Source organism: Phoca vitulina, unplaced genomic scaffold, assembly GCF_004348235.1.
Source record: "Phoca vitulina isolate PV1807 unplaced genomic scaffold, GSC_HSeal_1.0 scaffold3, whole genome shotgun sequence".
Lineage (NCBI taxonomy): Eukaryota > Metazoa > Chordata > Mammalia > Carnivora > Phocidae > Phoca > Phoca vitulina.
In genome coordinates this window covers 79,844,807-79,916,895 of record NW_022589706.1, presented here as the reverse complement: position 1 = coordinate 79,916,895, position 72,089 = coordinate 79,844,807, and the positions used below count along the sequence as shown (strand labels likewise).

Here is a 72,089-nt window from a genome sequence, read left to right as displayed (position 1 = left end):
TGGTTCCTTTTGTGCCTCTATGAAATGACTACCTAGTTCGAGGGGTCTTATATTTAGATTATTGTCTTGAAGGATAAGAGTTTTGACCCTATTATTAGGTGTGGCTTATCCTATTTTCCTTCTCCAACTGACTGTTCAATGTCATTTCTTTTTCTTAAATATCTTAGAAAGGTGTTTCCATTTCTGTTCGCAGAATTTCCTCCCAGTTTTGTCCTATCACCTAGAGAACTTCAGATGACTAGACAACTTCTTGGCTTCTCCTCCAAAGTGCACTTTTCTATCTTGAGTCTTTCTAGTTCCTAATTACTTGTTTTTGGAATGTGGGTGACTATGGATACAACAGCTCTTGGTTCAAATACAGGTTATAAAAGTTTAACATGGCCAAGAAGATAGCCTACATCCCTGCCATATTCTTTTCCTCCTTACATGGAGGGTCCTTTTTGTTTTTCTGAGCTCTATACACTGGAGAAGAGTATTTTGGGGAGGACATCATGTTTTTGCCAGCTTTTCCCTCTTATAAGGAGGAGGAGAAATGATGTTAATTAAACATATTCTCCTCCATAGGTTCAGTATGGCTGACTTTTTTGACTTTACCCCAGTTGACCCAGCCTCTACACAACTAGAGTCAGATTCCCAACATGGTATTGGTTAAAAAATATACCCATGATAATAATAGAACAATAGATATTTCTGTTTTACCAGAGTCTGCACTTCTGTCTTTTAAAGAGTTCCATTTAGTGCAGAGCATCACCTCGTCCATTACCAGGAGCACTCTTAGCTATCTCTCCTATGCTCGTAGTCCCTGCATCCCTGGAGACATGAGTCTCTGTGGCACTATAGTTCAATTGGGAGATTGGTCATATCTATATGGCAATAGCATTTGATTTGTACAAGGAGCAACCTAATTGCTTAGCTAGGCTCTAGGGAGACCTCCTTACCCCGATTTCCTGGAATCTGAGTTGTGAAGAGCTTTAGCTTATGTACTTGAATTATAACTACCTCCATGCCCACTTATCAAATTTCACCTGAAGTTCCCAATTCCAACCCTGCTCTATCTTGCTGTCTGTCTTGGTTCCTAAAAACAAATAATGTTAGCTCACCCTCTTACTTTCAAAAGTTTATATACTAACAGGAAGAATTTGGTAAGATATTCAATTTCTGTCAGTGGGTTGAGTTTCTTCAGCTGACTTTCAATGCTAAGATCCAAGTAATCATTCAATCCAGTATAATTTCGTTAATAATATATTTCCATATTCTTCTTTGCAAAAAACATCAAAAGCCTTGAGTTCTTTTCTATCCTCTCATGTGTCAAAATTTTTACATGCTTCTCACCTTATCTTCACACTATAAAATATCCTTTCAAAAACTCGCAAACCCATAGACACTGAAGCATTTGTGGCTTTTGAAAATATGTATAACTCCTTTTACTCATATAATTTCTAAACCCCTCACTTGTTTTTCTTTCTTGGAGTCTTATTCCTATAAAACTTCATGGACATATTCCCGCTGTAATTCATAAATTCCCCCTCCTGTCTAAGGCACTGCACATTCTGAGTATATTCAGAAAGTATTTAAATAAAGTAGAATATATTCCACTTTACTTAGAGGCCCTAGTCCTATCTCTAGCAGTGTTTGTCACAGATGAAATAAGGCAGGACCTATGGACTATTCTAAACATGGACCATTCACTGCCATTTCTCTCCCATGAAATATTCCAACTCTTATCTACCCACAGTTTCCAGGGTTGCCCCTTATCTAGTACTTCAATAGGGAACTGAAGTAAATTTACAATATTACACACAGCTAAATTACCAGCTGTAACATCCAATCTCAAATGCTGAGGTTTTCAAAGATCATAGAGCCAGCTTAAAACTTCTTTCTCAATCTAAGGAGGGCCATTATAGACAGACCCTATGTCAATTGACACTGTCAATTTTCCTGCTGTATGAGTCAACTCTTAAGCAGTCAGGCTGGGAAGGGTTCCTGGCTAATGTGTAGCACCTTGATTTAAACCAAGCTTCAGCTGGATATTGCCACAGAATTCAGATGATCCTGGACAACACTTGAAAATAAAAATCCAAAATTAACAAAGTCTCTCCATTCCTGGAAATCTAAATCCTCAAATTTCCACTAATTATGCCTGAATTCAAGCTTCTTCTAAGTTCTTCTGGATTCCATTGAGTTACTTCATTTGGCATATATAATATCACTGACCCATAAATGTTGGCACTGATTAAACTCTACTCATCCACATGGTTCTCAGCAAATTTCCTTGATTCTATAAAACTCAAATAAATACCTTTAAGCAATAGGTTCACTAAAATTTTGAGTAAATGAGTCTTTCTGCAGGATAATATATAAATCAATTAAAATCCAAGACAGTTTTAATGTAAAAAAAAAAAAAAAGAAGAAAGAAAGAAAGAAAAAAGAAAAAGAGAAGGGCAAAAAAGCCCTAGGCTTTCTCCATGATTTGGATGTTAGTCTTCTACTAAGTACACTCTTCCCATTTCATTGATTCACACGGAATATTTCAGTTTTGTCTACTCCCTTTCACATAGTCTTTTGTAGGTCTTGTCTTTACATAGATATTTAAATAGTTTGCTCCACTAATCTATGGGCCACCTATTCCAATTTCTAGAAGTCCCACCCACAACTGTTGCTCAGATGATTGCAGAGGGAAGAACCAGGCATTTTATGGACATAAAGTGCTTAGGTTTGTAGGCAGTTTTGATCTTAAAAGATAGTTGCTTTCATTTTGCCTCCTGATAATTTCCAACAATATAACATTATATTTATATGTTGGACTGGGAATTACTTTGTCTGCTTGTCTTTCACCTTGGTTGGCTCATTTCTTCTTTCTTTTTCATTTGGCTTCTGTCTTCTTTTCTTCTTTCTCCCATTCCTTTCTCTCCTCCGTGTTTACTCTCTCTGACTTTATCACTTTCTTCTCTCTTTTCCTCTTCCTTTTTCTTTTTGCCTTCTTTCCTACCTCTTTCTGCCCTTCATTAAGTTTACAAAAAAAGAGAAAATATTATTTACTTCTGGCAGGTTAATTACCGATACCTTTCTGAAGAGAAAATATTCATCACCCAAATTCCTAAGTTGACATTTTGGTTAGTAGTCATACAAATTTATACTATTATCTTCATGTTTCTCACAGATTATAAATTAGATTGGTTCTTTCCTTGGATGTGATTTGACTGTAAAACTTCATACATTCCAGCAAGGGTTGGAGATGAGGGTGGGAATAGCTTTTTGCCAAAGTGTCATCCCCTTGTGAATTCCAGGATAAAGCTGCCGCATGAAGACTCTTCCATTCCTTGAGTGATCTGCTAGGTCAGATTCCCTCATCAAATTTGTCAGTGTGAGTAGGTCTTTACTACTGTTATCAACTTAAATTCCAGCTCTCTCATCACCATTTAACATTTCTCTGGCATGATTTAAATGAATTTTGACGGTATTCCAATATCAGAGAGCATATTCTGCCAGTATAAAACATGTTCAGTAGCTACAATCACAAAACATCTAAATTTATCCAATTTCATTTCTTGGAAGCTTTTTTCCCCTCACCCCACCTGCCAAACTAAGTCATTTTTCCTGCCTAGTGGTACAAACAGGCCCCAAAGTATCCAATCTGAAAAAGGTTGAGATTGATTTAATGCTTTCAACTTATTTTTCATTATCCTTGTAATTCTGCATCCTCAAATATTCAAGGTAATATTTCACTAGAATTTGTGTGTTGGTTATACTATAAAAGATTTTTAAAATATTAGAGATCATGTATCTAACCGTTTGCCAGTCATCCAATCTCAACAGATGAAGAAATGTGATGTAAAGAAAATAAGAAATTTCCTCCAAATCATACTTCTTGAGAGTGGTCACACTGGTTATAGTCATAGGTTTCAGGCTCCATTTGTCAACATTAGTATACATTTTGGGGATGTTCAGATGTTGTTCTAAGTATTTTGGAGTAAGGATATTGACTATGTATTAGACAATATTCATGTTTGTTGATTACTTACCAGCTCAAAAAAGAATCTCTTTTATAAATACATATTCTTGATATTCTTTGACTGCTACTAACTATAGAAAATTCTTGTACGTATTGCAGTCAGTTATTAGATACCCACCATTTCTTGGAATATTCTAATATTAAGTTGAACCTTATGAAATCAGTGAATGATTTTCTTACCTAAAAATTATAAGTTAATATTGTTTAATACTTTGATGACATAGTAAACAGCCTTTGGAACAAAACAAAACAAAACAAAAAAGTCAAAATCTGTGTCTTTTTATTTCCTAACTGTTAAAGTGGAGATGGCTGGGAGTGGGTAGAGGAAAACATGAATTTTGATCAACTGGAAAGGGAAAAATAACCCAAAGGAAAATATTTCCTTTGTAAATCTTTCAAAAGGGCATTGCAACCAATGCAGAATAGACAAGAATTAAAAGCTAAATGTGGTAAATACCTGACAATGTCTCTTTAACAACTTCAGATCGATTTATTTTAGCCTGGGTATCCTGGTGTGTTCTCTCCTCCATCATGTATCTGTAGCTTGACTGACTCCCAATTCTTGATGTAGCGTGTGAGAACTGGCTCCATTACCTTTAGTTTCCAGGACTATAAAATATCTAATAAACTTAGCAACCAGCATGCCAAGTAAATGCAATGTAGCCAGCTGGTGAAGTTTTCTTGCTATTAAAGTGAAACTTTGCTTTCATTTTGAAAGGAGGCTTTGGAAACCTTTCTTTCATATGTAATGTCTCAGTGTTTTGGAACCATTCATGTAAAACTCCTTATCTTAACCATGGCTTTTCTGTCTGCTGCCAGAAAGAGGGAACGTAAGTCAATATAAAGACAACTCTTACATTACTAACTACAAAAAAGCATGAAATTTATCATGAGATATGACCATTTCAAGTTCGTAAATACTGAAGAATTAACTACACATTTAGGACACAAGTATCAGAGGATGTGAAGGGTCCTTGAGATGCAGAACCAAAGGGAGACTTACGTTCTCAGATCCATCCCAGTACCTCCAGTGCTCCATTGTTGGTAGGGGTGCATAAACGTTCAAAGTCATCATTTGTGAATGTGTAGTTTACATCACTGATGGTTAACACATTGTTTCCTTTATTTACCAATTGGTGTCCTGATCAATTTCAAAAATGTTTTGAGAGGACTCTAATTAACTTGGTGCTTGGGTAGGGGACTAAAATAGGAATAAAACTATTTAACAGGGCTCTGACAATCCGAATTCGTAAGTTTGAGACGCATGAGGAGATATTTAAAATCTGTGACCATATGAATTAAATATAGAATATTCAGAATCATATCTTTGTGAGAAAGAAAATGAGGAATAGATTCACAGGCAAGAAAGGTGCATTGTCTGACTTCTCCCTCCAATTTTTGGAAATAATAATGAGTAAGGGACTTTTAAAAAGTCTTAAAGTTAGTTTGTGACTGTCAAGGTTGGAATGTATGTTCCCTGATTTCCAGTCCAGTATTCTTCTGCAATAGGGATGTAAAATGATCAAGGTAAAATTCCTTCTGAATCACTGAAAGCACAGGAGGAACAAGTGCTGTTCTTCATAGAAAAAGATTAAGCCTTCAGGAAAGAGTTTTTTTTTCATTTTAAGGTTATATATAAATCAATGGAAATAGGTAGGAAAGACGTACTATTTAGAGATTCCAAGAAGGGACCTACTTTCCAATCCCTTTTTTTTTTTTAATGTTATGTTAATCACCATACATTACATCATTAGTTTTTGATGTAGTGTTCCATGATTCATTGTTTGCGTAAACACCCAGTGCTCCATTCAGTACGTGCCCTCTTTAATACGCATCATCGGGCTAACCCATCCCCCCCACCCCCCTCTCCTCTAGAACCCTCAGTTTGTTTCTCAGAGTCCATAGTCTCTCATGGTTCCAATCCTTTTTTATATCTTGATTTTACATCTTTAAACAGACCTCACAGGCCCTAAAGAAACACTAGGCACACACTAGTCCTGCAGTCAATGATCTCTGGATGAAGTACTCCATCCAAGAAAGACAATTATTTCCTCACAAGAAATTAGAAACTGTAATTTGTATGTTTCACACAGATATCTGTGCACCAGTGAATCTTCACATCTCCAGCCCTATCCTCAACCATGGCATGTTGTGATTTGCACCTTTTCCTACCAGCGTTTCTCAAGTAACGGATTAAGCAGTCCTCTAGTCTCTCTAGCTCTGAAATCGCATGGTTCTGAGATTAACTTCACATTTCCCCTGACTGTGTAACAATTTTACAATATGGCCAGAATGCTTGCTGAAATTCTTACTGTCACATATGAGGTATAGGGAAAGCACAAAGATTTTGACCATTAAGGAGAGAATGAAGCAGGTGATATTTATAGCAAGACAGGGAGGTACCTGTAACAAAAACAGAATAAGTTATGGAATCTATTTAGTTGGATATGGTTCTTCCAATTTCTGCCCTTGTGTAATTTTTTTTCTTGTTTTGTGAGGATTATTCTAGATTTTTAGGTGTTATGACTTAGAGCCCTTTCCAAGAGAACCCTTATAATCATGAGCTAGATGTCTTTTTGCAATTATCTTAGATGATTTTTTTCCATGCCCTTACTGTTGTTATGCACCACAATTGTTGGTTTGCTTTTTCCCATTTTTTTTGGTCAGTACGGTGACAGAATTGCTGTGCAATTTTACAGAGCTTTATGATTCTAGCCACATGTTTTGGAAAAGAAAGCTCTTCACTATGGGTGGTAGCATTTCTCGCAATTTTATTTTTGTTTATCTTTCATTTTAATGATGTTTTGGCCATTCTTGAGAGAAAAGCATCCTTTTAAACATGTATTTCATTGACAGACATTATAGGAGTATTTTCAGGGGTTTTAGGATGAATATGTTCAGAGTAATTTTCACCTAGTAGCATTTGGATAATTTTTACATCCAACGCAGCTTATCAATTCCAAATTAATTTATTAATACTGGCCATATTGTGTTCGAGAGCAAAGTTCAGTCTTGCTACCTAAATATTAATATCTAGAGTTTATCCCTAAATAATTAAACTGCAAGGCTTGCATTGTTAGATTTTTTTAGTATATAGAAAGTAAATTATAGAAGAGCTCAGATAATCATGCTCATAGTCTGACTAGCATTACCCAAAGTGTGCTCCTTATTCTGGATAAGTTACTTGAAGGGAAGAAAACCTGGAAGTGGCAGCAGAACAGACCTTCAGTGGATCAAGAAGGCTGAGCAACACAATGCAAAGAGTCTTGAAAATATTAAAATTCATCTGATAATCTCAAAGAGTTTATGATATGACATGTGTTCCCAAATAAAAATACAGTCTCGTCCCCTTTAACAGAAAATGTCATTATATTCATACTCATTGGAATATATTTTGAAAAACACAGTTCTGGGCAATTTCCTTCAGTTCGGATAGAAATCCACTCTTGGGGCACCTGGATGGTGCAGTCCGTTAAGCATCCAAATCTTGGTTGCAGCTCAGGGTCTTGAGTTCGGGCCCCTGTCAGGCTCCCTGCTCAGTGAGGAGTCTGCTTAAGACTCTTTCTCCCGCTCCCTCAACCCACCCCCTAATCACTGCCCAATGCACATACTCTCTCTCTTTCTCTCTCTCTCTCTCTCATAGATAAATAATAAATAAATAAATGAATGAATAAATAAATAAATAAATAATAAATAAATAAAATCCACTCTTGACCAGAGGGTTTGCTCATAGTGTTTTTTGATAAGGGGTACTTCTACATCTACAGCTAGATATAAGCAAAACTGTGAATATACCAGTTCCTTCCTTAGATTGCCTTTTAATTTCTGCCCATTTTGTACTTGCCACTCCAGGCATCTTCACAAGGAGGCTAAGCCTATAACATCACCTTATACTCTGGGCTGATTCTTGCCACTGTTCCTTGCCTCTGTCTAAATCTGCTGAACTGTATCAGTGTTCTTTGCTTCAGAGCATAACTCCATGCTAAAGACTCTCATAGATTCTGAAGAAGCTTGTGGAGACTTACAGAGCTCTTTCTCTTCTATATCACTGATGGCCATCAGAAGACAAGGGATTTCAGGGTTGTGGGACTGAGCCCCGTGGGGATCCACACTTAGCACAGAGTCTGCTTGAGATTCTTTCTCCCACCTCTCCCTCCCCTTCTACTTCTTCCCCACATCTTGCACTCATTCTCGCAAATAAATAAATAAATAAATTAATTAATTAATTAAAATCTTAAAAAAAAGAAATGATTTTTGGGGGGAAGAAGTTAAGCTAAATTTTCTTGGGAATTGCTTACCATATAGGATTATAGTTTACCTAATAGACTACACAAAAACTAAGCAAAATTAGTAAAGAAGTGACACTGAAAAAAGTATTTGGAAGGTATGTGAAGCCTCTAAAGAAGTATTATAATATTCCTGATGAGAAAAATCAAAATTTCATTGAATTTTCACTACTTATTTTATTGTTCACTATTTTTTCATTTAAAATTACGTTAAGTGTATTTGCTTTATGGTACAGCTATAACAAAATATCACAAACTGGCTCACTTAAAACTACAGAAATTTATTCTCTCACAGTTCTGGGGACTAGAAATCTGAGATCACAGTCTTGGCAGGACCGTACCACCTCTGAGTTTATAGGGAAGAATCTGTTCCACGCCTCTCTCTCCTCTCCTAGCTTCTGGTGACTTCTGACAACATTTAGTGTCCCTTGGCTTTAGCTTCATCACCCCAATTTCTGCCTTCATCTTTATATGGCCTCCTGTTTCTGCACTATTCAACCTACTTAAGTGTGGCATGTTTTAATTAAAGGCAAAAAAAAAAAAGTGCAGTGAAATAGAGTTAGTAGAAAGTTGGTAGGAATATTTGGGGTCAATATAATGATGCTTCTTATAATCATTTCATCTATCCATAATTTTGCTTCTGATCCCAATATGAGAATATTATTTTTAAATAAAATTATACATATAACATTTATATTTAACCTTCCACTCTTTCTCTAGAATTAAAACTCCAAGACAGTAAAGATTTTTTTTTCTTTTTCAAAACCAAAAAACCCAGAAAGTATTTACTCATTATGATGGAATAAACATTAATTAAATTAATTACCAAAAATAACAAATGATGTTATATTACTTCTATTCTTATTTTATTCTTTTTACTCTCATGTTTCCTTAATGTGACCTTTGTTTTATATTCCGTCACATGAGATATCCTTTATTTGCTTTATCTTCTGTTGCAGTTTGGAAAGTAACTTTAAGCCTTCCTTTAAAAATAATCTTTTTTTCCAAATAATTTTTCCAAATAATCAAAGTCCAGAATTAAATAATAAAATTTTACTTTTCACTATGGAAGTGGAAGAATTAATGTTCCTATTCTCCTCAAATTCTCAGGCTTTCTTAATTTACTCTAGGAAAATAATTTAAATTGTTGTTATAATTAATTAGTAAAATTATATTTAAATAATTACTATAGTCTTCTGCATTTAATTTTATAGCTGGAGTTGCAGCAATTATTTGGATTTACATCTGAATAGTTAACTAGTATTAGCACTCACCAACATTTCCTATTCTACAGAATTCTTGCTCTCTTAAGTCCTTAATTTTTATTGATCACTTGATAGGTTAGAGTGTATTCTCTAACAATTAACTCAGAAAAAGTAACATAGGAATTTACCATATTTGTAAACAACTTTCTGTAAATTTTACATGACTATGCATGACAACTTGGCTGGGTATAGAATTTTATGTTCAAAGTCTGTCCTTGAGCCTTGTCAACTGATTTTATATGAAATTCACTCTTATATGTGAAGTCTAATAGAAGCCGTTTTTTTTAAGTAGCTCTTTTTCTGCTTTGGATACTTGGGCGCTTTATGTCTTTATTTATCAAATTGAAAAGTTATGGCTAGCATACGTGTAATTTTATGTCTTTTAATAGTTTTTTTTTCGCTTTTTCAGGAATGTAATAGGATTTTCATAAAATCCTTATTCAGGAAATATTTCAGTCTGATTTTTAAATTATCTTTTTAATATAATAATTCTTATATAATTTCTGATCAGATATAATGTAATTTTTTATTATCAATATTTATATCTATGGCATCCTTTTAATATGCGTGGCTTTGATTTTTTTTTTTTTTACATTCTAAAATAACTTCTCTCTTTATTTAAAACTCAGTTTTCACTTCTAAAAATATCCTTCCCTGATTGCCCTTGGCAACAGTAATAAAATAATATCACCACCATAATGACAAAGCAATATTGTTTTGTTTTTTTATCTCACTATTAAATTTATATGGAGAGAACCAAGTCTTTTAATCACTGTATCCCATGGTTCTCTATTCACATTGGTAGACATCTCTGCCTAGGAACATCTCATCTCATTCCCTCTCCTTTTGTTGTACAGATTATATTTGTTAAGGTCAATTTTTATCCTACCATGTTAAGCTCCTAAAGCAGATGTTGTTGTGTTTTTTATCTTTTCACTAAAGTCAGTTTTTAAAATACACATTTCTTGTGTATCATCTTAGTAAAAGTAATTCTTTTGAATTGTATTTGGTTTTTACATATTACCTGTGTGTGTGTGCGTGTGTGTGTGTGTATGTGTTTATTTCTGAGAATTAATACTAGAATGAGATGAGACTGGTCTAGATCCCAACTGATAGAGTGTTGGAAATACCATTAGTAAACAGAAAGAAAGAAATGTCCTTTCAACCAAGAAGGAAGAGAGGAAAGAAAGGAAGGAAGAGGAGAGAGAGGGAGGGAAGGAAGAAGGAAAGGTTGAATATTGAATTCATTATACTGATTTCTATGGCCATGTCATTCTCAGTATATCATGCAGTTTGAAAACTAAAACTATTTTTCTTTTGCACTGGAAGAAATTCCAGATGGCAGTAGACTCAGTATGAATATTTTCACAATATAGATTCTTGCACCTTTCCTTATCATTAGCTTCATCTAAATTAGAATCAGAGAAAACTAAACTTGTGAGGAAGTAGTCTTATCTTGCTCCTCATCTTGTTACCTATAACCCTGAAAATCAGTATTTAGAGAAACTGTATAAGCTGCCTTTTGCTCTCTCTACTGTTTGCAGCTTGAAATTTCCAAAGTGATGACTTTTCCCAGGGTACAGGACTTGCCCTTTGTCTGCCTTTCTTAGGTTGAGTGATTGTATTAGATCAGCAGCAAAGAAATACATGGTCAACCTACTACTCTCTAGACAGCATTATCCAGACCAAGCAACCCCACCTTTCTGTGCAGATGGGAACACAATTTATGAAAAAAAAAATCTTCAAATGGAGGATGGACTCATAGATAAAGCATCTCACTATGTATTAAGCTTCAAGTAACTAGGAAGTTCAGCTTTTAGAGAATCTGACATCAGTGTATTCTCCATATATTTTTAGCTACTGGAGGAAAAAAGTAACAGGGAATCTATGTTAAAAAAATAATGAATAAGGACATTTCTTTCAGTTCAATAAATATTAAAGTCTAAAATAACAGTTATTTTTAAGGTATCCGAACTCTTTCATAATAACGCTCTAAAAAGATAGGTTTGTATGAAAAATTGCTATGTTTTTGGGAAAATTGCACAAATAATCTAAATTTAGATATTCAAAACAAAAATTCCTGAAGAATACAGGATTGATTAGAAAAGTACTTTTGTTTAACTGCATGCTTCTTTTTTTCTTTCTGTCTCTAGGAGGGTTTTCTTTAACATTGGAGGAAATATAGTCTGATTTAAAAATACTGAATTAAGGGGCTCCTGGGTGGCTCAGTCATTAAGCGTCTGCCTTCGGCTCAGGTCATGATCCTAGGGTCCTGGGATGGAGCCCCGCATCAAGCTCCCTGCTCAGCTGGAAGCCTGCTTCTCCCTCTCCCACTCCCCCTGCTGTGCTCCCTCTCTTGCTTTGTCTCTCTGTCAAATAAATAAAGTCTTTAAAAAAATGAAAATTAAAATTAAAAGAATAAAAATACTGAATTAAGAATATAAACTCAAAACATATTGCATATATTTATTCACATACTTTCCAGAGCTGGAAACCATTGAGCAATAAGAGAAAAGCTAAATATTTCTCTCTTTCCCTCAGTGCTAGAACTCTACTTCATTGGCAATCAATCACCTTCAAAGGAAGAAAAAGAAGGGGATTAATAACTTCAATAACTTTGTTGCAGTAAAGCTCCATTTCCTCCTTTGCACCATGACAATCACACATTGGGTCTATATATTTGATAACACAACATAGTGTTATTATAATTACTTATACAATCTGATGTCTTTTTAAAACACTCTAAGAAGAGATGATAAAATATCATTTTAAAAATCTTTTATGTTAGCCCATAGTTACATTTTATGATATTCTTCATTTTTTTCAAAGGATCCTAGTGATCCTCAGGTGTCACTTCCTTTCTGCCTGGAGGACTTTCTCCAGGATTTACTGGGGGCAAGCCTACTTAACAACAAATATCCCCAGTCTTTGCTTTCTTGGAATGCCTTTCTTTTGCCTTATATTGAAAGAATAGATTTGCTGGATATAGGATCCTTGGTTAACAGTTTTTTATTTTGTATTTTGTATTTTCTTTTTGTACTTTTACTCTGTCATTCCACTGCCTTCTAGACTCCATTGAATTCTGATGATAAATCAGCTATTTCATTGATTTCATTGATGCTCTCCTGTATAAAATGAGTTGCCTTGCTGCTTTCAAGATTTTCTTGTTGTATTTGGATTTTAAAAAATAAATGGTAGTGTACCTTGGTATGACTCTTTTTGTATTTGTCCTATTGATATCTGTTGATTAATATTTTTCATCAAATTTGGGATGCCTTTGTCCATTATTTTTTCACTGATTTTTTCTTCTGCCATATAGAACATGCTGTTGAACCTCTTTTCATCTATGTTTTTAAGTTCAGTTTTTGAACTCTTTAACTCCAGAATCACTATTTGGTTATTTTTTCCTAACTTGTATATACTTGTTGAAGTTTTTATTTGTTGATTTATTGTTGTCATATTTTCTCTTTAACTTTTAACATGGTTTCCTTTATTTCCTTGAATAGATTTAAATTAGCACATTTGAAGTCTTGATTCATGGATACTCAAGGACAGTTTCTATCAAATGTTTTTTTAATTCCTTGTCAATGTGTCACAGTTTCCTGTTTCTTTGCATCTCTCATCATAAAATTAGTAATATCATTTTTTTACAAATTATATCTATATAAAATAATAATATTTATAACTACCTAATTGTCGATTTATTCACCTATCTATCTATCATCTATGTATTAGATTGTATATTGTAGCACTCCAGATTTTTATATTTATATATACCCAAGTGGTAGTGGTTAGTTTTTTACTGTGCATTTCTTTATTCTTGTTTTTGGAACTTGCCTGGACACAATCTCTGGCATCTGTCTCCATTGTAGTGTGTGGCTACTCATCTCTCTTCAAATTTATTTATTTTTTGTTTGTTTGTTGTTTGTTTGTTTTAACATGGTTTCATAGAAGATGCTCCTATGTCTATGTAACTTAGTGGTTATCCAATGATTGTGTAGAAGTTGGAAGTAAGGTTTCTGTCCTCTGAAGATAAATCTGTGTGTAGATAAGAGAACACACTCAATGGTCAGGCCATTTTCAAGTTGCTTAAATTTTACTTTTCCCTATGATCACATTTTTTTTTTTTTTTTTAAGATTTTATTTGCTTATTTGACAGAGAGACAGAGAGCACAAGCAGGGGAAGCTGCAGGCAGAGGGAGAGGGAGAAGTAGGCTCCCTGGCAGAGCAGGGAGCCTGATGCGGGGCTCGATCCCAGGACCCTGGGATCATGACCTGAGGTGAAGGCAGACGCTTAACCGACTGAGCCTCCCAAGTGCTCCCCCACCGCACCATGATTACTTTCAAGTCTCCTATATACATGCAAGCGGTCACATGGTTAACCAAGAGTGTTTGAATAACTTGGGCCTACATGCTCAGCTTCAGCCAGAAACATGCTTGACTCAATCTTATCCACGGTCTAAGGCTGGTAGAGCCAAGCAATTGGCTCTCACCTGTTTGCCTGCCTTCAACAAGCCACTTCTACTAATAATGCTGATGGAAATGGATGTCACCCGACATTCCAAATAGAAAAATTGTCAATCCTCACAGCTTTGCAGTCCGGATACAAACACCACACTGAGCTTGGGGAATAGCACAGACTGCCTCTTCTCTTTTCCAAAGTTCAGCAGTTTTCCAAGCATAAATGTTTCTCCATTTCTATGCCTTTGGCTAATTTCCAGATCAATGAAATAAAAGCTTTTGTCAATTTTGTGACAATATACAGTTGCTCTTTGGAGAGAGGACTTGCTGATGTCCTTGGTCATAGCAAGTAGACTTGACTTTTAAGTTTGTCTATATTTTGCAGCAAAATGAACAAAAACAAAAAGTAATCCAAATATCTCTTTATGGATGAAAGTGAGTAGTTGTAAAGAGTTAGAATTATTTTTATAACATAGTGCCTTTTTGTTGTTGTCCCAACCTGTCAACCATGGAAATAAATTTTAAATTCTAGATGCCCACCTTATAAAAATAGTGTGTATATAAACTTTGTTGAAAATTCATGACAAAATGGAAAAGGAAAAATTGGTATACGTAAGGAATACTGTAAAAAAATATGGAGAAGTTGAGGTTCAAAGTTACATTAAAATATTGAATCTGGGTAACTTAGGTGCAAGAAAACGTTGAAGATTGTCTATACTCATAAAAATAGAAATTTATGCATTGGAACACAAGGGTATTATAAAGATCACTGAGAGAAGACAGGAAATGGGAGTTAAAGGGCAAAGAAAGATGGAATGTGGAAATTATGTTCAATAAGCCACTAGTAATAGTGAGTGTACACGTTTTGAAAAGCAATGACGGCATCTTTCCCAGAAAAAATATTGTTAAAAGTATATGGCCGTATTTGATTCTGATTGTGCCATGGTGAATGACTTCTAAAGAGAGTTGGCAATGACTGGAAAAAGATATAAAAAAAAAAGGATTTAGGAATCAATGTTAAATCTAATGCTATCTAAGAAGAATAAATAGCATTTCTGCCAAGGACTAAGATAGCAGTGATGTTGAAACAAATCAACATATAAAGTGTTCAGAAGAGGAATGGAATTAATGAAAGAAAGGAGAAACTGGCTGAGATAGACTCAATGCATGCCTTTTTTTGTTTAGTTTCTCAATGAGAATAAATGTAAATATGCATAAAAATTAAGGAAATGTTACAACAAAATATTTGAAATCTTACCTAGGGGTCTTAGAAATGACACATACTAAAGTGAGGAGAAAATTCATGCTTAGTTATACACAAATATGCATGCAGGGAAATAAAACAATATGGTTTTGGGGGGTTTCTTCCATGATTATGGTTCTATAATATACATGCTGATGACTAGGAAACTGAAGTGTTGTATTACCAGTTGAATCAGCATAACAAATATGTGTAGAGGATACTTGTATTCTTTGAAACATGCTAATTATTCACTGAAGAAAGTGGATGGGAGGGATTGGGAACCTTACAAAGGATTATTGAGAAATCTGAAGACAAAACCAGAAATGGTTAGGCCTATAATTACATTAAGATCGATGTGTAGGTAATTTCAACTGAAGAATAATTTTCTAATGTAGCATGGGGAGGACATAAATATCTTTGAAATTCTTATATTAGCCAAACAAATAGCAAAGATGGAAAGTGGGCTTACTAAACTCTGCATATAGTCGTTAGTATTCTTATTACCTCTTGAAAATGGCCATGGGCCATTATGAAATTCTCTCTCTCCAGTCCAGACTAAAACACTATTCACTGGATATGGAATTCCAGAAGAGCTGCTAAGTGATAATGGAGCCCAATTTATGTCACTGAAGCTCCAAATCTTTCTTAGCTCAAATGGAGTGAAATACATTCATTTCGCACTGTACAAGCTATGCACTAATGGCCTCATCCAGCACTTTGGACAGTTGTTCTGGAAGCACTTTGTGCTGGAAAGTGAGGAGGCTGAACAGGGCGACAGCAGCTGAGTTGTCCTTCTGCTGTGTGGCGGGCGTTCACTTATCATTAGGTGAACTTCCCACCCTGTTACTTCTGGTCAAAGACAAGCACTGCCTTTTTTGATCTCAGAGAACCAGAAAGACCAACAAGATCTTTCAGAGCAAGGTGATTTGGAGGAAAAAGCATTAGGAAATGGGCCATGAGAACACGTTTTCAAGCTGCTCCTTTAGTGTTTGTTGTTCTTTCTGCCTCAGGAAAAATACGACTGTTTCATGATGATAAAAAAGTGAAGGGATAAATGAAGAGATGCAAAAGAGAAGCAAACAAAGGGGAGAACATATTTTCATAATAATGGATACCCATTTTTCTTATCTGCTACTTGCAGATATCAGTAAACTGTATGAGTAGTTTAGACTTGAAATGCCTTAACTCAGCATGAGATGGTGGATAGGACTCCAAATGAGGTTAATAGAATTTACCTAGAGGGAGTAGTTTATGATCCATTAGGATATGTAAAAAATCTTGAAAGTTTTATTTTCTTCCATTTTCATCCCCTCTTTTGCATTTCTTTTGTTTTTAAATAAAATGTATAAACTGAATTAATGTAATAGCACTTGCATATATCTTGTAATAAATAAATATGCATATATTAGGGGTAAACACAGAATTAGATTTTTACTTATAAAAACATGGGGAAAAAAGGAGATTATCAATCTAGTGGAATGATCTACAAGGTCATAATCAGAAGACCTAAGTCCTAATACAAGCACTGCCTTGATTCATTCAGTAATCTTAATCTTATTATTAAATTTGTTGTACCTCAAATGCTTTATCTCCAAAGCAAGGAAAATAAATATCTTCTTACAGTTTCCTATGTTGCTATTGTTGTTGCAAAAGAATAATGATAAAAGTCACAAAGAGTGCTTTAAAAAGTTATAAGAAATATAAAACACATATACATTAATTTTGAACGGATCTTCTACTTATAAAATATAAGTTGGTTTGTATGTGAATTAATTATTTATCCATTTTATTTATTTAAAAGAGATTATGTCTTCCAATCAACTATAAAAGATATAACACTAGCTGAGGTACACTGACACACTATCCAGATATAACAGGACCTCAAAAAGTCAAAGTAAGGCAAATGGGGGACTTGTTCTAACTTACAAGGGAAGATTAGTTACTTAAGGTTACGGGACAGAAGACTCTGGTTCCAAAATGAAGTTTACAGTAGATAAGGACAATAATCTTTTAAAGGATTTATTTCAGAAGAACAGCCTATCCAGATGGTTTTTGGTAAAGTGGATAAAATGTTCTGGTAATCAGAATAAGATAAACCAGGCTCTCAGGACCTCATGGCTCTTAGGAGAGTAGTGAGTAGTAATAAGGTTTGAATATGGATGTCTCAGCAGGACTTTGAATGTGTAAGAAAATAAACAGTACAAATCTAACAAAAAGGGACAGTCTACTTCTCCTTTATGTTTTAATTTATGCTTTGGTTTAATATAAGTTAATCAATCGTAAGTTTATGACCAATAAAATGATAAACACCTTTATCCTTTTAAAAATAGTACTGTGATTATATAACATTTGGATGGTAATTTTTGAACTTTAATAGTAGTCCAGTTCTCAGTCACTAAGTTGGGGTAGTTTTTCAGTGAACAGGAGAAAGTCATAACCTAAAAAGAACAACTAACAAGCTCTACTAGAACTTGCGTACCCATTCAGCAAAACTGAAAAATTCACTGCTATCGTAATTCTTAATAAACAGAAGCTATCACTCTTTTGATTTTGTTTTATTTATTTATTTTTTAAGATTTTATTTATTTATTTGACAGATAGAGAGCACAAGCAGGGGGAGCAGGAGAGGGTTCTTAGAAGCAGGAAGGAGGGAGCCCAATGTGGGGCTGGATCCCAGGACTCTGGGATCATGACCTGAGCTGAAGGCAGACGTTCAACCGACTGAGCCACCCAGGCGCCCCACCCTTTGGATTTTGAAAATAATTTTAAAACAATAAATAAATTATTCACATGATCAGTGACTTTCAGGGTCTTATTGAGTATCCAGCAGGTTTAAGGCAATGTCTTAGGATAAGAGTGTACAAAAAGTGACAGGACATGTGTGGGGAACTTCTGTTCTAAAATGAACCTGGCATTTGAGTTGTCCTTTTTCTATGCCTTGTAATAGTTTACATAGCACTAGCATTGTTTGTTCCTCAAAAATTTCAAATAACTCACTTAAAAAACTGGCCTTGAAATATTTTTCATGATGTGTATCTATTTCTGTATTGTTATCTTTGGTCATATAGTTAGTTATAATTAACTCTCCAATATTTGGTAATTAAGGTGATTTCACATTCTCAGTATTATAACAAGAATGGAGTTGCTATAACTGATTGAAAACAAATTAGAAATGAAAAATCATGAATCTGCAAAATGAAATTAGAAATATTGAAAGACATGATAAGAAATCCTTACAGATGCATGAAGGGTAGCGGTAAACTCTCCAACGAACATGTTCGATTTAGGTTTAAAATCCAGAAAATTTTGTAGTCATTTATTTAGCAAAAGCAGCTGTTATTTATGTAAAGCTTGAGGTTACATAAAATCTTACAAGGAATCTTGAATTGCTAAAATAAAGGCTCCCATGTCTACCTGATTATTATTTCTCTACATTCAGTCTATGAATGCTTGTGGCAGAAATTGCCAATTGCCTTGGCCAAAATTCATTTTCCTTCCTATCTATAAAAATAGGTATTGTGCTGGAGTACATGGCTCTCCAGCTAACCATAACATTTGCAATCTCCATTCCTGCCAGGTAGGGTCATGTGTCCAATTCTGGCCAATGGTATATGAGCAGGATTGAAGTGTGCAAACTCTGAATCATACCTTTAAAGTAAAGGAGCATACAAATTATTTCTTTCTTCTTTCATCCTTCCTGTAGGCTGTAAGGTGGACATTGTGACCAATTTCAACCAAACTGATGACATTATAGCCGAGGACTGTCATCCCCAAAGAAACGGAAGGGTTTTACATCTCTGACTCCTCTGGGTCCTTTGCCAACCCTCAATCACCTGCCTGGAGAGTTTCGTCATAGAGAAATTAATTCATGTTTATCTTGTTTAAGCACTCTACTTCAGAACACCTTGTCACCATGGCCTACTTTGTATCCTAAAATAACTTCTGATGCAGGTAGTCTGGGAGACATATAAGAACTCCTTAGTTCTAATAACCTGAAGAATGGGATTTGCTACAGAGTTGTTATAGGACATTGGAGCCTGGTTATTTGCCTGTTTTTCACAGTAGCCAACTAAGGGTCAACAATATTTCAGAATGAGGAATACCAACAGTTTGTTCCAGGATATATTTCTATTAACTTAGATACATGCTAACTAGAATTATTATTTAGTAAAATAGAATAGAAAATACATGCTGATAATAATGGTTTTTAGGTTCGTCCAGAAATGTTTGCCATCCATTAACTGCATTAGACAGTGTTGTTTAAAATTGTGTTAATTTGAAGAGACTCTCAGTCATTTCTCCACCCCATCCCCTTCTAGGTCCTCTCAACACCTTGCTGGGAGTTTTTGCCACGTTTGTGTACGTTTTAAAAATAAGAACTTTTGACAGCACAGGTATTGTAGACTTGACTAATAGTGTATTGTCAGGGTCTTCTAAAGATACACAATCGTATGCAAAAGCAAGTTTTATTCAATGCCATTCTGCATCAGATGTGGCAATATCGTTAGGACGGAACATTGTAAAATGGTTTATTATCATAAAGTAAATAAGCCATAGTGTAAGTATGGGAGGTATTGTTAATGCATTTGATATAGAACAATTTGTTTTGCTTCTGCTTTGACCTTCTGATTTCCTATGATGTTCTGGTGTGCAAACCTTCTCACTATCCCTTCACTTTTAGTGTATGATCCCAGTAAATTCTGTTAAATATTAGCCACGGTTGAATGTGATTTAGTGACATTGAAAGATCCACTGCTCTCTTTATGATAATTGTTATTTAAAAAGTGTCCTTTTTCAGGTTTTCTTTATTTGGATTGTAACGTGTTCTTTTTTTTTTTTTTTCCTTTGAAGCTCTTCATTTGCAGGATAATGTCAGTTCCTTCCAGGAAATAATAATAATAATAAAAACATTATCCAGCGAAAGAGGTTCTATGCTTTTATTTAATAGCTTCGCATTTGTGTGGCTTTTAAGAAGAGTCTTTCAGCTTCTTGATACTAAAATTCCTCTAATAGCCACGTTTACTTTCCTGAAAGAACCTTCACTAGTATGTGTGATGCTACATAAAACAAGAATGCGGGGCAGGATTTCTGATGGATAGATGGACATGTGACAAGGACGGGTTAGTCATAGTCTGTGGAAATACTTCTGGCAGGCTGCAGGCTCCGAGGCAAATGCTGTGAGCCTACCACCAGGGAGCTGCCCCCTGGTGGATTCCATCAGAGAATTCTGATTTTATCTATGATTTCAAGAATAGATTTCCTCCACTCCCTTCCAGTCAGTCAAATTTGAATTCTTGTGTGTCCTGGAGCTGATAATATTAATTGTAGTCTACAGCATCGAGTCTGGTCCAGACAACTAGGAATTAAATCAGGGGTCGCTGCCCAAAAGGAGAAAGGATTTGGCCAGAAAAAATTTTCCTTCAGTCAGGCAGAAAAAAAATACAGGGAAAACTAACATAATGTAGCCAAAGCTACCCCTGCCTAGACATAGGTGTGTCTCAGACAAGCGCGCATGTGGACTCATAAAAGGTTTCCTGGTTTCCGAATGGAAGTGCCGTGAATCGCCTCATACATAAGCGAGCCAGCTAATTCCCCATGGCTCAAGACATCCTCTCATTGATTTATGATGATTCTGCAGCAGAGCCCACTAAATTGCCGAGGATGTGCAGTGAACTCTGAGAGCTTAAAGAAACCTGCCTCGTGGACAAACCATATTTTTTTAATAAAAATATTTTTCACGCTCAAGATTCTACCTTTTTCTTCCTACCTCATATTGAAATATGTGCCTGAGAGTTTCAGGTGTTCTTTGAATCATTTGTTATGCACTTTGATTTCCAAGAGCATTAGTATTTAGAGAAATTATTAATCTCGAGGATGATTTCTTTGGAAAGAGTTATTTTCCCCTTAATTCTTGACTTTTTCTCTTCAACCCGTTCCCAACATTATTTTTTTTTTCCCGCTTCAATTTTTTTTCTCTTTAGAGAGAGCCCTCTAATTTTATGCTAAAGCCCCTTGCGTTTGGCCTGGCTGGGTTTTCTGCACGCCCATGAAAATGAACAGACCTGCTGTACCAAGGCTGTGAGTGAATGTAATCCTAATACCCCATACCTGATCCTCAAATCCATAGCACATATGTTGTTTAGAACAAACCTCCCAAATTAGTCTTGCCATTGTAATGTTTTTATTCATTTAGGTCCTAGGAAACCTTGCATTTAACTTGAAGAAATAGTACGAACCACCAAAGCCATGCCAAAATTTGATAAGGGCATTTCAAGAATCTGGTTAAATGAAATGAAAGCATGAACTGAAGAAGAGAATTTGATGATTAAAAAATGGTTTTTATTCACTAAATTGTTATGAATTCATAATATTGTAACTTTATAAAAATCTTAACATGTTAGCAGTTTTCTTCTATCTCAGCTATTATTTAGTAAGTATAAAAATCATATCTATCTTTTTTATTCTTCTATGTGGTCTATTTTATTAGTTTGGATAACTATTAAGTAGGTAATGAAAATGCAAATTTCAGCTTATATAGCATCTTTCAGCCTAAAATCTAAAAGTTGTGGGCTGCTTAATTTTTTTTTTTCCACTTAGCTTTGCGCTTTGAATGACATCAGTGTGGATTTGAAAGCATTATTTTTGCCTTTACAAAACCCTGGAATCCTCCCTTGCAATCACAGGGTGGATGCACTCTCTAAATAATTCCCTGTTTTCTAAAGGAGATATTGCTTCAGGCTGTAGGATCTTCACATTGAACAAGGCACAAAGAGAAATGGACTCTACGTGTAGGTCATTCTATTCAATCATTCATTTTCAAGAAGGACAGGGAAGACAGGCAGGCGGGAGTAAAAACATAAGCAAGTAGAGTACGTTTGCTTTATTTTCTGTTTAGTGGCATCCATACAAGATTACTTTCTTCACACACACCTTTGTCTGTGGTGTAACATTTAAAAACCATGACAATAAAAGAATGAGACAAATTGTGCAGCTTTTAAATTTTGTCAATATATAACAATTAACCTAGGCTCCAAAAATAACAGGCAAAAAAATCATTTCTTCACTTTCAGTATCATGTGTGTGAATAAGATTTGTGTTGGGCAATTTCAAGTATTGTTTATACACTAAAATAAGACATAAAAATGTTTCCTACTTAAAAGGCATACATTAAATAAAACAGTACCTCAAAGGCTTCCAAAATATACTCTTCATTGAGTAGAACACACTAAAATCAATGGCGGAAGGAAATTGAAGCATTATTGCAAAGTTGTGTAAAGTTAAAGAATTTTCATTTTAATCATTCAAACATTGATATATGTCAGATCTATCCCATCTATTAATATAATCACCATCAAATATAGGAAGCAAATATCTAATATGTTATTTCTATCAATATCTATCAATTATATATTATTAACTATATACATTAGAATTCAATTAATCTTGCCTTTAGTGTATTATGAGTAGGGAAATAAAAATCCCCACAAAATGAAATAAAATGTGTTCCCCAGATTTCAGATATTTAAGCTATCAACTTGACACTTTTCTGTGTTTACATGATTCATATGTGAAGTGTTATCAGAAATTATAATTATGTGATTGAGCAAGATGTAGTTCTCGTTCAATTTAACTTCATTCAAGTGAAAAATAAAATAAGGTTCAGTCTTCAATGTTAATTATAATTCAAATAATCCCTCCCATTAGAGGATTTCTAAATTATAACAAATAGTGAGGTAGGTATGTAGTTTATCTATCTGTGTCTAATCTTTATCATGAAAATTACTAATAAGAATTATAGTAGACATACTGATCTGAGGGCAAGGTTATATGGAGACCAGAAATACTACATTAAAAAAATGCTATATTTCCTCAGCGTAAACTCAGGTGTAACCATTATGTACAAACATTAAAATTATATTTTAAAAACCAAGATCCACTAATATATTTAAAATATAATTCAATTTTTAAAACACGATTTACACATCATTATTCTGGACTGTGTCCATGAAGTCCACTCTTCTAGGATATTGAAGAAATGCCCACCAAGTTTCTATGGTGTCTTTCTTAATGAGGATCATATTCACAAGTGGGCTTCTAGTAGATACTGAAGGGATATTGAAATTGATTTTAGCACATTAGCAACAGGAAGGTGAGGATATGAAAATGTCATTAAATAGCAACTAAAATAATATCAGATGTCCTGTCCACTTAGAGTGGTGTTTTCACTACAAGGAAGAGGGAGAAGGTAAGGACAGCATGGCTGTCAGACCAACCTGGGCTCAGATAGGGAAAGAAAGGAAGGAAAAGGAAAGGAAAGAAGGATTCCTCTTTGGAAGACTAGTGCTAGAGCAGAGTGGGATTCCCAGTATCCTAGAAGTCTTGCTGTTCAGCAGCAATAGTAATGAGGCATTATGTTATTCACCTCCTGCTCCTGGGAGCAAAGACCATGTAAGTCTGTCTTCCTTACTTGCTCCACTCTTAGTCACACTAATATGGTTAATACCATATTTAGCTTGGTGATTTGTCTTTATGTTTTAATTTTAGGACTCTTCTGCCCATCTTACTCTTCTACCCTCCATCCTAAAATTTATGTGGAAAAATAAGTTTTAAAATATAAAACTCCTGGGTTGGAGTTTGCTTCAGACCAAGATTAAGTGAAAGGGATCCAATCTATCTTTCCATCTGAAACGGAAAATCCACATAAAACAAACACACAATACTTGGCAAACACTAGACATTTGAAAATGAGGGACGGTGATACCTGGGAAATGAGAAGCAAATGAGGTGAGACCTACAAGTGTCCCAGCTTAACGCCTTGGAGAGTTTCCAGGCTATGGCATGAGGAGGAGGGGCTGAGGTGAGCCCAGAGCATACCTGAGTTGAGACGGACCTGAGAGTCTAATGCAGGACAGAGTACTAGAGCAGAGAGATCTGTACAGAGACGGGAATCCAGAGATCTGCAGAGGGGCCCCTTGAGTAGTCAGTATGTACATCTGAGGAAACTACCTGAAGCCTGGGAAAGAACCACTAGAAAGGACTAGAGGTAATAGTAGCCAGCTTATACCCATGGAGAATAGTGTCTGTCTCCATCAGCCAGATTGGAAAATCTCTAGGTATATGGGGTAGAGTATAGAGAAGATCTTGCCTCAGAAATGGGGAGCATTAGGCCTGGCCTGAGCCTGGCTCCACTCTCATCTAATAGATCTTAAAAACAAGACCCCAAAAGGATCAAACCATTTCTAAGTAATTTATAATCCCAGAACAAATATCAAGAGTATTTATAACAATATATCCAGAACCCTACAAGGTAAAAGCTGCAATGCTTGGTATCCCATCAAAGATTAGCAGGCATTCAAAGAAACAGCAAAATAGGAGCCAGGATAAGGAGAAAAATCAATCGCTTAAAACTGACCCAGAACTGACACAGACATGAGAATTATCAGACAAGAACATAAAAAAGTGATTATAACTATATCCCATATGTTCAAAATTGAAGCAGAACCATTGATGATACATAAAGAAAGTTAAATTGAAATTTTAGAGATGAAAACTACAGTGTCTGAAATTAAGATACACTGGATGTGATGCCAGATTATGAAGACTTAAATTAGATCCTCTGCTCTAATATTCATAAACTCTAATAACATTTTTTTAAGCTTAGTTTACTACTCTGTAAAACAGGACTAATAAAACCTGGTTAAAGGTATTATTGCAAAGATTAAAATGAGATGATGATAAAATGAGATCAGTAGGTAAAACACTTAGCATGGTGTCTGGCACACTGTAAGCAGGCAATAATTTTGTATTTATTATGCTACTCCCCTGCTCAAATTCATTTCTGGTTCCCTACTGCTGGAGGAACAAAGTCCAAACTCTCTAGCTTGAAATTCAAGCTCTATGCCATCTGGTTTCAGTCTTTTGTCCAGCTCGATTTCTATGTTAGTTTATGTAACAGTATTTTAGTCAAACTAAAATTCACCATTCTCTTTATATATGCCACAATTCTTTGCCTTGGTCCTTGTTATAGGCTGAATTATGTCTCCCCAGAATTTCATATGTTGAAATCCTAACCTCATTACCTCAAAATGTGATAGCATTTAGATAGGGTCTTTACAGAGACAATTAAGATGAGGTCATTAAGGTGGGCCCTAACCCCATATAACTGGTGATCTTTTAAGTAGAGGAAATTTGAACATAGACATGTAGAAAGGGAAGACAATGTGAAAACGCAGGAAGACAACCATCCACACACCAAGAAGAGAGCCCTGGAACAGATCCGTCCCTCCCTGATCTCGGAGAGAACCAACCCTGCCAACACGGTGATCTCAGAATTCTGGCCTCCAGAACCGTGGGAAGGTCAATGTCTGTGGTTTCACCCTTCTCCCCCACAACGGTCTGCATGGAACTTTGTTATAGGAGCCCTAGCAAACTGATACACTGCCTTCTTCACTCTTCCCCCTGTATCGGAATGCCCTTGTGCACACATCCCAACCATGAACTTTTATTCAAGATTTAGAGACTTGGCCAATTTCCCCATCAGAATGTCCTTATTTTTCTTACTAATATGAAATCTCTCTTTCCTCAGGAATCCTATAGTATAATCTATATTCTTATGGCACTGACCCTTTCTACAGTTTGAATTATCATTCGTTTTATGTCCTATTCCTCCAACTTAGATTGACATTTCCTGAAGAGTTGAATCTCTTGAGATTCATTCTTCTTCTTTTTTTTTTTTTTTTTTTTATTTTTTTGAGAGAGAGAGAATGAGAAACAGAGAGCAAGAGAGGGAAGAGGGTCAGAGGGAGAAGCAGACCCCCCGCTGAGCAGGAAGCCCGACGTGGGACTCGATCCCGGGACTCCAGGATCATGACCTGAGCTGAAGGCAGTCGCTTAACCAACTGAGCCACCCAGGAGCCCCGAGATTCATTCTTCTATTCCCCACAGAATCTAGCAGTTCCAGCATGTGGTAGACTCTATTAAGATGATCTTGATGAGTTAAAGCATAAGTCATATGTCAAAAGACAACTCATTTAAGTATATATCTGTGCGAATGTGTGTTTGTATAACTTTTAATTGTGTCTCCCTTACTAGATAGTAAACTCCATGAACACGGGGGACTTTATCTGTCTAATGAAAGTGCTAATTCAGCTTTCAAAAAAGCCCATACTATTCTCAAGCAGTAATGTGTTGGTTTCCAATATGCATTATGCCTAATAATACATTTTTTAACAACTTCAAAAGGTAAAATACTTAGCAATATTGTGATTCTTTTCTGTGTCCTAATTGTACTTGTGTTGTCAGGAATAATAACTTCCATCATATTTGCTTTCAGGCGGTAATCCTGCCACTTCAGGGAAGGGGAGCATTCCAATGCCTTCTCTGACATAGGATCTCTTTTCTCAAAGCCTCTGTGTTGTGGTTCATCACCTCAAACATCACCACCCCTCCATATTTACCCAGTGTCCTACATTACCTTTTTCTTTACCTCTAGAGCTAGGTAACTTATTTTACATTTCTGCTTCTACAAATCAACAGAGAAAGGTAATAGTAACAATCCTTCATTGCTTTACAAAATCAAAAGCTGGGAGGACAGCGAGAAAGAGGTTTTTCAAGATACACCTCAAATTGCCTCCTCCATGAAAACTTTCTTCACTTTGACACACACAGAATTCTTGTCTTCATTCTTCTTCTCCCTCTGGGGGGGGGGCGCAATATAACAAATGTAACATTTTATAATGGCTAATTTTTCACATGTTTCACTTCCCTTTCCTAAACTCTAAGTCCAATAATTATAAGAAAAATGTCTCATGAATTTTTTGCATGTGTGTCCTCATGCCTGACACAGGATAGGCTCTCCCCGTGTAGAAGTGCACTAGCAACTCCTAGCCTCCCAGAGCCCAACAGAGAAGTCAAGGCTGGGAGATTTATGGTTTATTATTAATATTATTATTATTATATTATTATTATAAATATATTATTAATATTATTATTATTATTTTCTTCTTCCTCTTCTATCAATATTATTACTACTACTCCTATTCATTGTTGTTGTTGCCCGGTTTTTTGTTTTATATTTTTTGGAAAATTATTCCAAGACAAGATTCACATCTGGTAGCAGTGGCTGTTTCTATTATTATTATTATTATTATTATCATCAATTATTTTTTGTTGCTGTTGTTATTGTTACTATTCTTTATTAGGAAATCCAAATGCAGGTTTACATATGTGAACCATTAAACAACTATTTTTAAATGTAAGTAACACCAATGTCCTCAGTGTAAGATGTTCGAAAATAAAAGATTCATTTTTATGAAATCTATGGTCCCCTAGCTCTGAATGATTTAGAATAGTGCTCACCAGAATTCCTTGCCCTTTTACCATGATTATTTGGCTTCCAGGTAAAGGAATTTCCCTGTGGTTTACCCAAACCTCAGCTGTCTCGAGAAATGGTTTCTCACTTTCTAATTTGCAGATTGTGGTCTTATTGACATTTATGGGGGTTGCAATGGGCAAATAAAGAGTCCTCAAGGGGTTTAAAATTCTAGCATTAACCTTATCTGTATAATTAAATGCTCTGCAGTTCAAAATATTTTATAGATATTTGCAATTATAAATTAGTGCCCTCTCCACAAGGAGGCCACTGTGATTGGGCTTCTGGGGAAAAAAAAAAGATGATGTCATCCCTGGAGGTCACTGGCTACAGGATGTGGGGAGCTTGGCTTAGAGTCAGGCAGAGCCAAAGGATGGAATAATGCCTCAAAGACTAAACATGTTACGTAATTGTGCACAGGGAAAGAGGAATTCCTAACAGAGGAAACAATCCAAAGAAGATGTAAGTATAAGTAGGTAAGTTCTAGGCAGAATCCCAAAAGGCAGGGTAAGCATTCATTAAATACACAATGGCAGCCCCAGGTGTACTTCCATAGAGCAAAACATAGATTGGATGCAAAACCAGTATAGAACATGGTATAATTCTGCTGTCAGTTATCTGACCAATAATAGTGGAAAGACATAAGCCCGGTGATTGGTGACTGTGGCATCCAGGTCAAGTAGGACCAACCATAAAATATTCCTGTTGATGAAAAAGTGGCTACTGGTACAATGCTTCCTTAATTTCCCCCTTGTTTCCTTTATTAAATTCACTATTGCTCGAAATGAAAAGCAGATACATAGGCTGATACAGGCTCAGGAAATGTGGACGTAAGCTGCTGGAGTGAAATGAACACATGGGAGACAGCAGAACAATTAAGATTTCTCCTTGAGAGAGGCTGCTGGTGCTTTGCCCAGATTCCCCTTACACGACCGATGCATTTATCACCTATTGCTGTTAATGCCGACTACAATTAGGTACAATTGCACCTTGCTCCAGAGAATTGTCCTTCACTGGCAGAAATTGTCTCACTAGAAGATTCCTGAGAACTTCAGCACCCTCTAAAGAGGAGGACAAAAATCAGCCACTGACTAGCTGATATGGGGATGCAAAATTGCAGCCCCAACCCACTTAACTTCAAGGCATGACAACTCTGTGGTGCCTTTTATACTCCAGAGCTCCCCATGAGGTCAGGCTCAGTCCTGACTATAGTAAAAAACATTTTTGCTTAGCTTTTTGCCCTCCCTTATCCTGCTTCTGTTTATTTCCTTACAGGTATCTCCTGAGGGCACTCCAGGAATGCTAGCACCAAAACACTTGTCCCAGGCTCTGTCTCTCAGGAAGCTGATCCAAGAATCCCTTTACTGATGGTTCTTACAAAATTAAAAACCTTTGAGGGACACCTGGGTGTCTCAGTTGTTAAGCGTCTGCCTTTGGTTCAAGTCATGATCCCAGGGTCTTGGGATCGAGCCCCACATCGGGCTCCCTGCTCCGCAGGAAGCCTGCTTCTCTCTCTCCCACTAGCCCTGCTTGTGTTCCCTCTCTAGCTGTCTCTCTCTCTCTGTCAAATAAATAAATAAAATCTTAAAAAAAAAGAAAAACCTTTGATATGGGGTGGGTTCTGAACCTTAGAGGGGGTGGAATGAGCCCTTATCCCACCAGTTTATGCTGTGTGAGCTCTCTGAGCCTCAGTTTCCTATGACTAACAGGGGAATGATAACATTACCTCCTTACAAGATTCTGGAAGGATTGTTAGTAATCTTTGTGTTAATTATAATAGTCTGCATTCATGTATTAAAAATCACATTAATCATATTTCATTTTTCATTCATTCATAACCCTTTTATTAAGTTCCTTCTACATACTAGGCACAGTACTAGACTCCATACTACAGTGATAAACTGACAAAAATAACTATGCTTACAAAATATTAAATGAGGACAGTAAATACTCAAAATAAGAATATACAATGATTTGGGGGTGCCTGGGTGGCTTAGTCAGTTAAGTGTCTGCCTTCGGCTCAGGTCACGATCTCATAGTCCTAGGAGTGAGCCCCATCGGGCTCCGCGCTCAGAGGGCAATCCGTTTCTCTCTCGGCCTCTCCCTCTGTGATTTCTCTCGCTCTCTCTCAAATAAAGAAAATCTTAAAAATATATATATACAGTGATTTAGACAAATACTATGGAAAAATAATGCAAGAAATGGGTGTAGTAAATTAGTTTTAACCCTCACAACAATTCTATATGCTTTATGGATGAGAAAGCTGACATTTAGAAAGTTAACTAAGTTACTCAGTATCACACAATCCGGACTCAAGGAGAATGCAAATCCAGACCATCTGTCTTAATGGCAAGGCTATAACACCTCAAACATATTATAAGTACCATCTATAGTAATAACAATATTGAATAACTGAACAACCAACCACCCCACCCACTGAGTCCACCTGCCATCTAATATTTAAAAAAAAAAGTGCAGGTTATCCTTAGAATTTCTCATTCAGGACTGCATGAAAGATCCAGCTATTGTGTGAACCTGCCAGCTTCCAAAAGAGGAAATCAAAGAGACATTAAGATCTGAGAATTAGTGAACATACCTTCAGCCCTGGATTAAAAGGATAAAAAGGAGGGTTTCAGAAGAAGGTAGAAATGAAGGAAAGAAGAAAATATGAGCAACATCCATAGGAGGAAATGGCAATATTGACAACTCAGGTTACCTAAGCAATCATCCCAGTTGTGTTTCATTAAGAAAATGGTAAAATAATAATAATAATAATAATAATAAGGAAGTGAACCTGACTATGCATGAATGATGACAGTCTGGGTGGGACACCTGCCTGAACCACAGGGGGTGGAATTGGAGGAAGGGAGGCACAATTATATCAACAGGCTGTTCATCTATTTCTAAATCTTGAGCTCAGCTAATCCAAATGGAGCATATACTCCACGGTAGGTGAACTGGGTTATATAAGACCAATTATAAAATAATAAATTTAGAGAATTCTGGATTTTCTTCTGAAAGGTTAGAAAATTTCAGTACATTTTAGTCATACTGATAATTAAGTTTTGACATGGATGGAAACCTGGGATTCCACTACTTGCCAGCCCCAACCAGGTTTTTTGTTTGTTTGTTTGTTTGTTCATTTTGGTATTCTCCCAAAAGATTTAAGACAGAAATTATTTACCCTGGTTTGCAGATAGACAAACTAAATCTCAAAAAGATTAAATGTCTTGGTCATGTCTTATTTTAGCTGGTAGAATCAGTGCTTGAAGTCTGTTTTTTTTTTTTTAATGCTTTGTTATTAATTTGTATCACTTGCTTCTTGTTAAGAAAATTTAATTTTTAAAGAGATTATATGCATACAAGCACATAGCAAAATATCTGGCATATTTTGTATGCATGCAATGTGTTTTTATCTTTCACTTAAAAAACTGTTTTATTGTGGTATGAACACTTTACATGAGATCTACCCTCTTAAATTTTAAGTGTATAATACATTGTCATTAACTATAGGTTCAGTGTTACATAATATGTCTCAGGGGCTTAACGTACATCCAATTATATTTTAAATATTATCTTATTATATACATAACATATATTTAATATACATAAACTTATTATGTAGCTAATCTTCTTTATCTTGCTTAACTGAAACTTCATGCCCATTGATTAATAACTACACATTTCTCCCTCCCCTAACCACTAACAACCACCATTATATTCTAATTCCATGAATTAGACTATAGTAGTTATCTTATGTAAGTGAAATCATATCATGTGGTATTTATATTTCTGTGACTGACTTACTTCACTTTACATAATGTCTCCAAGATTCTTCCATGTTGTCACATATTACAGAATTTAACTCTTAAGTCCAAATTGTATTCCATTATATGTGTATAACATTTCTTTCTCTATTCATCTATTGATGGATATTTAGGTTGTTTTCACATTTTCACTAGTATGCGTAGTGCTATTATGAACATGGAATTGCTCACATCTCCAAGAGATCCTGACTTCAATTCTTTAGGATAACCCAGAAATGGGATTGTTGGATCATATGGTAGTTTTTAAAAATTTTTCAGAAAACTTCATACTGTTTTCCATAGTAGCTGCACATTTGGCATTCCCACCAACAATGTATAAGAGATCTAATTACTAGGGGCACATGGGTCCCTCAGTCATGTAAGCATCAGACTCTTGATTTTGGTTCAGGTCACAATCCCAGGGTTGTAAGATGGAACCCTGCTTTGGGTTGCCATGGGCATGGAGCCTGCTTAAGATTCTCTCTTTCCCTCTGCCCCTCTCCCTTCTGCTCATGCATGCACGTGCACATGCTCTCTCCCTCTCTCTCAAAAATAAAAAAATAACAAATAACAAACAAAAATATTTTTTAAAAATGCTCAGTCAGTTAAGCGTCCCACTCATGATATTGGCTCAGATCATGACTCTGGGGTGGTGAGATGGAGCCCCGGGTCCGGCTCCCTGCTCAGTGCGGAGTCTGCTTGACAATCTCTATTCCTCTCCTTCTGCCCCTCCAACTCACTCGCTCTCTCTCTCTCTAAAATAAAAAAAGAAATAAAGCTTTTTTAAAAAAATAAATCAATCTTTAAAAAAATTCTCTTTCCCTCTCCCTCTGCCTCTCCTCCCTCTCTCCCTCTCTAAAAAAAAAAATTAATTAATTAATTAATAAAAAAAATTTAAAAAGGGTTCTAATTTCTCCATATCCTCACTAACAACTGTTTGTTTGTTTGTTTTTTTCATAAAAGCCACCTTAACAAGTGTGAGGTAATATCTCATTCTAATTTGATTAGCATTTCTCTGATAATTAGTGATGTTGAGAATTTTTTTGTAAGTCTGTTGTGCATTTGTGTATCTTCTTTGAACAAATGTCTATTTAAGCTCTTAGTCCATTTTTTTAATCAGGCTATTTGTTATTTTACTATTCCATTGTATGAGTTCCTTATGTATTTTCTGGGTTTTTTTGGGTTTTTTTTTAAGATTTTATTTATTTGTGAGAGAGAGAATGAGAGACAGAGAGCATGAGAGGGAGGAGGGTCAGAGGGAGAAGCAGACTCCCCGCCGAGCAGGGAGCCCGATGTGGGACTCAATCCCAGGACTCCAGGATCATGACCTGAGCCGAAGGCCGTCGCTTAACCAACTGAGCCACCCAGGCACCCTGTTATGTATTTTCTAAATTAACCCTTTGGTTTGCAAATATTTTCTCCCATTTTATAGGTTGCCTTTTCATTTTGTTGATTCTGCTGTGCAGAAGCTTTTTAGTTTGATGTGGGCCCACTTGTTTATTTTGGTTTTGTTGCCATGCTTATGGTGTCATACCCATGAAATTGTTACCAAGATCAATGTCATGAAGGTTTTCACTTATGTTTCTTTCTTGGAGTTTTACAGTTCCAGGTCTTATATTTAAATCTTCAATTGATTTTGAGTTGATTTGTGTGTGGTGTAAGGTAAAGGTCCAATTTCATTATTTGCATGTGGATATCCAGTTTTCCCAACACCATTTGTTGAAAAGCTCCGCATTTTATATTCTTGGACCCTTGTTGAGGATCAGTTGCCTGCATATGCATGGCTTTACTTCTGGGCTGTTTATTCTGTTCCATTTGTCTATGTCAGTCTTTATATCAGTGCCACACTGTTTTGATTACTATACTTTTGTAATATATTCTGAAATCAGGAGGTGCATTGCTTCCAGCTTTGTTCTTCTATCTCAGGATTGATTTGGCTACTTGTGGCCTTTTGTGGTTCCTTGTGAATTGTAAAAGTTGTTGTCTTTTTTTTTTTTTTTTTTTTTTTAGAGAGGGAGGCGAGGGGCAGAGGGAGAGAGAGAGAATCTTAAGCAGGCTCCATGCCCAACATGGAACCCAACATGGGGCTCAGTCTCAGAACCCTGGGATCATGACCTGTGCCGAAATCAAGTCAGACATTTAACCGACTGAGCCACCCAGGTGTCCCTCTATTTTTGTAAAAAATAAAACCTCTTACGATTTCGATGGGAATAGCATTTAGTCTGTAGATTCCTCTGAGCAGTATGGACATTTTAACAACATTAAGGCTGTCAATCCATGAACATGGCATGTCTTTCCATATATTTGTTTCTTCTATTTCTTTCATTAATGTTTTGTAATGTGTAGTATACAAGTCTGTCACCAACTTAGTTGAGTTTATTCTTAAGTATTTTATTCTTTTTAATGCCATTGTAAATGGGACTTTTTTTTTTCTAATTTCCTTGTCAGATAATTTGCTGTTATTGTATAGAAACACAACTGAATTTTGTATGTTGATGTATCCTGCAATTTTACTGAATTGGTTTACTAGCTTTAATTCTTTAATGGACTCTGAAGAGTTTTCTATATATAAAATCATGTCATCTGCAAAGAGGGACAATTTTAATTCTTTCTGATTTGGATGATTTTTATTTATTTTTTTTACCTAATTGTTCTGGCTAGGATTTCCAGTACTATCTTGAGTACAAGTGGTGAGAGTGGGCATCCTTACCTTATTGCTTATGTTAGAGGAAAGGCTTTCACTTTTTCACTATTGAGAATGATTTTTGCTTTGGGCCTGTCATTGATGGCCTTTACTATGCTGAGGTACTTTCCTTCTATTTCTCATTGTTCAGAGATTTTATCATGAAGGAATGAGGAATTTTATCAAACACTTTTTCTGCATCTTTTGAGATGACCAGGTAATTGTTATCCTCTATTCTGTCAATGTGGTGTATAACATTAATTAATTTTCATATGTTGAGCCATCCTTGCATCTAAGGGACAAATCCCACTTAGTATTTGTGTATGATCTTTTTAATATTCTGTTGAATTAGGTTGTTATTATTTTGTTGCAAATTTTTACATCTATACTCATCAAGGATATTGTCCTATATATATATATATATATATATATATATTTTTTTTTTTTTTTTTTTTTTTTTCCCCTCCTGTGATGTCTCTGTTTGTCTTTTCTATCAGGGTAATGCTGGCATCATAAATGAGTTTGAAAGTGCTCCTTCCTCTTCATTTTTGGAAGAGTTTGAGAAAGACTGGTGTCAATTCTTATTTAAATATTTGGTGGAATACACAAATGAAGCCATGTGGTCCTGGACTCTTCTTTGTTAAGAAGTTTTTGATTACTAATCAGGGGCACCTGGATGGCTCAGTTGTTAAGGTCTGCCTTCAGCTCAGGTCTGGGATCAAGCCCTGCATCAGGCTCCCCACTCAGCGGGGAGCCTGCTTCTCCCTCTGCCTGATGCTTCCCCTTACTTGTGCTCTCTCTCTCTGCCAAACAAATAAATAAAATCTTTAAAAAAAAAAGAAAAGAAGTGTTTGATTAGTAATTCAATCATCTTACTTGTAATTAGTTTGTTCAGATTTTCTATTCTTTCATGATTCAGTATTTGTAGGTTGTGTCTTTCTAGGAATTTTTCCATTTCTTCTAGATTATCCAGTTTATTGGTATATAATTGTTTATAGTAGTCTCTTATGATCCTTTTATTTCTGTGGCATTGATTGTAATGTCTCTTCTTTCATTTCTGATTTTATTTATTTGAACGATTTCTCTTTTTTTCTTCTCTAGTCTAGTTTGTCAATTTAAAGTAATAAGGAGGAGACATCCAGCTATTATATAGTTGGATGCCAAATTCTGATGTAGTGTGACTCTCCCCTCCCCTTCATAGTGCCCTGTGCTCAGAGAATTATGCAAAGACTTACTTTGTCTGCTAATAAAATACTTTCTCTTCTTAAAAGAAACTCTTTTGCCACCATAATGAATAATTATTCTTCTCAATTGTAAAGATTTTACAACTACATAGTTGGGAAGAAATTAGAAAATTATCCTTGTTTCTTATCACTCTAAAAAAGAATTTTAGTCACCAGAAGATTCAGCTTCAGTATCTAAGAAATGTCTCTTTCTAAAATAAGTGAAAATAATATAAAGAATAAATAATAGTATAGATAGGAAAAAAATAAAGAAGGAAGAACTACTTTTATTGAGGGTAACTCTATTTAAAGATACTCTAATATCTTTACTTGAGATCATTCTATCTCATTTCATATCATGTTTTCTTACTTAAATGGAAAAATGCTTTCATCATAAATTCCTACTATTAATAAAAAAAAAAAAGAGAGATGAATAGATTTCAACTCCTTTTAAAAACAAATATATGTAGTTGATAGTTGAATTCCATGATGTCTCTATGCTGGACTAGATGGATGCAGAGGGAAGAAAATGGAACCCAAAATTCAGAAACAAATTGTTATTTTCATAGAGCTCTTAAACAGGTATTAAAAAAAAACTAGTACTCAAGAAATTACTAAGCTACTCTTTAGGGAAGGCATAGTTCAGTATCTTTATTTTATTATAAAATAATTATTTCAAGTAACAGTGGATTAATGGAGGTAGATACCATATTTTATCAAATAAAGGTAGGATAGAAAACTAAGCGGAGAATCTAAAATGATACTTTACTTGTTGGGGCACCTGGGTGGCTCAGTCGGTTAAGCATCTGCCTTCTGCTCAGGTCATGATCCTGGGGTCCTAGGATCGAGCCCTGAATTGGGCTCCCTGCTCAGCAGGGAGTTTGCTTCCCCACCTCCATCCCTCCCCCTGCTCATGCTCTCTCTCACTCTTGCTCACTCTCTCTCGAATAAATAAATAAAAACTTTTAAAAAAAAGATACTTTACTTGTTATCTATTGTTTTATAACAAATTGCCCCCAAATTTAACAGCTTTAAATAACATTTATTATCTCTGTGAGTCAAGAACTTGCTGTGGTTTACTTGGATGTTTATGGCCTAGTTTCTCAGAAGTCTGCAATCAAGGTGTTATCTGGGGTTGCAGTCATCTCAGTACTCAGCTGGAGGGGAGTTCACTTTGAAGTTCACTCGGGTAGCTGTTCACAGGTCTCTGGGTCCTTGCTAGCTGAAGGCTGGAAGTATTAGCTCCTGGCCCTTTGGCTTTCTCCATGGGGCTTCTCACATGGCTACTGGTTACCCCAGAGTACAGATTCTGAAAGAAAGATTCCCAAGACAGAAGCCACACAATCTTTTTTTAAAACTTGGTATTTGAATTGATATTTTATTGCTTTGGCTGTATTCAATTCATTAGAAGTGAATCACCAAATCTAGCCATACTCAAGGCAAAGGATTACACAAGAGTGTGAATATGAGGAGTCAAGGATCATGAGGTGTTATTTTGAGTCTGCCTACCACAGATAATATCTGCTTATGACTCTCAGTGGTAATAGACACATTCCCTTTTCTCTTAAACATCTGAAAGCAGTTCATTGTCTTCGCTAATGTTCAGATATCATCAGTGAATGAAAACGAGTGGAACCCACGGTAAGGGATATGGTAACTCTGATACTGTGGTTGGATTTCAAGCCTGGGGGCCACTGACTGGGGCATATCCATGTCAACTCAGTGATATTAATTTCCTAATGTATAAATAGCAGGATTTGTGTTTTTATCTAATTTTCCCAGGTATCTACAAGGCTTTGTGTTCTCTCTCTCTCTTTTCTTTCATTTTCTTTCAATTATATCCTAATGTTAATTCTTTATTCTTTGACCTTCATTGGAGGTTATTTACCATGTATCATCACTATCCAGGCAAACTGGGCAGATGAAAATCCTGACAAAAAGTTTTGGTCTTTGCTAGATATGACTTCTAATGAAAGAAATGAATTGAGAAGGATTATTCCTTTATCTGAGTATTTTTTAACCTAACAAAATATAACAATTTTTATCTGAAGTCACTAAAAGCTTCTGTAGATTGAATTTCTCTAGGTACACTCTGGGTACACATACTTCAGAAATAAATTGTCACAATAGAACCTAATGTTATTAAGGGTCTAAAATATGTATTTCGTATTTTATTCAAGAGGCTTGGGTGTTCTCATGAGCTAACGGTAAATTAACAGTGGGGCCTGGTTCTTGTCTTTTCTGCTACATTTAAATCCCAATCCTAGTTTCTAAAGGGTACAAACATATAAACATAAGCTCTTAATGGTTTGAATAAGGTCAAAGACAAAAAGTTCCCTAGTTAAGTTTTGCAGTTAAATACAATTATTTTACCGGGTTCAGTCTGCTTAATGTATCTTACTTGTCACATGCAGTTCATAATTATACTGAGGAAAAAAGGAATTAAGAGTGTAGAATTTTAATAGCATATTTTTTTCTTAATTTTCTATTTTTAACTCTAAAACATCAAGGCCTATTTTGCTGCCATATTTTGTTCCTCTAATGACCTTAGCTAAATTCTAAAATTCTCACCCCCATTTGTGAAAAGGTAATGATAAAATAAACCAGTAGCAAATTTGAATGGAATCCAGTTCTAAAATCCCTTGCCTCACTCAGCTGCTTCTCAGACACCTGAAATGCACTGCTTAATTTAGAAAGAAAAATTACAGTGAGGCTGCAATCCTGCCTTTCAGAGACAAGGGAGCAGGAAATGATTTGCAGGTGATTGAAAGGTGGTGTTTGCACTTAGGATTTCCTGAGCTTTCCAAATTTAACCTTGGAGCTTACCTATCTTTGATTTTAAGAATTAGATCCAACCCATATTCTGGATATCTCCCCACTGTAGAGGTGCATCTTGGCTGGGGATGAGAAAAATGAAGGCTACATGCTCAGTCCTAAAAGAGAAAAGAGCAGAACAGAATCTGAAGGAAATAAATGAAGGCTACGGTTTAGCTTCCTCTGAGCCAAGGACAAGAATCTGACTTCTCCTTTAATTTAACCCTTGGATTGTCACAGAGAAATAAGGTGCTCTAGAGAAAATTCTATTGCATTTGCTATTTCCAAGCAGAAAAATAAAATTATAGAATAGATACACAAGAAACTTTTAAAAAAATTTTCCATTGCAAGATGCTGTGAATAAATATGATAGAATCAAATGTAAAATGTTTATGCATATATACATATTATTTGTATGAGTAAATGCATATAAAGTGTGAAGCAAGATAAAAATCTCATTCTTTTCCTAAGACGTAGAATAATGGGTTTGTTTTCCAGGTTAACCGATGCCTTGTTTTCTAAAAATAAATTCTGATTCTTTATTTAAAGGAACAGTCTGAAAAAAATTGACTCTTGTCCACAAGACTACTATTAACAATTCTTATTCAGAGCCTCCTGCATCTGAGTTCTGAATTAACTAGCACAGTACATCCAGCAAGCTGTCGATATATATTATATTGGTTAAATAACTGAATAAAGCAGTGAAAGAAAGAAGGAAGGGAAAAGTGGACAGAGAGAAGGAGAGAGATGGAGGAGGGGGGAAGGAGGAAGGATATAGTAGACAAAGGAAACATTTTATCCACTGGACATGACATCTTGAAAAGCTTTCTTCGCTTGGCTTCCAGGAATACTACTTTTGTCTTTTTCCTTCTGCTTTACTAGTTGTGTCTTTTCAGTCTCCTAGGATGGTTTCTTTTCTCCCTCCAATTTCTAAACATTGGAGTGCATTAGGGCTTTGTCCTCAGCTATGGATTTTTCTCTAAGCATAGCCAGTTCCTAAGTAATCTTTTCAAATTGCGTGACTTTATTATACCAATAATCCTACCCACCCACCTAACAGTTCTCTAAACTGAAGTGCTTTCCTAAACTCTGGGCTCATATACTTAACTTTCTACTTGATGCTCTGTAGATCTCAAATAGCTATGTCAATGTCAACTTTTACCAAACAGAACTCTTAATTTATATGCCCTCCCCTCCTGACCACTTCCTTCCTCAATCTTCTCCGTGCCTACCAACAATACCACCTTTACCTAGTTTTACAAACTGAACATTGAAGACATTATATTTCTTTTCATTTATTGTATCACAAAACTATGTGAATTTTACCTTCAAAAGAGATACCGAATTTCATCATTTTTCACCTTGTCCACGCTGTTATAAGAATTTGTTCAACTTGTTCTTCTCTTGCCTAGATTACTGGAATAGTCTCATGACAGTATTCCTGCTTCAGCTTTCTTGTTTCAGTCAGGTCAGGGTCCAACTAGATAAACAAATCACCTTGGAGAATTCCCCACCCATAGGCTGAGGTGCAAAAAGAAGAGGCATGGCTCGCTCTCTTTCTGCCACCATCTTGGTTCCATATTCCCTGCACAAAATGCCTGGTGAAGCCACAGAAACCGTCCCTGCTACAGAGCAGGAGTTTCCAGGGCCTCAGGCTGAGACAGGGTCTGGAACAGAATCTGACAGTGATGAATCAGTTCCAGAGCTCGAGGAACAGGATTCCACACAGGCGACCACACAATAAGCCCAGCTGGCAGCCACAGCTGAAATCAATGAAGAACCGGTCAGTAAAGCAAAACAGAGCCGGAGTGAAAAGAAGGCACAGAAGGCTGTGTCCAAACTGGGTCTTTGACAGGTTACAAGTGTTAAGAGAGTCACTATCTGGAAATCTAAGAATATCTTCTTTGTCATCACAAAACCAGATGTCTACAAGAGCCCAGCTTCAGATACCTACATAGTTTTTGGGGAAGCCAAGATCAAGGATTTATCTCAGCAGGCACAACTAGCAACTACTGAGAAATTCAAAGTTCAAGGTGAAGCTGTCTCAGGCATTCAAGAAAACACACAGACTCCAACTGTACAAGAGGAGAGTGAAGAGGAAGAGGTTGATGAAACCGGTGTGGAGGTTAAGGACACAGAATGGGTCATGTCACAAGCTAATGTGTCAAAAGAAAAGGCAGTCCAATTCCTGAAGAACAACAGTAATGATATTGTAAATGCTATTATGGAATTAACAATGTAACCATCTGAAAACAAGGACCTTTTCTGGTGTTTCAAAAGAATAACTGAAGCTGGGTTTGAAATTTGTATAGTGTTTCTATCGTTCATAAAGTTATAGCTTCTTGTTGGTTGGGGAAAAAAAATAGGAGGCATAGCCAGAGCACAAAAGTATACTCACTGCTGATGCCAGGGAAAGCAGAACCACCATAATTCACTAGGCTTATAGTCAGTGATGAGGCAGAGAGAAAGAAGATTGAAAAAAATGACCTGGCTTCTCTCTTCCTTCCATTTGTCAGTGTCTCACCCAGCTGTCTCATAAAAAAGCCTAGAAAATACAGTACCAAGGCAGAACTTGAGAAAGGAAAAAATGGATATGAAAGCAGTTGGGTCAAGGACCAATGAACTCTGCCCCTAACTCAACCCCGCCGTAGCTTTATGTTCCCCCAAAAGCAAGAGTGAACCACACAAAACAGAACACATATCCTGCCAAGTGCCTAGTCTCAACCTTCCAATGGCTTTACATCATACTCTAAATAAAATACCAAATTCTAATCATGACCTATGATGTTTCACGTTACCTAGCCACTGTCTACTACTCTAATTTCTTCCTGCCTCTCTCCTTTGCCTCACCTCATTTCAGCATGTAGCCTCTCTTGCATTTCCCATTGACTATGCCTAGCAAAACTTCTTCCCCATCTTTTCCATCTGTTTGGTAAGTTATTCCCCTTGTTTACTAGGTTTGTTCCCAGCTTCAGTCAGGCCTGTGCTCAAATATCACCTCCCCACAGAGGACTTCTCTGATCATTTTTCCAAAATACTGCTTCATCCACTAATTTATGTCTCCTTACTGTGCTTAATTTTTCTTCTTAGCACTATCGCTAACTCACAATGTTGGGCAACATAATCGAGAAGACCTGATTGCCAAATGACCTGTGGGCTGAGTGGACCCTGGCATCCTCATTCCCTTGCCTGTCTTTGGAATATGGGTTCCACTAGCCTTTCCTGCTCCCAGATGCTGCTCCAAAAACAGAACCTTGAGACAAGTATGTGGTGTCGAGAACCCCTGTATGATATATGTGACTGAGCCCATTAAGGCCCTTATTTAAATTTTTAAGATTTGGCAAGTGGGGCAGGGGTCCATTTGTCTTGCTGCCACCCATGATAAGCCTTGTACGTAAGTTCCCTTTGCTTATTAAAACTGCCACTTCCGAATCTAGAGTGGCCTGCTCCTTTCTTTGTTCTCTCCCTGCCCTCTGAGTATGAGGGCCAGTTTCAAGTATATCTGCTAAGCTCCTGATAGGGTTGTGAACCAATACACAAAAAATGGAATTCCTAATTGTTTATTGTTTTCCTTCTTTACTAGAAAAGAACCTTCCTAAAGGCAATGCCTTCACTTGTTTATTAACATATCCCCAGTGCTTAAATCAGTGTCTAGCAAATAACAGGAAATCAATAGATATTTGTTGAACAAAGGAATAGAAATAAATTTCTTGTATTACCTCTGTGTGAATTTTTTGTCTTCACTTTCAACATTGGTTATAACCCAACAGTTTCTTTTGAAGTGAATTATTTGGAACCAAGAACACATTTTAACAGCTCTGTCGATGGTAAGGTGGTGGATAGATTTTCAGATGATTCCACTCGGAGTATGGCTATGATATCATCAATTCAAATCAAAATGAATAGAAAATCAAAGTTGTATTATTGGTATTTAAGTAATATAAATTTTTGAATATTGATAATTATGAAAAGCATACTTAATGCAAAGAAACATATAAATTCTTACTGCACATATAAATTTGGACTTAAGTAATGTTATATGTTGCCTAGTCAAAACTTCAAGCCGAAGAGGAAATTTGCCTTCTGAAACAAACCTGTGAAAAGGTCATCCATTCTGTATGAATATTTCTAATGACAAAAACTAACTGCACTGTAAGGCACCATCCCCACCAGATAAATTTGAGGAAGTTCTACAATTTATATAGTTCTATTACAATGTCTTTCATCATCTTAATATCTGCCAAGGTTTACTGTTTGCCTTCCTTTTTTTTTTTTTTTTAAGATTTTATTTATTTATTTTGACAGAGAGATACACAGCAAGAGAGGGAACACAAGAAGGGGGAGTGGGAGAGGGAGAAGCAGGCTTCCCGCCAAGCAGGGAGCCTGATGTGGGGCTCGATCCCAGGACCCTGGGATCATGACCCGAGCTGAAGGCAGACGCTTAATGACTGAGCCACCCAGGCACCCCTTTTTGCCTTCTAAATTTATTCTGGGTAAACATAATCCCCTCTTACATAACAGTTCAGCAATTATTTTAGGGAAGCCCCTCTGTCCCTCCTAAAAATCCTTGCTTTCTATGCTAAATATCCTAATCCTTTCAACCCATTCTCATACAGCTTGATTTTCAGACCTCTTGACAGGTTAATCGCCTTCCTCTGTATACACTCCTGCTTAATAATGTCCAGTGCTGGATTTCTCTCTCAGCCATTGAGATGTAACAAACCACCTCAATGCCCAGTGGCTTAAAAGAAAAAAAACAGTTTTTATCCCTCATGAGTCTATATGTCATACGGTTCTTCTGGTCTCAGCTGGACTTATTCTTATATCCCTGGACAGTTGTGGGTCCGGTAAACAGCTCTGGCAATATTGGCTGTACTTCCTCACATGTTTCAATATTTACCAGTAGTAGACAGGATTAGGAAGCTTCAGCTGGGGCAACTGACCTCTCTTCCACATGGTCTTCATTTCCTGGCAGGCTAGCTCAGAATTGCACAGGCCACTGAGAGAGAGAAGGAGTACGAGGACAGTTGAGACCCAAACTTAGGACTGGCACCCATGCCATTCTACTATATTCTATTGACCAAAAATTGTTAAAAGTCAGCCCAGATTCATGGGATGGGAAAGTCTCCACCTCTTTATGGAAGGAGCTGCAATGTCACTTTTCAAAGGTGGTAGATATATAGAGAGAAAAATTAGAACTAGGGATGCCTGGGTGGCTCAGTTGGTTAAGTCTGCCTTTGGCTCAGGTCAGGATCCTGTGGTCTTGGGATCGAGTCCTGCATCGGGCTCCCTGCTCGGTGGGGAGCCTGCTTCTCCCTCTGCCTGACGCTCCCCCCTGCTTGTGTGTTCTCTCTTTCTCTCTCTCCCCCCCTTTCTGACAAATAAATTAATAAAATCTTTAAAAAAAAAAAAAAGAAAAGAAAAATTAGAACTATTTTTGCAGTCTACTACAATTTCCTAGAGTTAAACTAAGCATATATGCTTAGTGTACTAGAAAAAACAGGAATATCAAAAGGGTGGGAGACAGAGATAATTTGAAAGTATTTGGTATTTAATATGCTTATTTTTTCATTTATTGAAATAATTAGAATTTAGTTGGATATATTATGTTTATTTTACAAATTATTATTGATATTTATTTTGAGTGACATATGGGAAAGAGGGCTGCCATAAACCTTTTAGTGCTTCTGGCTCTAAAATTTCTTGATTCAAGCTTTTAAATGTCTTTCCTGAAATACAGCACTCAAAATTTCACTCAATCTTCATAAATTACAGACATACTAAAAGAACCACTGGAGTACTTTCAAGGATTTTAAAGATCTACATTACTGCTTATTTATATAGAATATGTGTTTGTCAGAGTTTCATACTCATCTAGGTTCTGCAGAGAAACAGGCAAAAAATAACACATATGTATATAAATTATATATATGTATATTATATTCATATATATTTATTTCTATTTCAGAGAAAGAGAGAAAGAGGGGGGTGGATTATTATATAGAATTGACTTGTGTGGTTATGGAGAATGAGAAGTCCCAAGATTTGCAAGTTAGCAAGCTGGAGGCACAGGACAGTTGAGTGGTATATTTGCATTTTGAGTCTGTAAGCCAGAGAACCAGGAGAGTCGCCCGTATAAATTCCACTCCTAGCATGAGTCCCAAGGCAGGAGAAAACTGATATTCCACCTCAAAGACAATCAAGCAAAGAGAGAAAATCTCTCTTCAGCCTTTTTTTCCTACTCAGGCCTTCAATGAATTGGATGATGTCCTCCCACATTGTGAAAGGCAATCTGCTTTATTCAGTCTACTGATTCAATTGTTAATCTCATCCAGAAACACCCTTACCCGTACCCACCCATACTCAGAATAACATTTAATTAAATATCTGGGCACCTTTGGACTAGTGAAGTTGACACATAAATAACCATTATATGTTAAAAAAAAAAAAAAAAAGAAGAAGAAGAAGATAGCAAGAGGGGAAGAATGAAGGGGGGGGAATCGGAGGGGGAGATGAACCATGAGAGACTATGGACTCTGAAAAACAAACTGAGGGTTCTAGAGGGGAGGGGCATGGGAGGATGGGTTAGCCTGGTGATGGGTATTAAGGAGGGCATGTACTGCATGGAGCACTGGGTGTTATACACAAACAATGAATCATGGAACACTATATCAAAAACTAATGATGTAATGTATGGTGATTAACATAACAATAAAAAAGGCCAGAAAAAAAAAAATAACCATCATAGGTTTGTTTAGGGAAACAGGACTACTAGGAATTATGTAAATTCATAGGATTCCAAGAGGGATGAAACCTAATGAAATTATGGAAACTGGTAAAATGTCCATGAAAGGCAGTTGCCTCTGACTCTGGTAGTGGATGAAGCTCTAGAACAGCAGAACCAACCTTCAGGAAAACAACCAGATGTGAAGTGAGAGAGTTGAGAGAAATTGGAACACCTGAGGAAAAACAGAAATTGAAATTACTTCTCTCTCACCATTTCCATCCTCAGTGACCTATATAATCTGCAGAAGTTGATGCCCTTTGCCGCCAAATGACACAATCACCTCATCCAAAAACAAGCTTGAGGAGATCTTTGGTAGCTCAAAAGACTGCAGGCCTACTTCAACAAGATGTCACTAACTACATTCAAAAGCTGCAGTGCTGCCTGATGCAAAACTCTGATTCAGGGTGGAATGACTACTTTTCACTGCCCTCAAAATCTCACAAAAATTTCCTTTGTAGGAACCTATTGTGACTTTGTTAAAATTTGTTAAATAGAGCCCAGGGTGTTGGTGAGCCAGGGTTCAACAAAAGACCACAAGGGAATCAAAATAGAGAAGTTTACTACTCGTAGGTCCTGGAGGAAGTACATAGCATGCCTCAAAGGGCCATATAGGGACACCAAGGCAGAGTGTCAACAGAGTCCAACAGAACATGTGGAACCTGCTTTTATTAGGGTCTACTGGGGGAGTGCTTTCGGGCTTCCCAAGCTAAGACCAGATTGATAAATTCAAACCAAAAAAAAAAAAAAAGTGGGGTTTTTGATAAGCTTCCTGGGGACCTTATCTAAGGGGAGTATAAGGAGAAGGCCTTGGGAGGCAGGAGAGAGTGCTTATGATAAAGGGGGTTGTCAGAGCCATCTTAGGGTATAAGAATATCAAGAATCACATCACATTGACTTGTGGCTCTTCGGGGTGTTATCAGCATGTGCTCCCAGGAGGAACTAGTGTCAGTTCAAGGCCCCTGCAGGCTACTTGACCACACAAAATGGATGCTGAGACAGGAATATTATGAAGCAGTTTAGTTAAACTTCCAATACAACCCTAACCTGAAACTACATAGGAAAAGAATTCTAGAAAGTGTTGTTTAGTTTAGCTAAATTGAAAAAGTGGGAAAACAACCAGTTCACTTTTTGTCAACTTGAGATACATGTACACATCTTTTAACTATACTTAACCCCAAAGAAAAACACAGGCAAAGTCATACTCTAACGATGGCAATTGAACTGCATACAACAAAAACCACACTAATCCTTCCTCCATAAAAAGGATAAAAGTCCCAAAGTCACTTTATCTCTTTTTTGGGTGATGTTCTTTTCTCTTCTACCTGAAGCACATTTTAAATGTTGAATAGGGTTAAGTATTATTAACGTACTTTATGTTAAATTATAAGGACTATGGGATTTTAAAAAATAATTGAATGAGTTCATGCACACATATTCATATAAATATAAGGAAGAAAGTCCTAAGCATGACTGTGTAGCTGATGTTTATGATTTGACACTTCCGTCTTTCCTTTGCCCTCAGTGAGCTCTTCAGCAGTTCATGGTTCCTTGCCTCAGAGGACGACACAAACCCTCATTTCTGAAAGATCGGGGCTTTAGCAGTCCTGCCTCTATTGAGTACTTGTAGTTTTCCATTAACTTTATCCCAGAACATGGGGCACTAAGAGGGTAGCCAGGGTATCTACTTCATTCCAGGCCTATGTCTCCTTACTCCATAGTAGCAAATTGATTTCCGCTGAAGAGTCAGTATCAATTATCCCAGAGAGCACAGTAATCCCCTTCTTTGCCAGCAGATTCACTGTCATGAGAATTCTAAAGTGGCCAGGTGGTAATCTCAACCTCTGGTTTAATAAAACAATTGTGTTCCCTTGTGAGAATATTTATTCCTTGGGAACTAAGACATATCAAGCAGCAGAACTCAAAGATATGAGGACAGGAAGCAAAACTTTCACTAATAGTTCATTTACTAGGGGTAAGAGTAAGAGAATTACCCCCAAATCTTATGCCCGCTTTCCTGAGTTATGAATGTTTGTTATGGGAGAAACAGCACTAAATATTGGTCACTGATTTATAACATACCTTCCATCTTAGGGGACATTATTTCAACCCCAGAAGCTTATGTGCCCATCTGGCACAGTAACTGAATCTCCTAAAGGCTTTTCACTATTCTAACATGCTAGCTTCCTCAGTGTGATGATAATCATGGGAATCAATAAATTCCATAAACACGAGCCAATTTGCACCTACATCAATATTTCCTTCACCCTGAAAGTCATATCTTGACATGTTCCAGATGCTTTGACTCTAGAAATTTCACTGAAGTGGTAGACTACTGAATTTCTGTGGCATTTACCTCCTTCCATTTGGTACACATGTTTATTATCAATGTGTTTAGAAAAGCTGCTTCTTCCTTCTCACCATGCCTAATGAGAATCAGATCATTAATTGAACAGCCTAGTCCTGTCCTGGAATTAAGAGGGCATCCAAGTATCTATGGACAAGATTATGATATTGGGCTAGGAAGTTGATATTGCCCTAGGGTAGGAGAGTAAACATGTATTTCTGTTTCTGTCAGGTAAAAGCAAAGAGTTCCCAGTAAAAAGATAGCATATACAAACCAAAGTACCATATGTTACATCAATTGATACATGCCACATGTTGGTGAGCATGTCTATTTTCTCCAATATCAAAATCACATCTGAAATGGTGGCTGCATCTGAAGTCACCACTTGATTAAATTTATGATAATCTACTGTCATTCTACAAAATCCAACTCTCTTCAGTGCAGGCCAAATAGGTGAGTTGAATGAGACTTTGGTAAGATTCACCATGCCATGCATCTTTCAGGTCTTTGATAATGGCACCAATTTCTGCAAACCTTCCAGGATGTAAAATCTATTTGATAAACAGAGGCAGTTCTAGTAGCTTCCACATGGCCTTTCCTAATATAATGGCCTCCAAACTTCTTTAAGAAGAAATAAAATGACTCCTTAGGAAGATCTGTGATGAAAACAGAAATGATCATTCTTGGGATTCTGTCCGTTGGTGAGCATGTCTATTCCAATATGATTTCCTGACTGAAGAAATAACCACAGAGTTAGTTCAGGAACCCACTGAGCCCACTGTGAGAAGGACCTTAACCAGAACTTACTAACCCCTTGGCCTCCACCTTATTCAGATTTGTTTGGGTCTCCAAAAAGTAGTGGCTGTTCAGAGCCGTTGTCCAATAATACCCCTAAATCCTTTTTATATACACTTCTCCAATGCACAGTTACCATCTAAATGGCTGTAGATCCCTTTCGGAAAGGCCATAAGGAAGATTTACAGCATACATTTTTAAATGCATAGAAAGTTCCTTCCTTAAGGGATCCAGTCTCCCCTTCATGCAAGGTACTCTGAATTTATGAAAGGGCTCAGGTATGAGAATTTGTTGAGAGGTTGCAACTATCTATTGTGATTCAGGTCAGGATTCTGTTCACCAGACTAAAGCTTTTCCATTTATCCTAACAAGTAAGACTTCAGTAGACTGCTTTCAGTTTTTTGTTTTTTTATTTATTTATTTGACAGAGAGAGACACAGCGAGAGAGGGAACCACAAGCAGGGGAAGTGGGAGAGGGAGAAGCAGGCTTCCCGCTGAGCGAGGAGCCCGATGCGGGGCTCGATCCCAGGAACCCGGGATCATGACCTGAGCCGAAGGCAGACGCTTAACGACTGAGCCACCCAGGCGCCCCCAAGACTGCTTTCAGTTTTAAGAACACCATGAACAATTAGCCAAGACCACTGATATCTGAACTTCAAGTCATTCTGACAACCTCTTTGGCTTTGTTTAGTAACCATTTGTAGAAATCTTTATAATAAGCATACCTAATTCACCTCTGGAAATTAAATACCACAGGCTGGTCCCTGCGGCCTAGGATGCATCATCCCTTCATCAGGGATTCCAATTCAAATGTAGTAGTTTCCACTGTCGTTCCTGGCCTACAGAGAATAGCCAACACTGAGATCATCAAGGATACTAGAATCCCTTCCTGGATATATTTCTCACAGCTTTGGTGAAGCAAATAATCTTCGGTCATTCTGAAAAATATAAGGAATTAAGAGAGTGTCTTTCATGATAAATCCTTACCTTCTTTACCTTTTTAAATTCTTACCTTCCTTAGCTTCTGGATACTTTCTTCTATCTGTGCTAAGGAAGTTGTAGAATTTTAACTTCATTTAGTATAGGTCCTATTTGAGTATAAAATTCTGCTGATACTCCAAGAAAACTGTGAAAATTTCTTCTAGTTACTGGGGCTAACCTATTGAATCTAGAATCTATGCTTAATGCAAACATACCAACAAATTCAGTCTGACCCAACATTATAATTCTTCCACTTTGCCCCAATAAATTTAGGATCCATTCCTATTATCTGGAATGGCCAATCTCATGTTGATTTTCATCTGCATATTGCCTTTTGGTCCTCCAGGATTTGAATCTGGTTATATCTGGTTATAGATCTAAAAGCAATGAGATTGGTGGAGCTACATCATCAGAAGAATCGATGTTTCCTTATTACTCCAAGGATAACCATTATAGGTTCTCAAGGCAAAGAGAGACAAATGTCCTCAGTCAGGGGAGGAGGAAATACTTCTACCCAAGAAATTTAGGCTTAGGTTCAGGCTCAGGAAAATTTAGTTTTAAGGTACTCAATTTTATTGAATCTCTTCAAATGTGCTCTCCCCATTTTCACAGTCAAATCCTCCTCCAATGAATTTCTTACATTTAATATATGCAACCATGTGATTTTATGAATCCATCTTGTTCTGTAAAGTAGCCACTTCCATGATTACACTTGAGGTTTGGTTTTCAGAAATCTCTGTCCTGTATCTAGAAAAATTAAAGGTCTTTATTTAGTGCAAATCTTGAAACTTTGTTTCTTATATAATTTGAGTTGGGAAATTAAAGCCCTGAATTAGCCATTTTCTTTCTTTAAGTTCTCTAGTGCATTCTCAAGTAACCAACAAACTCCATTTTGGTCTTTATTTCCATAAAAAATGTTCTAAACCAGCACTACTTGGTCTAGAGTCTTGCCTTCTATAGTCATTTGATTTTAGGTGTCTTCATAATCATTTAAGCAACTGCTTTGTCATTGCTTGGCACAGACTACCAATGTCCCCTTTATCACTTGCAACAAGATTGTTAATGAAATTAATTTTAATCCTATTAGAGAATCAATTCCAGATATCCCTGAAAATATGTATATAATTCACCCTTAAGGTTTTATTTCCCTAGAACTAGAACCATGTTAGTATCAATTTCAGCATCAGTTAAGGTTTCAGCAGGGAGCAAACCACAAAGAGATTTGTTTTAAAATTTAGATCTTCTGCATTTGTAGTTCTTGGTGAAGAAGTTAATAGAAAATTGTTGCCTCTGCTTCTGATGGTAGATTAGAAGTTACTGCATGTTAGCAGGGACAGCAGTAGGGAAAGAAAGCTGCACATGAAACAGGGAAAGATTGGGCCAACTAGAATCAATGAGGACAAACTAGAATCTGACCCTCACCACCTGCAGCCTTGACCATGTGGGAGCTCTGAAGAAGCTGACATCTTCTCCACCAATCTGCAAATACCTGGCCCACAGGTAAAATAAACTAAAGAAGAAGGTCCTGGTGAATCTGAGTGAGCTGTAGTTTTGACTGGTGTCCCAAACCAGCATGTTGAACCATGAGTTCAGCCCCAGATGAACCAGCTTTGGGAGTATCTGGTGCCCTGCACCAACTGGATGCAAACGCTGCTTTCCTTCCACCTTCCAAATTTCATCCAATTTTTTTCTTGTTGCCAACAAACATATAGGGAAAACAATTTCGGAATTCTAGTTCTAGAATAGCTGACCACCACAGTAAGCACAGCCATAAAATGTGAGAAAAATCTTTGTCTACCTTTTCCTTTTTAAATGAACTTCAAAATTCAAGTTGAATACTCTAGAGCTTATAGTCAGTACACTTTCAATCATGCCTGGGAAATCACTGTCTACATTTTGAGGAAGAACCCCTATGCCAGCAATCATCAGGCAATGCTGGTCACTACTACCAGTTTTAATGTTTTTTCCCACATATGAATTTCTTCCATGCATGGAACAGAGGAGTCTTAGAAAAGCACAGAAACCCCGATGGTAAGGCTCCAGGCTCTGTAGGTGCTTGTGTAATGATTCAACTATGACATCTCTAATATTTGTGTGTGTGGCTGTGTGTGTTTTACATACCTTTGTCTTTACATACTTTATTCTGGGTATTTTCCTCTGCCCCTTTTTCAGTTTAGTAATTTTTTCTTCACTTATTCTTACTTTTATAAACTTTTCCACTAAATTTTGCATTTTAATTTCTAAAGTTACATTTGTATATATGATTGTCACTTTTCCATTGTTTATTTTTTATGGTTCCAGTTCTCTTCAAAAGTTCTCAATATTGTCTACGTCATTTAGTATGTACAACATTTTAATCTTACTCTTTGTCTTTATCTGTATCTGTTATCTGAATACACAATGGATCTGTTCCTACTGTCTTTTATTTATTTGTTTTAAATTGTGGTTGTTATCTTGAGTTTTGTATGCCTGGTTATTCTTGATTAGGTATCTTCATTGAATATTTTAAAATGTAAAAAGTTTGAGTTTTAGTTATTATTTTCTTCTGCATGGTATTTGAGTTTCCTTCTGGTAGGTGGCTAAGGGTGGTAGCAATTACATACCAGTTAGTTCAATTATCAGAATTGATATAAATTACTATAGGACCTCAGTTCCTATAAGAACTCTTCCAAATTATTCATTCTTACTCCAAAGAGTGTGGACTTTCACAATCTCAATGTGTGGGAGAAACAGAGTTTCTTTTCCTCATTGAGCCCTTGTGTTGTAAAGAATTCAGACATGCCTAAAAAAGAGGTCAGATCTTTGCCATCAGCTTCTAGGAGATAACCTATATCATTCTTCATAGAGTATCTCTATTAGGGCAGTTGCCGGCCACATAGCATAGCACAGGGGAACAAGTTGCACCCAATAGTCTTAGGATGGAGTTGCCAGGCCAAAAAGACCAATCATGGGATTTAAGATAGGGGCTTTGGGTCATGCCTTTGGAGACTAAGTTCAACCCTGTCCGTAATCAGTCCATCAGTCATATTTATGTAATAGATATCTCTGAATATAAATATTCAGGTGTCTCTGATCTCTGCACACTGAGGCTCAGGTGAGCTTCCCTGGTTGGCAATACTCCATGTGTGTCATCTCACATCAGTGCCAAAAGAATAACACGTCCTGATTCCACAGGAAAAGACAATGGATGCTTCGTATTTGGAACCCTCCCAGACTCTGCCCTGTGCATCTCTTCCTTTGGCTGATTTTAAACTGTATTCTTTTCCTGTAATAAACCATAACCATGAGTAAAATAGCTTTCTGGGAGTTCTGTGAGTCCTAGAGAATTATTAAAACTGAGGGGGTGATTTCAGGACCCTCTGAACCTGCAGTTGGTATCTGACATGAGAGTGGTCTTGGGGAGGATTGTGCCCTCAACTTTCACAGTGTGGCTAACTTCCAGGCAGGCCCTGAATTCCAATGCTATTCTTTTGCCTACAATGTGGGAAGTTCATCTTTCTGCCTGTTCACCACCCTTTAGGAATTGGCAGAGGCATTTTGCAGAAAAACTGCTTCTGATACCAGAATCACTGCTCCTGGCTGCCTTTTTTTTTTTTTAATCCTGACTTTCAAATTATTCACAATCTGCGAATCCTTTAGAGCAGATGTTTCATATAGTTTTTAAAGTTTTACTGTTTTCCAGTAGACATTTCAGTTCCTATTATAGTCCATTATTATCAAAATTTAAAAAAAATGAAAAAATATACACTGTAAACAAAAAAAAAGACTAATCACAAATGACTTATTTCCTAACATATAAGGAGCTTTTAAAACTGGGTAACACCAACAATCTGCCGGAAAGTAGGCAAATGATATAAATGTATCATTAACTTTTAAAATACACAAATAATCCTGAGATTATATGAGGGGAAAAAAACCTTCAGGATTAATCAAAATAGGAGAGGTCCAAATTAGACACACTGAGATACCATTTCTCACCTACGAGATTGAAAAAAACTGAAATATCATTGTGAACATATGAATATTTTCTCCTGAACAATGTGTATTTCCAACTTTGCTTATTCTTTTTTTTATTGCCTATTTTCTTTTTTTAAAATTTTATTGTTATGTTAATCACCATGCATTACATCATTAGTTTTTGATGTAATGTTCCATGATTCATTGTTTGTGTATAACACCCAGTGCTCCATTCACTACGTGCCCTCTTTAATACCCATCACCAGGCTAACCCATCCCCCCACCACCCTCCCTTCTAGAACCCTCAGTTTGTTTCTCAGAGTCCATCATCTCTCATGGTTCGTTTCCCCCTCCAATTTCCCCCTCTTCATTTTTCCCTTCCTGCTATCTTCTTCTCTCTCTCTCTCTTTTTTTTTTTTTTAACTTATAATGTATTATTTGTTTCAGAGGTACAGGTCTGTGATTCAACAGTCTTGCACAATTCACAGCGCTCACCATAGCACATACCCTCCCCAATGTTTACCACCCAGCCACCCCATCCCTCCCACCCCCCACCACTCCAGCAACCCTCAGTTTGTTCCTGATATTAAGAATTCAACTTTGCTTATTCTAAAACCCAAGTAGTGATGGGCAACTCTAGTGTTTATAATTTAATATCTAAAGATATTTCTCATTAAATAACCAGGGAACTTGGAGAAATTCTTGGTTTCAGGTCTCAGGTAGTAAAGGTACAAGATGAATCTGAAGTATTTTATCATTCCAGAAGTAAGGGGATTCTCAAAGATTAATGTGATCATGTCAAAAGTGTCAACTAGAATCAGCTTCCACTGGCATCAGATGGAACAATTTAAGGATCGTAAAGAAAACAACTAAAAAAACTGAATCATGTCAACTGTAAAAGTCTAAGAGCTCTTAATAATAACAAAAATACTCCCACTGGTCAGCATTGAAGATTCCTAGGGCACCAAAACATTTTAAAACTGATTAATGAGAAAAATAATATATATTCATCATTGTTTTCTATATATATTGTATTAAAAGCCAACCAAATAATTGATAACATGCTTTTAAAAGGAGAATCATAGCTAACAAGTAGGGGAAAAAACATTAGAATTTAAAATTACCATTTTTAAACTCGAATGAAACAACTGTTTTTTAATTTATAGTTCTAAAGTTAGTAGGGCAAAATGCTGTTGGGGAAATTCACCATGGATGAAAAGATAAAACTGAATTTCTAAGTTTGATAGCCAGAAATAATGTGCCTCATGAACTCACCTACTAGGAAGCCCACATAACTATCTCTAGAGATGTATCATTCCCCTAAACTGATCCTAAATCTAATAACATCTCTAGATGTAACTACCAGTTTAGAGAAACTACAGACTAATTTAGTTATCATATAAACAACACATAAGGAATATTATACAGAAGAAAAAAGATCAGTGCAGAAAAAGCAAAGTAGGGAGATAACATGAAAAAAATATGAAAGACATAACAACAGAAAAAGAGTGCTAATTTTATTTTAGTAAAGTGATCTGTTCATATCTGATAAATGGTTTTTATCCAGGAGTCGTAGGAGTGAGTTATTTATTTGTATAAGTCAGTTAGTGATATATTTTTATAAGAGGTAAAATAACTAATTATGGCAAGAAATAATTTTTGTGACTTAATTCCCAATATCAACATTAACTTATTTTCTGCACAAACTTCTATAAATATATCTGATTGATTTTTAAATTTGTTACTCCTAAACTTTTAGTTTAAAATTTCTTTGTCTCTTCTTTACTGCTCCTAATACCTTTATTAAAATGTAAATGATTTGTAAACAATACTTATGTGCAGCAAGTGCTGATATTAAAAGATTAATGACTTTTATTTTTTAAATCAACAGTTCTCTGTAAGTTAATATAAATAAGTATTATATTTCTTCTTGTGAGTTTATATTAGAATGTAAACTCCAAAGCAAGGCACACTGAAATTTTTAAAGTCCTTTTTATCCTCAATGGAAATACACTGATGTTACACACTTAAAAGCAGAAAAGTTCAATGGAGAGAATTTTATATTGATATATAGAGAATAAAGGGCCCCAAAAAATCTCCTACAGCATCTCTGAAATCACCTGAGATTTCCTTGAAATTTTATTTCACTGAGATAAGATTCAGGGAAAGGTTGAGGTGGTACTATGTGAAGTTTGCACGTGCATTTATTTCATTTCTGCCAGTAACCCTTTAAAATGCTTAGCTATTTCTGTAGATAAGCCTCCATTATAAGGAACAGGTATTTTTAGATGCCCATTCCAAGCCAAGAGAATACACTATTCATGACAGAAAATACTAGTTTTTGTGGCCTGAGGGCTAAAAGAAATTAGTGTATCCTAAATTTAGAAAATCAGGAGATGAGGCAAAAATAAATATTATACATCACTTGTCTATTAATATATTCACTTTAAAATGAAAGTTTTCTCGGTCAAGTATTTGTGAAGTAACTGTGTTAGCTGGGTAGATGATTTTTATTTATGTATTCATTTAATTGTTTGCCTAAAGACAATAGAAATGGGAGAAATAGGGGTGAGTGAAAACGAGGAGGGAAGAGTTGGCTTCTTCAAAACTGCACTAGTTTTTTTTTTTTTTTTTTTTAAGATTTTATTTTATTTATTTGACAGAGAGAGAGAGAGACAGCTAGAGCAGGAACACAAGCAGGGGGAGTGGGAGAGGGAGAAGCAGGCTCCCCGCGGAGCAGGGAGCCCAATGCGGGGCTCGATCCCAGGACCCTGGGATCATGACCCGAGCCAAAGGCAGACGCTTAACGACTGAGCCACCCAGGCGCCCCAAAACTGCACTAGTTTTTAAGTCACAGCTCACCATTTCTTATTTTAAAGCAATCAAAGGAGGGGAAAAGAATGGGTACTTATTCTCTGGGGAAAAAAGTAAAAGCATCAGAAATTATTGAAAAGAGAACTGGAAGGGTGGAGTCAATTTTGCCTGAAAATAATTTTCAATAGCCTCAACATGAGAACAATCTCTGCAGAGCTTGTAGATGGCGACCTCCTGGAGTCACGTAAACTCCGAACACGGCTGAGGTCCTGAACCGTGGGTCCATCCCCGTCATCGTGGGTCAGAATGCGCGGGGGTTGAATATGGCGTTCACACCTGCACGTGACTGACGGCGAGGGAGACACCGCTGCTGTCCCCAGAGCCTCTGCACTGGCAGCCACAAAGCAAAGGCATCTCTGAATATTGTCTGCTGTTGCTTAGATCCTGCTGATTTGCATCTCAATTCAGATTGTGCTTTTTGCCACGGGCACTGCCCCATGATTACAGAGGTTACGTAAGAAAAATGACTTGTAACGTGCCAAGGTCTGACACGTAGGTAGAGGGAGCTGGGGAAAAAAAATAAAAATCCCGTTATTTTCATTCATGAGTCTTTATTTTGAGGTTCCGGGGAAACAATACATGGTCTTTCTGGAAAATGAATACAACACTCTGTTTTCCTTTCTTTCAAAATAGACTTAATCAGTCGAGCAATATTTATGAAATTGATATTCATAATACGTGGTGACCACTGTGTATCATTTCAAAGCTTATACTGTGTGTTCACATTTCTTTATCTTTCTCTGTTCTGCTAAGGAGATATGGGTTACATGATTATTACCTCTATCTTTTTATGAAGGAATGATTTCATTCGGAGGAAAACTATTGCTTTAACCAGCCAAACAGCTGGCCTGGCCTTAGTTGTAGCCCTCATCAAAAAATAGTTTACAATCTAGAGCAATCAGGTGGGGAATAGTGAGACAAAAGGACTTTCTGCCTATTAACAGATTTTTGTTTACACCGATTTTAGGCCACTTATCAGGTACCACCTTGAAAGGAATATAATAAAAATAACAATAGCACAATTAGTAACAAATTTTATTGAGTGTTTATTATGTACCAGGCACTATGCTAAGCATGTTGCACATTTCATTTCACTCAACGTTTGCAGCAACCCCAAGGGAGAAGAGTTATTATTACTATTATTTTAGAGATGAGAAAAGTAAGTTCTAATTCCAAAATTTGTTTGGCACAGTACAGACAGTGATAGCTCAAAAAGTGATTCAAAAAAGTTAATCTCTTAAGGGAAGAAATTAGAAATACCTTAACCAAATTATTTTGTTTACATTCTCCTTTTATGTATTTCCAAGACTGGTTCTTGTGTACAAAGTTTAATCCTAAAACAACTCTTTCAATAAATATAAAATACAACTTCTAAGTAATCAAAAAGAACCATGCTATAGATTCCATGACAATGTCTTTTCCTTTTTAAGATTATTATTAAAAATGCTCGTGCATCTTATAATCTATGAGTTTTATATCAAACAAAATGATTGTAATCTACTAAACTTTTAGTATTTTAACATCTGTAAAGAGAAAAATGGATTCAGAAGAAAAAAATACACTGTTATCTGTTATTTCATGTTTATTATCTCTATATTAATCATAACCAGGAGGTTGGACAGTTAAATTCTATCATTCTCTAAGTTCTAACATTGTAACCCCCAGAGAAGAAATGCATGTTTTGTTGACAAAGGTAATCACCTGAGTGTTGCTTCCAACAAGAGACTATCAAACACTGGGAATGCACGGGGTAAATCCAGCAGGCCTGGAGCACTGCAATTCCATGGTCAGTGTACAGGTTTCAACTAAATCAACGTGGGATCCCAATGAGTCACCCGAGCTTCAAACCATTCGACTTCAAAATTCTTCCTCCGTGGCCTGGAAGTATTTGTATTTCCATGTGTAAAATATTACTTAATTTATGTATTTGTGATGTCTGATGCTCCGGTCAAGTAATAAATCTATCTGGAAACAGAACATTTTTATCTCTACATTCTCAAATCCTAGAATAATGCTGAGCATATGGTAATGACAATAAATAATTGTGGGGGTACCTGGGTGGCTCAGTCATGTAAGTGTCTGCCTTTGGCTCAGATCCTAATCCCGGGTTCTGGGATGGAGAGCGCTGCATCGGGCTCCCTCCTCAGTAGGGAGTCTGCCTCTCCCTTTCCCTCTGCCCCTCACGCCCCCCCCCCCCCGCTCATGCTAGCTCTCTCTTTCTCTCTTTCAAATAAATAAATAAAATCTTTAAAAAATAATAAATATATGTGGAGTTGAACTAAACACTACCACTTTTCTTATTTATCTAGTTATAGACTACTGTTTAAAGATTTCTATCTGCGGCTCCTGCACTACGGGCACAATCTCACAAAACAGGCAGCCTTCCAGAGTGATTAGGAAAAGCAAGGGCTCCACATCAAAAGGAATGAGATCTTGCCATTTGCAATGACGTGGATGGAACTGGAGGGTGTTATGCTGAGCGAAATAAGTCAATCAGAGAAAGACATGTATCCTATGATCTCACTGATATGAGGAATTCTTAATCTCAGGAAACAAACTGAGGGTTGCTGGAGTGGAGGGGGGTGGGAGGGATGGGCTGGCTGGGTGATAGACATTGGGGAGGGTATGTGCTATGGTGAGCGCTGTGAATTGTGCAAGACTGTTGAATCACAGACCTGTACCTCTGAAACAAATAATACATTATATGTTAAAAAAAAAAAAAAAAGAAAATAGTAGGAAGGGAAAAATGAAGGGGGGATATCGGAGGGGGAGATGAACCATGAGAGACTATGGACACTGAGAAACAAACTGAGGGTTCTAGAGGGGAAGGCGGTGGGGGGATGGGTTAGCCTGGTGATGGGTATTAAAGAGGGCACGTACTGAATGGAGCACTGGGTGTTATAGGCAAACAATGAATCATGGAACACTACATCAAAAACTAATGATGTAATGTATGGTGATTAACATAACAGAATAAAAAAAAAAAGAAGAAGAAGAAGAGCAAGGGCTCCAGAGTCACACAGGCTAGGCTTAGAGTCTTGATGCTGCCTAACTAGCTGGGGAGATCTTGTGCAATGATGCCCTTTTTAAACCTCAATTTAATCCCTCTTAAGAGAGATAATACACATCCCATAAGAATTTTTTAAAGATTCAATTAAATAGCACATATGAAACACTTAGCATAATATCCAACATCTGGTAAGTATTCCATGACTCCTAGATTATTATGATTAATATTATTGTTTTTATAATCAGTGAAGGCCCCAACAGAAAACAAATTCAAATCAAATGGCTTAAGTGAAGAGACATTCATGAAGGAAAGTTCACCGAGGTTTGGGCAGGATTTAGGAAGCCAACGGGAGCTACTGGAGGAAGCAGAGACAGCAACAATGGAGAAACACCACCTCTAGTCCTGAAGGGGCAAGGGGACAAAGTGAGCTCCTGGACTCCAGTGAGAGCTTGAGTCTGGGAGAAAGAAAGAATGTGGGTACTATCAGAATCGAGGCTCCAAAGTCAGAAAGGAACAAGTAAGAAATCCCCAAACCTCTTTCTCCTTCCCCAATCCAATCTCTGGCCAGTGCTTCCCATTACTTGAAATCAGCTGGCTGATATAATTCAAAGAGTAGCCTTCTAAAAAATTAAGTGTGGAGGGGGGGAGACCAATTGGAAAGGGAAGTGGTGACAAATAACTATATCTTCCATACCTCTATAAAGATAGAATAAGACATTCTTTAATCTGTAAACTTTTCTCCCCCACAGCTCACCATTCATTCACACTTAATGAATTAATCAAGTTGTGAAGAGCTGAGTAGGGGTAATGTTTACTATAAAAGAAGAAAGCAAGCAAGCAAGCAAGAAAGAAAGAAAGAAAGAAAGAAAGAAAAAGAAAAAGAAAGAGACAGAGAGACAGAAAGAAAGAAAGAAAGAAAGAAAGAAAGAAAGAAAGAAAGAAAGAAAGAAAGAAAGAAAGAAAAAGAAAGAAAGAAAGAAAGAAAGAAAGAAAAAGAAAGAAAGAAAGAAAGAAAGAAAAAATTTTCCCATGTAAATTTACATGGTTTCTATGAAAATGAATTAATAATTTTTCTCACTACTACAAAGAAGAACTAATTTGATTGAATCTGAAATACTTGAATACATTATGAGGATGCGTTTTAAAAATGGAATTGGGAAATAAAGCTATTGACAACGAGTCTCCGATATAGCCTCCCTTATGTTCTAACAGCAAATGTCTTGATGGTCTTCTGAAGAAAAATTAAATGAAAAATTCACTGAAGCCAGACTCCAGAGTAAAGACAGCTCAGTTTATGCTTGGAAATCATATAACACTTCAAACCATGGTGGAGCAGCCCCTGCTGAGCCGATAATGAAAGGTATTTAAGATATTCTGACCTTGGTTAATACCAGATATAAGAGAAAAGACATTAAGAGGAGGATTTGGGGAAGTCTAAAGATAATTTCTTCTTTATCTGTATTCTTTGTGGTTTTCTGTGTTATTTCTTTCTCTCTCCTTCCTTCCTCACTCCGACCACCCTCTCCTACTCTCTCCTATAACAAGAATTCTTTGAATACTATCTTCCAGATAGGGGAGAATCCCTGATTTGAGGAACATTGTCTAAAGATGAGTACTTAAAAAGGCTTATTGTACATATTTCAGCTCATAGAATTATTGGACTTCCTCTAAAAATTGGTCCTTATGCAAAGAGAAATGAAACAGCAGCCAAATAGGTGACCAAGTGCCTGGATATGGAGAAAACAACTCAAAGATCCTGTCCACTTTTCCTCTGGAATCCTTGTGTTATGAAGCAATCAGAGGTTCCGCACTAGCAGCAAAGCCCACAGAAAAGCACAATTAGCACTTTTAGTTAGTGAGAAACTGCCGTGTAGAAACCAGGCTAAGTAATCTCCTTCAGGGCCTGAGACTGGACAGGTACCTAGATAGCTCATTAAGATACTGAAATTCACAGAGCTCTTTAAAAAAGGGAAATGTAATTAGGATGTATAGATATTTTAAAGTTGAAGTTATTATTACATATGTCCTCAAAAATGCATATAATTTTGGATTTTGCCTGAAAGAGGTAGATAGGATAAAGTTGTCCTATTTTTCCTCTCTGCCCATGTGTTATTCTTGCACCATAAACGTACTTTTTCTAAGAGCGGTCAATCTGAACTCCTAGGCCATGATATATCTTGCTTGGAATTCCATTAATGAGAACAAAACAGACAATAATAGACAGTTGACGTCATTCTACAAGACAAAGAACATGATGATCAATCATCTGGACATATCCGTATCACCTTTAATAAGCAAATTAGCATTTAATTGCATACTGCTTTCTATCACGCTTCATTTGTGATTTTTCCCCACATAGGCTGGTTCTCGTTTCACTTTCGGAAGTTAAAAATAAGTCACACGGGGGGCCTGGGTGGCTCAGTCGTTAAGCGTCTGCCTTCGGCTCAGGTCATGATCCCAGGGTCCTGGGATCGAGCCCCGCGTCGGGCTCCCTGCTCAGCGGGAAGCCTGCTTCTCCCTCCCCCACTCCCCTTGCTTGTGTTCCCTCTCTCGCTGTGTCTCTCTCTGTCAAATAAATAAAATCTTTTAAAAAAAAAAGTCACAGATGAGTGAAGAAAGAAAATATGGTATGTACACACAATGGAATATTGTTCAGCCTTTAAAAAGAAGAAAATCCTGCCATTTGCAACAACATGGATGAATCTGGAGGACATTGTGCTGAGAGAAATAAACCAGTCACAGAAGGATAAAAAATGCACCCTTCCACTTATATGAAGCATTTAAAATAGTCAAATTTATAGAAGCAGAGAATAGAATGGTCGTTGCCAGGGTCTGGGGCAGATTGGAGGGGAGAATGAGTCTTTGTTTGGTGGGTACAAAATTTCAGTTATGCAAGATGAAAAAATTCTAGATACCTGCCAAATAACCTAATGCCTCTAGTTAACAATATTGTTTTATGTACTTGAAAATTTGTTAAGAGGTTAGATCTCATGTTAAGTTGCTCATAACACAAAAACAAAAACAACAACAAAAACAAAGACCCAAGAAAACTATTGGAGGAGATGAATGTATCTATTACCTTGATTGTGGCCATGATTTCACAAGTGTCTGCAAATGTCCAAACTCATCAAACTCGGCTTTTGTAGATCAATTATACCTTAATAATGCTGTTTTAAAAAGGCATATATATTTTTTAAATGATCATAATGCTAATGGTCAAATAACTGGCTTGGCCATTTCTCTCTCCATAACTATGTGTATCATATAGCACATCATATAGTGCTCAGACAAGATTATGTCCAGACATAAATATAATTGATGAGCTATTATTTGGGGATTCTTATTAATAATCTATATGCAATATATTCATAAGCAGTAAAAATAACTCCTGATTAATATTCCTTACAATAAGAGATTGTTTATTGAATGTTTGAAGTCCACAGTCATGTAAGAGTTAAGAGAACTCTTAAGGCTCCATCTGCCTAAATCACTAATAGTATCAGTAATTCATGTTATTATTAATAAATGATGTCAAATAGTCTTCCTACGGTGACAATTATATTTCACACTCAGTAATTCTATTCTTTATAATTCCCAAATATAATCCTAGAAATAACAAAGAGAACAAAAATCTATCTCATGCATACTTATTATAGTTGGAGATCTGGTGTATATATTTTTATCTGGCTTACTAAATTGACTTAAGCTCTACAAGTACGTGGGAAGTTGTGTGAGATTGGATTTTTTACTACTCTATGAAGTCTACTCAATCAATAAGGAAGTAACAAATAAATAAATATATATGCCATTTATATAACATATATTTATATATTTTATTTATAAAACAAATAAATATAAACAAATTAATATGTAACATCATATATAAATTTTATATAATTTAATTTATTTAAATGTATTTGGATTAAGTTTATTTAATTTATTTTAATTAAATTTCATTTATTTATTTATTTAAATAAATATTTATTAAAGTTTATTTAATTTATTTTAATTAAATTTCATTTATTTATTTATTTAAATAAATATTTAAATAAATATTTATTTAAATAAATATACTATTTAATGTTTCCAAGGCCACATGTAAAAGACAGTTGATGAATACAAGATTCATTTTAGCAAATATGTCCTGGGCTCATGGATCACTCTACCAACTGATGACACTTCCAACAGATGCATAAACATCTACACAGCCCTATCTAATGCAAACTACCAATATGCTCTTTTTATCTGTTAATTGGTTTTCTATAAAAAGTGTCTTTCTGCCTTTATATAGCTAGCCAAAAGGTTTATAATACTCCAGTGACATCTGTGTTAAAGAAGAGAAGCTCAGAGAGCCAGAAGAACAAGTGTGCATACACAAGCAAACACAATGGCGATGGCACGGCCACCAGTTATTACTGAATACCTAATTAATACAATGCCTCCCTACTACCATTCCACTCATCGAGGTGGATACAATATACTTGCATTTACCTGCTACTTTTGCAGGCAGTTGGCTGAGAAATTAACTTGGTGAAACCTTAAATCCGGAAGTAATATTTGCGGAACGAGTTTCTTAAAGCAGAAGAGTATAAGCTTTTTTTTTGTTTTTCTTCTTTTCTTTTTTTTTTAAATAACCACTAAAGAAACACGTGGAGATTTAATTTTATGCATGCTGCTCTGGTCTTAAAAGTCCTCATGTGTTTAGTAAAAATTTATTAGTGAATCTTAAAATACTAATAAAATATTTACGGAACTTAGTTATTGAAAAGAAGACATACTATGTATTCTTTTGGGTGTGAGGGAGTCAATTTGTTGTTTTAACAATTGCTCTTGGAAAATGACCACAATGAGTAAACAGTAACTGCTTTCCTGAGCCTCTTAGTGTTAATTTTGAAGTCTTTTGAATTCAAGTGTCTCTTTCTGACTGCCCTCCTGCTCACTACTACTGAAACCACACAGGAGATTTTCCTTTAATTAATTAGGGTATAATTAAACAGCAGGTACCCACGCAGAAGCTGGAGAGTCAGTTCCATCTGTTCTGCAGGGTCTCATGGTGGTGACAAGAGTTCCCCCACGAATTTTACCTTGAGCGGTTTTTGTATTTTAATTTCCAGCTATCTCTTTTATAAATTGCTCTTATGATTTCACTTGATAATTTAACACTTCAAAATTGGAGGCCCTCCAGCATTTACCCTGAACACATGCAAAAAAGGATTATGAAGGGGTGGAGAGAAAGTGTTCCATAAAATTCAGATTGGCAAACACAATTAAAAGAATATATCATTCATTTATTAATGTTAAACAGTGGGCAGATTCCATTTCATGAAAGCAATCAATTTTAATTTGAAGATACAGGGATTTAAAGACACAGAGAAGATTGACAATATTTTAGAATGTAGAGGGTTGGACAAGCCTTTGGGGAGGTATATATTGGTACCTCATTTTTGGTCCGAAAGAGTCCCCAAACTTTCAAAACCAGGAATGTAATTTTTGCTAAAAAACATTTCTGGAAACATGAAGTAAAAATGCTAACATCTGGTCCTCAGATATTAGGACACCTATATTACTTGCTACTATATATTATAACTTTTATGCATCACTTATTTCTTCTGCAAAACTGTAAGTTTCATGACAAAATCAATTTGATTCATTTCTTTATCCCGACGGAAGATACTGGAATGCTCAATTGCTAGTTGCTGAATGGCAATAATTCAATTATTTATTTCTTGCCCATTATATAAAACTTACTTCGCTCCTTGATCACAGCATATTCATATCAAGAGGAGGCTAGGGTTTTGAATGATTGTTGGTGTCACATCTTGATCTTAATCTAAAAGAAACCTGGTGTGCACTGTTGGTGGGAATGAAATTGGTGCAGCCACTGTGGAAAACAGTATGGAGGTTACTCAAAAAGTTAAAAATAGAATTACCCTAGGATCCAGGAGTCACACTGTTAGGTATTTATCCAAAAAATACGAAAACACTAATTCAAAGGAATACATGCACCCCTATGTTTATTGCAGCATTATTTATAATAACAAACTGTGGAAGCAGCCCAAGTGTCCATCAATAGATGGATGGATAAAGAAGAGGTGGGATACATACATATATATATATATGGAGAGAGAGAGGGAGAGAGATACATATCCCTATATATATATATCATGGAATATTTTTCAACCATAAAAAAGAATGAAATCTTGCCATTTACAACAACATGGATAGAGCTAGAGAATATAATGCTAAGCAAAATAAGTCAGTCAGAGAAAGATAAATACCACAGATTTCACTCATATGTGGAATTTAGGAAACAAAACAAATGAGCAAAGGAAAAAAAGAGAGGGAGAGAAAGAGAGATTGGGAGAGAGAGAGAGACAAACCAAGAAATAGACTCTTAACTATAGAAAATGAACTGATGGTTACCAGAGGGGAGTGGGTGAAGGGATGGGTGAAATAGGGGATGGGGATTAAAGAGTACATTTACATGATGAAAAAAAATAATAAAATTATTATAAAAAACTGATGTTTTCAAGTTATGTTTTCAGGATGCTTACCTCTTAAATAGAAAGAAAGTGGGGTTTTTTTGTTTTTGTTTTTGTTTTTTTATTCATGAGAGACAGAGAGAGAGAGGCAGAGGGAGAAGCAGGGAGCCTGATGCGGGGCTCGATCCCAGGACCCTGGGATCATGCCCTGAGCCGAAGGCAGACACTTAACTGACTGAGCCACCCAGGTGCCCAGAAAGAGAAGTTTTAATGAATATAATGCAGTGTGGGATATTAAATAAGGGGAATCCATAAGATCCATTTGCAATTATTTTGTCTAAATATTAGAAAAACAATTAAATTTATTTTTCTACAATACTAAATTAAAACAAAGCAGCACTTCAGCTTTAGCATTAGAAGACACATACTAATAATTATAATTAAATTATTAAACTGAACTATTATTCATTGATTCAATAAGTGTATATTAACTTTATGTGCTGAATAAACACAAACTAATCTTTGTACACATGGAGTTTAAAGACCTTTGATAAAATTGACAAAATATTTTGTGGACAAGTATATTGCAGAATAGAGACACACCTTGGGGTTCCTGGGTGGCTCAGTTGGTCTTAATTTTGGCTCAGGTCATGATCTCAGGATTGTGAGATGGAGCTCCACGTCCATCTCTGCACTGGGCATGGAGTCTGCTTAAGATTCTTTCTCTCCCTCTCCCTTTGCACGCCCCCTTCTCCCTCTCTTAAAACAAAAAATAGGGACACAGCTCATGATCCTGTAGTAAAAGCATTTCACCAAATCAAGGTGATGAGGAAATGACCCTTGAGTTGAGATGAGAACAGCAAGTGGGACGTGACCAGATGGAAAAGGAAAGCATTTCTGAAAACAAGGACAGCATATGCAGAAACTCTTTGTAGGTTTCCATCAAACAACTGCAGTCCTCCAGAGAGGGGTGATGGTAATTCAGCTGCGGGTGGCGGTGGTAGTGATGAATGATGTCAAGAAATTCCAGACATACATGCAAGTATTTTTACAGGACTTTGGGATGGTTTGTACACCACTGTGAGTTTCGTCAGCTTTTAATATGTACCCAAAATGTGACTTATGAAGGGCAAATAAAGTTTGGTATGGAGAAGATTTTATATGGCCCATGTGGAAGGATAATTTCTGTCACGTATGGTTTCCTTGTTGTTAAAAAAAAGGCTAAATGCTATAGATTTAATGCAAAGGAAAGGTTAGAAATCTCTATGCTGTTCAGCAGGGAAGAAGGATAAGCTTTGTAACAAAGAGAAGCCAAAGTTATTGAGGTCAATATAGTTAATGTGTGTGTGTGAGCAGTGATAATATAACAATCTGATTAAATGGACATCTTTAATATTGGAGACCTGACCATAAACCTGTAGCAACAGCATATGTTTGCACCTAAAGCCGCAAATGAAATGTCATTTGTCCAAATTAAAGTGTAATGGAAATAATTGATTTTGATGATCTGATCTCGTCCAATGATTACCAACTACAGGACATATCACTGCACACTATAGACATAGGGTCATTAAAGTTCATTAACACTGTTCACTTGAGATAGGAATAAAACGGAAAAAATTATGAAGAAATTTAAAAGCCATGTAATACAAAATCATACTAGAAAAAGGTGATTTCCCAATTATTCTTAACCATGTCTTACCCGTTTTGTAGGATAAAATGACATGTTAACTATTTCCAAAATCAAGCATCCTATAGATGCAGAAAATGCGTGGTAGTGTGTCGTATTTCACACAAACCCTTCATTTCAGTCCTTTCACTTATCACTAACTCTCTGGCGTGCCTGTGACCTCATACCTGGAGCATTTCAAGTTCAATTCCTCCAGAGAATTGACCTGGGGATGCAGAGACTTTCCCAGTTAGGCAATGTGAGAAAGGTTTATCAGTTCCACATCTAGACTGTTATCAATCAAGTTAGGGTAGATTTTGCTGTAGTAACAAACAGTTCCAAACCTTCAGCCTTAAAACAACCAAGGTTTATTTCTTAATCATGCTACATGACTATCACAGATTGAGTTCCATTTCTGCTCATCATGATGGGACTCATCATGATGGGTCGTCAATCATCTTAAATGTTGTTGGTCACCATTCTGGAGAGAAGAGAGATCTCTGGAGAGCCTCACATTGGCTATTGCCTCAGACTAGAGGTAACAAAGATTACTTTATCTCACGATTAATTAGCCAGGATGAATCTCATGTCCCAACCATCCCTGAGAGATTCAGAGAGTGCAATTAGTTCTATCTTGTGTCCAAGAAAAGAAGAGCAGAAACTGTCTGGTAAAAATGGAGATATGATGTACATAGATATTTAATGACTTCCTCTGATGCCCACCACCTGAGTTTCTTAAGCCTTAGCTCTCCCAAGGATCTGTGAAGCAGATTGGCTACTTCTCATTGATAAGCTTCCCTGTAAGCGCATAGATTCTAACTTCTGCCTCTTGGACGTCTCAGTAATCACTGCTTTCCTTCCTTCAAATCTGCTGTTTTCATTTCTGCCAGGCTGTGTCTTAGTAGACTAGCACAATTTGATTGCTTTATTTTTAGTTTTGTTTCGAAAAGGAACAGAGAAAATCTTTGTGATGCAACTGCCATGTTTATGTAGATTTCTCACACACCTATGAATGCATGCAAATTTTGACATATTTCAGTCAAAGGTAGGAGTTGTTGTTAATATCTATTTACAGACAAGAAACTCAGTTACTCTGTCTCCCCCATGACATGATACATTTTTTTTTATTTCTAGCATTTATTGTGGGTTCTTTCTTGGGACTTCCATCTCTATGCTTACATTGGCCTATCTGTGCTTGCATGCCATCTACTTTCTTTATCAGAGCCCTTAGCATATTCATTACAGATTTTTTTAATTGCTGGTGTGATAATTACAACATCCCTGCCATGTCTGGCTCTGATGCTTGCTCTGTATCTTCAAATTGTGGGGGGTTTTGCCTCCCTCTCTTCACCTGTCTTCTCTCCAGTTTAAGGGGCTGCACTTTGCCCTGTGACCTCCCCTCTCATATGGACCTAAGAAGAGGTGTTGATTTTTCAGGCTGTCAGCTTTTTCCTTGCTGTTAGGACAGAATTGCACTTCCAAGTTCCCTATACATGGAACAGGAAACTGGAAATCCATGATACATTTTTTATTTTTTTATTTTTTTAAAGATTTTATATTTATTCTTGACAGTTAGAGAGAGAGAGAGAGAGAGCACAAGCAGGGGGAGTGGGAGAGGAGAAGCAGGCCACCCGCAGAGCAGGGAACCCGATGCGGGACTCGATCCCAGGACCCTGGGATCATGACCTGAGCTGAAGGCAGACGCTTAACGACTGAGGCACCCAGGCGCCCCATGTTACATTTTTTAAAACTTGTTTTAAATTAAGGTCATAGATTAAAAGCTCCTGAGTAAAGAAACTGTATCTTTTACATGTTTATGCTCACTCCCAAATATCACCTAGTAAAATGTCTTGTACAGAGGACAGTTTCAGTAACTATTATTTGAATTAATAATTTAAAGACCTTTGATATCAGAGGGAGTTGTAGTAAGGAGACATGTGATCGTATGTAGAAGTTATTCGTAAGTTTTCAACCATTATAGAGCTATGAGATTATTTTAAGATGAACAACTTTCCAATATTTGGATACAAAGATTTAAGGAAACCTACATTAGATATTTGATTAGCTTACTTAATAAACATACATGCAGAATCTTCTATGAGCCAGGTCCTGGGAACACAAACATGAAGAAGTAGCAGTCCCTATACTTAGAAAGTTCATAGACTATGTTTCAATATTCTATTTTTAAAACATTGTTTTTGCTATTTTCAAATAAGCAAGCCATGATTAAAGAAAATATGTCACTTTTTACAAATGTCCATAGTATTAAAAATAAACTTAACTAAAATTTATTTTTAAAAACTTCCTCCAGGAATTTCAAGATCTTTCGTATATTAATGCATATAAAACAACAACAGTATTAAATAAGTTTTATATTTATTACCATTTTAAAGATGAATAATTGCGCTATAGTAGTAGCATGTGAGTTGTCCGATTGGTAGGACCAGTTTTCAAACAAGACAGATTCTGGAGCCATATTTTATTCCTTACACAAGATAACCAGAAAGTAGGTTCCTTGCTGTTGAAATTAAACACCTTTATACATTGTATTTTTTGTAAAGACCAATGGATTTTAATGTAACAAAATACAAAATGTTTGTTGATAGGATTTTAGATTCCACATTGTAACTGATATTTTTTAAAAGTACTATTTGTCAAGAGATTTGGTACAGCATCAAAAATACATAACTGAGGTCTCAAGATGCTCTGTTATATAAGACACTTTCAATTTGATGACCACAACTTATAAAATAAAAGTATTAATTCATATCCTGCTTCTCTGCTCCTTACTACAGTCTTCTCTTTGAAGTATGTCTTTTTTTTTTTATTCTCTTACTTATATCCAGGATTTTTAGCACAGCAGCTTCCTCAGCAAGGAAAAGAAATAGTCTTGCACAGAGAAAAAGCAATACTTAGAGTGGTTAAGAATTTGGACTTAAGCTTTCAACTAGTCTTAGGTTCCACACCTGTTCTCTCGTTTGTTTGTTTTGTGATCTTCACCATTTTATTTACATTCATCATTTTATTTACATTCATTAAGGTTCAGGTTGTCCATTTGTAAAATGAAGATAATGATATTGCTTTCAATATGATTGTTGCAAGTATCATATGAAACAATGTGTAAGAATTTAATAAAAGTCAGACACTATAATCAATACCTTTTGTTTTACAAACAAAACTCTGAGTGCCAATGGTAAACACTTCAGTACTAAAGTACCCCTGTTATCTGGAATCCAGGTATCCTGAGTACAAAGATTATTTTCTAGATTTTTACCTGTTATTGCTTTTACTAATAATTTCCTGGGCTTATATATTAGTATAGTCTTAATTTATCAAATTTTGTTTGGTTTCTTACGAAGTATATATGACTGCCTTTTAAAAAATCTCCTGTCATTCTTCTGCCATCTTTTCTGTTCCTGGGTAGTATTAGCTTGCATTTGTGCCATTTGTATTCTATATATTTACAAGAAACCATTTTCCTAATTTATCAGGGTAAAATTATTCACCAATCTACTCTTTCCCCAAATCATTTGTATTCTGAAAGAACAAAAATTATAATATTATGCCTGTAATATATATTGAATGCAATAAAAATGTTATTGAAGAACAACTTTGAAACTCTAAGATATACAAATATAAAAGAATTTTTTTAAGATAATTGAGAGTAAAAGTTAATCAAGTGATACACTTTTGATTCGTCTAGGTATGGTAATAAATTATGTATGGAAAAGATGAGGCAGAATTTAAAAATTAACTCTTGGAATATATCATTTGTCATGCAGATTAATAGGATCACTAAGAATGATTATATTTGTCCAACAGACATATGTTGTTTTTGCCCTCACACCTCATTCAAGTCATTACAGATTACTGTCTTCTGCACAAAGTCATGTTAAAAAACATGCAGAATTATGATAATATAGATACAAGAATTTTGTTTTTCTTGCCACTTTTATAATATTACTTAGAGTTTATAATATGGTTATTTCCTTCCTATGCAACAATATTTGTAATACATTTTCTAAGTTGCAAATTTTTAGTCTCACTATGGATTAGAGTTTTCTGTAAATCAATGCACTATTTCTTATACCCTCCCCCAAAATAATTCTCTTTAAGGAAAGTCAAGAGATTTCATCTCAGGATATTTCATTTAAAATATATTCTGTCCTTGATGACTTCCAGAATTCTTTTAAAGTTCAATGTAGAGCTGATTCTAGGAAAATGTTCTACATTGCCATTTTTGATACTCTCCAACTCTACCTTTTTAATTTCAAACATACATTTTTCCCTACTTCATGCTCTCCCTTAGATGTTCAAGTGCTTCTTCCCCTAGAGCGGTGTTTCAAATCAGGACTAGTGTCCTTAGTTTCTACAATACTCACTTACAAGTTTGATTCTACATTAGTAACAAAAACACTCTCCTTCTAAGAGCATCTTCATCTTTACATAGGAAGGCAGAAAATGTAGATGCCAAACAAATCTGTGTTTTCCCTATCTTTCAAATGATCAAAATACTGATTTCCTGCTAGGACATTGACACTCAGCTAGAAGGCCCATCGATTCTCAGAATTAGGCAGACCCATGTGACTAAATTATAGGCAGATATAGATAGAAGTGCTGTGTGGGCTTTCAGGAAACCTTTTTCAAAGTGAAGAAACATACCCCTTTTTCTCTCCTTCTCCATCTCATGGCTTGAAACATGGATATGATGACTGGAAAACAACTATTGTGAAAACTGTTTTCTCTAGAGTATTCCATAGGACATATTATCAAAACACTTGATCACTGTGTCACTGTAACAGTGTTTTCCATATATATAAAATACATATACACACACACACACACACACACACACACACACACATACATACATCACATTAGGTCATTAAGCATACTTATTTTTACAGATACTTTTGAATTTAATAGTAAATATATTTAGTAAAGTCCTCATTTGGTAATAATTTTAAGGTATTAATTAGTTAAGCATTGCAAAAATAATCAAGGTTACATTCTGATAACACTTATGA

The 72,089-nt window shown here is 36.2% G+C and overlaps 1 pseudogene; it reads left to right on the top strand.

The window, feature by feature from the left end:
- The first annotated feature begins 39,757 nt into the window (after window positions 1-39,757).
- On the top strand, window positions 39,758-40,405 carry LOC116629338 (annotated as a pseudogene).
- Window positions 40,406-72,089: the final 31,684 nt, after the last annotated feature.